This window comes from Furipterus horrens, unplaced genomic scaffold, assembly GCF_987537825.1.
Source record: "Furipterus horrens unplaced genomic scaffold, mFurHor1.1.pri manual_scaffold_6, whole genome shotgun sequence".
Taxonomy (NCBI): domain Eukaryota; kingdom Metazoa; phylum Chordata; class Mammalia; order Chiroptera; family Furipteridae; genus Furipterus; species Furipterus horrens.
The window spans coordinates 105,744,797-105,814,361 of record NW_028327176.1 but is presented as its reverse complement, the minus strand read 5'-3'; the positions used below and the strand labels follow the sequence as shown (position 1 = coordinate 105,814,361).

The 69,565-nt window shown below is 40.2% G+C and overlaps 1 protein-coding gene and 1 long non-coding RNA gene across 2 annotated transcripts; one reads left to right on the top strand and one right to left on the bottom strand.

Annotated features, from left to right (window-relative positions):
* Positions 1 to 13,503: 13,503 nt before the first annotated feature.
* Positions 13,504 to 41,001, bottom strand: LOC150007184 (uncharacterized). Its single transcript, XR_016511795.1, has 2 exons — positions 40,595 to 41,001; positions 13,504 to 13,749 (listed from the first exon to the last, which is right to left on the bottom strand). It is a non-coding gene; the product is annotated as an uncharacterized LOC150007184 (long non-coding RNA).
* A 385-nt stretch (positions 41,002 to 41,386) lies between these two features.
* KLHL31 (kelch like family member 31) lies at positions 41,387 to 59,233 on the top strand. The gene is made up of 3 exons (XM_090282601.1): positions 41,387 to 41,599; positions 55,387 to 56,589; positions 58,334 to 59,233. The coding sequence occupies exons 2-3, from the start codon at positions 55,418 to 55,420 to the stop codon at positions 59,064 to 59,066; spliced, it is 1,905 nt and encodes a 634-aa protein (XP_090138727.1). The 5' UTR covers positions 41,387 to 41,599; positions 55,387 to 55,417; the 3' UTR covers positions 59,067 to 59,233.
* Positions 59,234 to 69,565: the final 10,332 nt, after the last annotated feature.

Below are 69,565 nucleotides of genomic sequence, written 5' to 3'. Positions count from 1 at the left end.
GTCCCAGTGTGGATTCAGAGCTGGCCGATCAACAGTGGACATGATCTTCTCCCTACGCCAGCTGCAGGAGAAGTGTCACGAGCAGCATAAACCACTCTACCTCGCCTTTATCGACCTCACGAAGGCATTTGATCTGGTCAGTCTAAGCGGTCTCTTCAGCTTGCTACGGAAGATTGGCTATCCACCACATCTGCTTGCTGTGGTCATGTCCTTTCATGACAACATGCACAGCACGGTGTCCTACAACGGCGCAACCTCTGAAGCCTTCCCAGTCAGCAGCGGAGTAAAGCAGGGCTGCGTCCTCACGCCTACGCTGTTCGGAATCTTCTTCTCCATGCTCCTCCAATACGCCTTTAAGGACTGCAGCGAGGGAGTCTTCATTCACACCAGATCCGATGGCAAGCTCTACAACCTGGCCCGTCTACGAGCCAAGACCAAAGTCAAAGAGGTGCTCATCCGTGAGATGCTCTTCGCCGACGACGCAGCCTTGACATCACACTCCGAAGAGGGACTCCAGCAGTTAGTCACTTGCCTTTCCCACGCATGCAAGGAGTTCAGACTAGCCATCAGCCTGACGAAGACGAACGTTATGGCTCAAGGCACGGGGACTCCCCCATGCATCACCATCGACGGATACACCCTGGAGGTTGTCAACGACTTCACTTACCTCGGGTCCACCATCTCGAGCTCTCTGTCAGTCGACTTGGAGGTCAATCGGAGAATCGCCAGGGCAGCCACAGTTATGGCCAAACTGAACCGGCGAGCGTGGAACAATTCCAGCCTCACTGAGAAAACCAGACTGCGCATCTACCAAGCCTGCGTACTCAGCACTCTCCTCTATGGCAGCGAGACGTGGACCACCTACGCAAGGCACGAAAGGAAACTCAACAGCTTCCACATGAGGTGCCTGCGACGCGTCCTGCATGTCGCCTGGCAGGATAAGGTCCCCAACACCGAGGTGCTGAAGCGAGCCAATATGAGCAGTTTGCATGCAGTTCTTAGCGAGAGACGCCTCAGGTGGCTCGGCCATGTCAAAAGAATGGATGCAGGCCGTATTCCCAAAGACCTCCTCTACGGAGAGCTAGCAGAAGGCCAGAGGATGACAGGGCGCCCAGAACTGTGGTTCAAAGACATCTGCAAAAAGGACATGACACAATGCTCCATCAATCTCAACACATGGGAAGTTCAAGCAGACGACCGCCTAGCCTGGAGGCTCGCGGTCAGGCAAGGTACGTCACGCGCAGAGACTGCGCGCAACGAGGAGGCGGTCCAGAAAAGATCGAGGCGGAAGCAGCGTCAACAGCAGCAAGAACAGCCATCTGCCTTCACCTGTAACAAGTGTGGCAGGGATTGTCACTCCCGAGTCGGACTGCACAACCATTCTCGGCGGTGCAGATAGACTCTCAAGAAGCTACGCCATCGTCTCTCGAGACGGACGGCTGCCGACGACGATATTCTTAGCCTACAGGTGGTTAGAACATGCCAGACATCCAACAAGTAATATTTGAATAAGTAAATCAGTGAATATTGAGAAATAAATAGCACGTGCCTTCAAGTTGCTATTGATACAGAAAGAGAAAGAACTATACAAAAATGCTAATCAGTGTAATAAACATGGTACAATAGAAACCTACAAACTTCAGCTCAGAAAAGAGAAGAGGTAAGTGACTAACGTTTTCTGGAGCAATCCAAGAAGGTGTTATGGGTAAGGCCACCTGAGCTGAGATGTGAAGGGTATGCTGTTAATAAAAAGTCAGGGGTAGGTGGGGTGAGTACTTGAGACCGAGGAGGAAACGGAGTTGGGACACAGCAAGAGAGCACAGAATAGAATGCTCAGACACTGAAACATTTTCAGTGGGTGCAGCACAGGGGGACACTGAAAGCTGAGAGGGTTGGAGAGGTCACTGAAACTTTAGTATGGAGTTTATACAAGGCAGAGAAGACAGCAGTAGACTCTGCACTTTTAAAGATTCCTCTTGCAAACTGGAGAAAGCATTGAGGTGGAAGGGCATCGAGGCAGGAAGTAGAGAGATAGTGAAGAGGCTGTCAACACTGTCCATGAGATAACTTAGGGCTGGAACCAGGGAAGTAGCTGTGGGGCTGGAGAAGAAAAGGCCAGGACGGAGTAGGAAACATAACTTGCAGGGCCCCTTGTTTGAGGGACAATGGCATGAAAGGTACATACAAAGCTTCTTTCTTCCTTCCACTGCCCCACCATTCCCCCACCCCTCTCAATTTGCCACAGTATTATTTATTTATTATTTAAAGCTTTCTGAGCTAGGAAAACTAAATTCTACATGTTAGATAGAATAAATTTGATCCCTTATCCTTGTATTGTGCAATGCCAGTTTTAAATGCAAATGTAAGCATTTAATTCATATGCAGAATCACCGAAATAACCCAATTTGAATTTCATGGTTTATTGCGAAGGTGTCTCAAGCTGGCCAGGAGACAAATACAAGCCAGACTCAGGAAGACTGGAAGAAGGACAAGAGGCTCCTGGAGGCACAAGCTGCTCTTGGGAGCACTGTGGGTGCCCAGGTACTCCGGAGAGTGCAGAAGCCCTTAGGTGCCCAAGGGCCTCGTTCCAGAGGCAGGCCGAGGGTGTCTGCTTGGGCCTGGTGGCTGCTGGGTTCCCCCTCCCACCAGCCCTGTCAGGGTGGGATCTGGGGATGTCAGACCAGGTGTCTGCCCTTAGCCTCAGCTTGCAGCCCCAACCTCTGCCCAACAGGTAACCTCCAAGGACCTTATACTTCAGCAACAGGAGGGGATCACACTGGCTGGCACAGGCAGGAAGCTTGCTCCCACCAACAGGCCACCTGCAGCTACACAACCCACAGCCACACCAAGGCCTCCCGCCTGGGACAGGGACAGCAGCCAACATGCCCACCCTGTCCCATACCTGCCAATCCCAGGTGCCACAGGGTGCATGTGCCTGACAGCCACATTCTTATTGCTGCTGTCACCCCCACATATGCTCCCTTCACCCCACCCCTGCTTTCACTCTCATGCCAGGTCCCACTGGTGGGTGGGAGCTCTCCTCACTCCCCTGTGCTTTCACAGCCTACCCGGAGTCACCCACTGCATGGACACCCTCCTGATGCAGCTGGGATGCTAACACCCTGAGCCCCCTGCTCTTCCACATGATGCTCTCTTCCCTCCACTTGAGCTCTGAGGCTCCAGCTCATGCTGCCCCAGGGTGGACAGACCTCCCTACCCTGCTTGGGCTATGAACTCCGCAGGAGGCTACTCCTCCACATAGACAACCTCCTCACTGGGCTTGAGAGACTGCCCTCTTATCTGCATTGTCAAAAGGGCAATTAAAGGAAGAACAAAGACCACCAAGCTAGCCTGTGTATTACTTAAGGGAGTAGAGCAGGAGACAAAAGGTTGGCGTGAGCAGCTCTTCCTGCCATAGGCAACCCTAAGTCTTTTCCTTCCCAGTTTATGAAAGACTTTCTTCTTCTATTAACTGAATTGAAATTTAGCTAACTGCCGTGGTCATTGTCAACCAGTGCAATGAGTCAGAGGAAGTCCTGTTGTATTCCAAACAGTTTCCCACCAAAAATAAGCCAAGTATTAGAATATTGTATTACTATTCAGAAAATTCATCTGGGGTCAGCTGACCTGTAAAGAAAACAAGTACTACCTCAGTGGATCCCTAGAAAAAGTGTTTTGTTGGTTGGTCTTGATTTGCTTTTTATCCAGAAGACTCTCTATAGTCTGTCGCAGTGGGAGAGTAAGTTAAACTATTCTTCCCCACACACATATTATCCTTTCTTTGTTATTATGGGATCTTGTTACCCATCCCTGTTATTTTAAGATATTTTCTTCCCAGGCTCTACTTCTACCTTTGATTATACATTCCTTTTTACTGTTCACACTGAACCACAAAATCCAATTGTTTTGGAGCCTGGCCCTATGCACAGTTTTTGTAGGCAATGCACCAGATTGAATCATGGGCCCTGGCTTTATCCTGGACTCTGTCCCTGAGAAGCTGTGTGCTGTTGGGCATGGTGCCTTGGAACTCCAGCCTCCGCTTCTCATCCCAAAGTGAAGGGATAGGACTGTCACATGTTACATTTTTGAGTGTTTTTTATTTGTTTGTTTGTTTTTAGTAACAGTCCAAATAGGAAAAAATGGCAGGGGAAAGGTCGCATCCATTTCATTCACTCAACAATAACTAGTTGAGACATGATTAGATGCTGGGGATACGATGTAAGGCACATCAAGTCACTGCCTCTGTTAGAGGGAGACAGTAAGCAAATAAACAGAGAATGTCAGATTATGATAATTCTTATAATGAGAAGCTTGGTAAAGAGTAAATAGTGACAAATGAGGCCCGGGAGGGCACCTCTAAGGAGCTAACATTTGAGCGGTGACCTGAGTGAGAAGCAGCAGTGAGCCATATGAGGAACATTCAAGGCAGAGGGAACAGTAAGTACAAAGGCCGTGAGGCATGTTTGATGAACAGAAAACAGACTGATGTGTCTGAAGTGTTCTAAGCAAGCCAATAGATTGTAAGGAGGGTGGATGGGGTGGGGAGCGAAAATGCCTGCAATAAGAAAAAGCACCTGGCTGCTGTGGCTCAGTGGATTGAGCGTCGGCCTGTGAGCAAAGTGTCGCTGGTTCGATTCCCAGTCAGGGCACATGAGTAGGTTGCACGTCAGGTCCCCAGTTGGGGGTGCAAGTGAGGGGCAACCACACAGTGATGTTTCTCTCCCTCTCTTTCTCCTTTCCTCTCTCTCTAAAAATAAATAAATAAACAAACAAACAAATGAAAAAGCACTTACCTGATACCATATTACTTTTGGGTTTTTGGGTTGAGGAACTGAATGGATGCTGTATCACAGAGCTGTTGTTACCAGACCCTCAGATCATAGGCATTAAATCCAACAAGGCTGCCAGTCTTCTCCTTGCATATTCCTGTTCACCTCACGAACACCAGTTAAGACAGCTTCGTTCTTTCATTCAGCATATATTTATGGATTTCCTACTACATGTTACTTTTAAAGTTACATGACCATTTGGTTAATTTTAGTACGGTTGTTTTAAACAGCTTAAATCAGAGCCCACTTAATCAGTGATCTAAGCTACTGATAGAATAAGTTATTTTTTTAGCATTGTCAGGCTATTAGCAACAAAAGAAGATACCTTAACTTCATGACAACTATGAGCAAATAGTTTGGGTTCTCAATTTGTAATACCCTAGAAATTCATAGATCACCAGGGTAAGGTTTGGGAATGCCTTGCCCTTGTCACTCTGTACAGCCACACTGCTCAGCTTCTCTCAATTGAAAATTTCATTTGCTGGGGAGGAAAGGCACCCATTCAAAGGACCCTTCTGGTGTCTGTCCTGGTGTCTGTAAGTAGAAGAGTTACTCAGTCTGATCAGCTCCTTAGAACCAATTGCCCTCATTGCTGCTTTTGTGGGTACAGGGGGTACAGGTCTGAGTATACTCCACACAGTGTTTTTAAATGTCCAGACTTGCTGCTGAGATCCCCACTTAATAAACCTGCAGTCATATGGAGCTATGCTAATGAGTTAGGTGAGACCCTTTATAACTAAGGCAAAAGAAGAGTGAAGCTTGTTTAACTAGCTTGAAGGAAAAGCAAAGTGAAACCTTGGCCAACACCTGACCATTATTGGCTCTAAAACTCAAAAATTTGGTTATCTTATTCCACCCATGAACACTGACTTATTCAAGTGTATAAATATTTCTGCTCCCTGGAGGCCATCATTTTAAGATTCTTCAGATAAACAAGTACAAAGTCATTCATTGAAATTACTTGGCTCACTTCTAAATGGCAAAAGCCTCATCTAGACTTTGAACATTTTCAACTGCCACTTGCAGACATTTCTGTTCATTTCCATACAAGTGAGGGTGGAAGCTTGTGTCCCAGCTTCACTCCAGCATCAGTCACTTGAGTGACTCACAAAGGCTTCTTCACACCCTAGATCTCACCCTGCAATACTCCCAAGATGATAGCTATTATACCAGAGTGATAAGGTGCCAGGTAAATGCTTTTCCCTGTTGTAGGGGATTCTGCTGAGGCCTATAGAAGAGGGGAAAGGGCACTGCCATGTCCAGCAGCTGGAGCCAACCACCTCCCCACAGGGTTGATGGAGAAGTGCCAATTCAAGAACCAGCAATTCTGCTTCCCTACTGCCTACCCCACTCCCAGGCATTATAAGAAGATGATCAGGTGGGAAAGGGGAAGGTGGCCTCTTCTCCTCAAACTCTGGACAAGAAGGGAGTCTTGCCTCTTTTCGTCTGCTTAAATAGACCTTAACAAGGCTGAACAAGGAAGAGGAGAATTGAGAATTGAGAGATGGCAGGGCTGAGAGGGGTCCATAGAGGAGCATGCTAGACACCCACCACTTGGCATAAATATTCCCTAAAGAGAGGAAAACATGGAAGGTCACTGGTGGGACTGACTGTCTTTCTGGTAGATCTCCCAGGAGAGAGCCACCTGCTAGATGAAGGATTGCTGTTCCCTCTGCATGGACCACTCCTTTCCACTAGGCTCCTTCTTGTCATTCATTAATCAGTTCAAATGGCATCTCCTCAGAGAGACCTTGCCCTCTGGATCTCATGCTCCAGAACAAGAATATTCATTCAACAGGGGAGGTGGGGATTGGAGGATCAGGAAGTGCACCTTAGGTGTTCCTTTCATTACCACATAGTCCTCAATAGTCTCAGTTTCGAAGCCTAGAAAACACAATTAGAATATGAGGTTTCCTCCAGGATGTCTGGGAAGTAGGAGGGTAGAGAGTGACTAGGATAAAGGAAGTACTTAATGATATTTCAATTAGATTGTTCAATAATTTAAATACTAAAGGAAGTGGAGAGGATTATTCGACAATTCACGGGTAATAATATCTGCATTCCCACTGCCAGTGGTTTTGTGTATGGGAATAGGCAGGTGTGATTAGCTGCTAAACATTTTTTCTGATTACCAAGAAACTAAAATCGCCCTTACAAGGACAAAATACTTCTTGAAGCTTGCAATTTTGTTTAAATAAGTGAAACATCTAGTATTTTTCATTTGATTCTTTATGAACACTCCAGGGTTAAAGTTTGCGCTTTGAAGGTAAGCTTTTCAGGCTCAACTTCCAGGTGACAACAGCCTTGTACTACTGTAATTTTAATGTTTGGCGTTAATTTAAAAATCAAACAAGTCCTACTGAAAAAGATCTTTTCCAAAAACTTTTTCATCTCTCAACCATATACCTACAACTCTATGTACATATTGGTATTTTCTTTTAAAGATTTACTTATTTTTAGAGAGAAAGGAAGGAAACACTGATGTGTGAGAGAAACATTGGTTGCCTCTCACACACCCCCAAATTGGGGACCTGGCCCACAACCAGGCATATGCCCTGACCAGGAATCGACTGGTGACCTTTCATTTTACAGATGACACCCAAGTCACTGAGCCACACCAAGTCAGGGGTACATGTTGGTATTTTTTAATATCATGTCACTGCCATCATGTTTTTATTGCATTCCTCAAATGTTAGTCACATTCACTGCATGATTTCTATGGACAACTGAAAATGGTTTGAATATCACTTAAACTGTTTTTAGTTGAAGGCCGAAAAGCAAGCCATGCTCAATATATGAATATTGTATATTTGTGTATAAAAGTTTTTTATATTATATATTTACAGAAATAGATTCTCTATGTATGTGTGAATATAAATTTGAAAATAATGCACATGAACATGTTCAAACAAAAACCTTCCAAATGGACTTTGTGATAGAGTCCCATATGATGTTTATCTTACATATATTCTTTTGTGTGGACTAAACAGTAACCACCAATGCTTGTAAAGAGAGCAGGAGTTAGTTTGTTGCACTAAATACTTAGAAGAGTTCCAGCCAAGATGGAGGCATAGACAGACATGCTGCGTCTCCCTCCACAACTAAGAAGAAATACATCTACCTCAAAACTAGAAACAACAAGAAGTTCCAGAAAATCAAAGTGCATGGAAGTCCAGCAAACAAAGATATAAAGAAGAAATACTCATCCAGACAGGTAGGAGGGGTGGAGAGACACGGCATGGTGGTGGCAGCAGCAGCAACAGCAGCAGGCTGGCGGAAAGTGCAGTTACATATTTTAAAAAGTCAGGAGGGACACCTGAGTAGCATTCCCAGCTCCTCACCAGAGCAGCTCACTGTTCCAGCTCTAGGGAAAATCAAGCCTCATTGCTTTTAACTGTGCAAACCAGTGGGGGTTGAGACAGAGGCAGAAACTGCCGGTCTCAGCAGAGTCTGCTTGTTTAAAGGGCCCCACAGACCTAGAATGTCTGCAGACCCACCCACTCTGGGAACGACGGCCAGAGCAGCAGCTAGAGGGGTGCCAGTCCAGTGCAGAAGTGGGAGAGGTGCCTGGAGAAGGGGTGAGTGTTAGGCAAGCGGCATTGTTCCTTCCCCTGCATACAGCACCACAAGGTGGTGAAACAGGTCGCCCGTTACTGAGGAATCCCTAAGGCTCCTCCCCTTACAACATAGTAGGAGTGACAGCTCTGCCTGGGACACAGAAGCAAACAAACACAGGAGACTTCTGGCCAAGATGGAGGCCTAGACTGACACGCTCCATCTCCCTCCACAACTAAGAAAGAATACAACTACCGCAAAACCAGCAATAACCAGAAGTTCCATAAAATAAATGGAAGTTCAACGTATGAAGTTATAAAGAAGTGGTGCTCATCCGGACAGGTAGGAGGGGCGAAGCTGGGGAGGAGAGTTCAAGCTGTGCTGTCTGAGGCAGCAGCAGTGACAGCGGCAGAACAGCAGTAAGCACAGCGGTAAGGGGAGGCGAGAAGCGCCTGGGGAGCACCCCGGGCTGCAGACCAGACACGTCAACTTGGGATTCCAAAGCTGGGGAAGGCAGACCCCCCCCCCCCATTGCCTTGGACTGTGAGGCCCGGTGGGGATGGGGACGGAGGAGGAGGCTCCTGGTCTCTCAGCAGAGATTGAACGGCAGGAATTCATCTTGGACCCCAACCCCTGCAGAAAATGCCCAGTTGTGATGAGTGCACAGGGCTCCCCCCTTATAGCATAAGAGGTGTGACAGCCCTGCCCAGGAAGCAAAGGTAAACACAAAACTGTCAGATGGCACAGATCATGATAGACATCCTGGTGATGCAGCTGACCAGACAGCAAATTTCTAATCTAACGAAGCAGCAGATAGAAAATCTTTCTGAGGCACAGTTCCCAGCTTTGCTTATAAAAGCACTTACAGACCTAACAGCAGATCTTAAACAAGACAGGGGAAGGCATGAAGGCTAGTCCTGCTGAAATGAACAAAAACACATATGAAACTAGTTTGTGAGGGCAAGAAAACCAGGGATCAAATCAACAAATCGGAACATAGGGAAGGAACAAACAGTCAACCACTACAGAAAGAGGAAACGAGAAGTGAGGAAAATGAGGAGAGGCTCAGAAACTTATTGGACAGCTATAAGTGGGCCAACATCTGAATCATAGGGTTGCCAGAAGGTGAAGAAGAAGAACTAGAAATGGAAAAATTATGTGAAAAAATAATGAAGCAGAACTTCCCTAACTTGGGGAAGGAGGTAGACTTACAGGTCCAGGAAGCACAGAGAGTTCCAGAAAAACTGGACCCAGGGAGAACCACACCAAGACACATTATAATCAAAATGTCAAAAATTCAGGCTAAAGAGAGAATCTTAAAAGCAGCAAGAGAGAAGAAGAGAATTACGTACAAATGCATCCCAATAAGACTGTCAGCTGATTTCTCAAAAGAAACTCTGCAGGCAAGAAGGGACTGGCAAGAAATATTCAAAGTAATACAACCACAAATACTCTATCCAGTGAAGCTGTCATTCAGAATAGAAGGGCAGAGAAAGTGCTTCCAGGACAAAGTAAAACTGAAGGAGTTCATCATATCCAAACCACTGTTATATGAGATGTTAAAGGGACTTATTTAGGAGAAAGGATCAAAACTATGAACATTAAAATGAAAACTGTATCACAACAACCAACAACAGAAGCTATGGAACCGAAACAAAGGCAAACTAAGTGGGCAACGAGAGGGGAAAAAGAATTATAGGTATGGGGAACATATTGGGGGGAGGTCAGCAGGGAGGGAGGAGGGGGAAAGGGAGGGTGATGGTGCAGGAATTGGGAAGCATAGTGGGAGGGAGTGGAGTAGACAGGAAGATGTTGAGGGGAACTGTATGCACAACCAATGGACATGGACTAAGGGGGGGGCGGACAACCGGAGGGAGGGGGAGTCACTGGGTGGAGGGGAACAAAGGGTAAGAAAATTGAGACAACTGTAACAGCATAATCAATAAAGCATGTTTTAAAAAAAAAGATAAAAATAAAAGTTACCCATAGTATCTTCCATCACTTCAACATATATCCCAGATGGTCTATTAATGTAAATACATAAAATTATCAAAATAAAAAAAAAATACTTAGAAGAAATAATTAGAGTTAAGACTATTGAGTGTGCCTACTTAAGTTTTTCAATGACTGGTTTCTTGGTTTGGCCCTTCTTAATCCACATTAATTCAGAATTTAGTTTTTATTGTGAGTGTGACTGTCAATCTGTTGGGCGGACTATTATTTTGATGCTGGCATTTAGGGTTTTGTTTTTTTTTTTGGCATGTAGATTTTATTTATAATTCAAGGGAGGGCAAAAGAAGATTTGGACAGCACACACGTAACTAATTTATTTAAAACGTATTCAGAATCTACCGCATTCTTTAAAAGCAGGCTTAAGCTCATGGCAGATGAATGGGGAAGGTGCTAAGTATCACGCTTTTTGTTAGTTGTATAGAAGCCATGCAAGCATTTGCAAACAACTAATCTGTCTGACATTCCACAAATTTGATTCCATGAAGCAATCTCTCTCAATCATAGGCCTGATTAAATCCTATCCTGCCTCATGCTCCCTTGGCCCCTTGCTCTGTTTTCTTTTTTAACACAGTATTGATTGGCATATAGCTGTTGACTACTCATCGTCGTTCTCTCCCCTGCATGTTCTCCAGGAGAGCACATATTTTGCCTGTTTTGTTCATTGCTTCCCCTGCTGTTAGGAGAGGGCCTAGCATGCAGCATCGCAAACAGCCAATAAATAGTTGTTGAATTCAAGAGAGAAAGAATGAACATGGGCTTTGTTACCAGAGATAGGTTTAAAACCAGCTTACCCCACTTATTGGTTGTGACCTGAAAAAATGTTTATTTTTGAGTGGGAAATGGTTTTTCGTTTTTTTAATCACAAACAAAAATACATGTTCATTATGAAATATTTGGGTAATATAGAAAAGTATGGAAAATGGTAAAAAAATAATAGTCCTCAACACCAAAAGTTATTAACATTTTTAGTACATACTTTCTAACCTCTGACCTTCATTTCCATGCATGAGAAATTGTGAGTATAGCAACTATTTTGTAGAACTATTGTGGAGATTAGAGATAATGTACAGAAAATGACTGCCCCCAGGTGCTATTATTTATCTAGATGGAAGACAAGCTTCCATTTACCTCCAGGCATGTAGGAAATACTTTATTATTTTGAAAACATGTTAAAAAAAATGTAACTCCAATTTGAAAGATTTATAAGAATTAATATTGTAGAAAAATAATCACTATCAGAGATCCCATCCTAAGAAATAACACCTAATGCTTCTGGTAATATTAAAGTATATTAAGCTAACATTTTTAAGTGTATGTATGTGCAAGGCATTGTTTTCAGGTATCTTCTCATTTAAAAGCCATACAATAACAATGGTGTGCAGTAGTTACTATTATTATCCCCATTTTACAGATGAGGAAACAGGTTTAAAGAGATTGGGCAGTAATTTGTCCAGGTCATAGGGCTTGAGAGTAAGGAATCCAGAATATAAACCCTGGATCTGACTCCAGAGTCCTCACTCATTGAGCATTTAGAATAACACCTAATGCGAATGTGTTACAGAAGTGTGAGAGTCTACATCTATTCTAGAAGGATGCAGAATAGGGATAATGTCCAGAGGATGAGGAGGATATGGATAGGCATGAGTATAGTTTCCTTCTGCTATAAATTTGCAATAGGATTAATCGATCAGCTGGCTTTCATTTACATGAATCTGCCCATTGAGTCCTGATCACCGCTAGGTAAACTCATTCCTCGGACTCCGAAGTTTGGTTTCAGACCTTGCACTCATAGTGATTTTATTAAGATACAGGTCCACACTGCAGCCAAGGCAGAGCAGTTGTCCTGTCTCAGCGGCAGTGTTAGTGGTATTGATAAGATTGTCTAACTTTTTTTTCTCTGAGTGAAAGCAAGAAAAGTTATTGGAAAATATATAGTTATGGTCAAAAAGTGTTTTTATGCAGTGATTAGAATTGAATTCCTGACATGTAAATCCCCCCTTAGTCGTCTAATGGAAGGAGCCTTTGACTGGGAATGCAGAGGTCATGTTGATGACCAGGCTGGTTAGAAGCTGGAGCATCCCAGGAAATCTTCACATGTATCCTCCTCTGCCTCCCATGCACCCTCAGCCCCCTGAACTCACATCCTATTTCCTCCTGCTTCACCGAGATTCTAGAATCCTTTTTTACCCTCCCACTTCACCAAGGTTCTAGAATCCTTATTTCTGACCTCAGCCCAGGACCCTGCCTTCAGTCCTTCATGGCTCTCTTTGCTTGAATGTTTGCTATTCGTATTCCTAATCTTGGGCTACACATCTCATTGTATACAAACACAGAAATTTGACTTTTTTTTTTTTTTTGACATAGCACACCCACAAGGAAGAAATGGAGATGAAAGAAATAAAAGGATTTTGGCGTGAGAATAACTTGGACTGTAATTCAAGCCCCATATTGATTAGACACATAGGCTTGGCCTAGTCTTGAAAAACAAATTTTTCCCTGCATGCTTATTGGAACTAAAGAAGTGATGAATCAGCAAGTGCTGTGACATTTCAGGCTCTCAATAATCTCAGCCTTTTTCCTCAGAGCTTCCTGTACAATTTTCTAGACCAGGGGTCAGCAGCTGATTTCAGTGAAGGATGAGAGGGTAAAGAGTATTTTCTGTGCAGACTCTGTCACAACTACTCATTCATGCCACTGAAACTCATTGGCTATGTAAATTTGGACCAGGGTTGTACATGGATCCTGCATTCCAAATCATATTGCAACCCAAGTCTGGAGTTACTATAATCCAGCCACAAAGAAGGTCTCTAAATCTTTCCATCTCTCTTATAAATCCTATGTAAAACTGTAAATTAAGCAGTTCCTCTCTACCTTATCCTGCTTTTAATTTAGAGGAAAATCTACAATGGCTCTGGGATGGCATCAACTTTCCTCGAATCTATTCAGCTTTACAGACTTAGGACTGAATTGTTGATATATAATAGTTTTCTCCTACTCACAGGATGACTCTCCTTTGTTGCACCATGGGGGAAAAACTTACTCTAGGCATATTTTAGCTGTGAATTCAAACTGACCAGAAGAATAACCAGAGAAATGAGAGGCTGTCTACATGCCTTATAACATTTATATACAAGCGTTTACAAAGAAACTAGAGCTCCCAAAGGCATGTCATTTGACTTTTCACGTTTGAAGAGCCCGCATACATGAATGTCTGGTTACGCAATGCCTCCCCAGTGCGCAGCTGCAGAGCAACCCCAGCTGCTCTGAGATCAACAGCAACCACCACAGCACTTCTTTCTTCTTTCATGGTGACACAGCTTATCATGGCTAGTGGATAGTCCTGGGGATACCACTGTAGCAAAGAAAAAACAATGGATTAAGTTTAATATAATGATAAATAAGAAGCAGTGCAATTGATCCCTTATGAAAACTCTACCACCTCCTCAGTATCAATTGAGCTCTAAAAGAATCCTTCAAGGTAGGTTGTCCTCATTTTATGTTTAAAGATATCAAGGCTCAGAGAGTTTAGACATCTCTCCAAATTCATTTAAATGGCAGTTTAGCAGGCTGAACTTCAAATCTAGCTCTGGACTTCCCAGCTCTGAATGATCTGCTTATACCACACCAAGACACCCCTTCAAAGACTAGGAAAATAATTATATTGTAAAGTACCTTGGAAAACCCAACTCTCTTTACCCCTTTTTAAAATTAAAACTGTTTTTAATTTATTGTCAGTCTTCAAGAAAATAAACCACGTCTTTAATTCAGTTGTAGCTAATAAGTTCTGTTTAAATAAACATTTCAGCTACATTGTGGTTATACAGGCTTTCTTGGACTTCCCTGAAAATCTACCGTCTCTTCAAATTTATTTTCTCTATGATAAGTTGACCAAATTCCTAGGGAAATGGACATAAATATACATTTAGAATAATGTTCAATTATATATTAGAGCTTTCAAAGGTCAGTGAGTAAATATTGCCAGACTGTTACATAAAGTATTAAAATTCTGCATTACATTTACATCTATTCACTTTTATTATACTTTAAGCAGTTCTGAACAGCTGCAGTTTATGGTTAGGAGAGATGGGACAGAGAGTTAAGATCAATTTAAATCTCCATCTTGGCTGTACCTTGGAATCACCTGGGGAGCTTTAAAATACACACTGTCTGGGTCACATGCCTGGGGATTCTGGGATTCTGACATAACTGGCATGGGCTGAAGTCATGGTATCAGGTGTCAGGCTTCCCAGGTAATTCTAAAGAGCAGCCAGGAGGAACAAAAAGGAAAGCAACAAAACCCCATAGAATGTACACCACCAAGAGTGAACCCTGATATAAACTATGGGTGATTACCTGTCAATATAAGTTCCTCAGTTGTAACGAATGTACCAGTCTGGTGGGGAATATTGATGATGGGAGTGGATATGGATGTTGGGGTGCAGGGGTGTATAGAAAATCTCTATACCTCCCTCTTAATTTTGCTTTGAACCTAAAACTGCTCTAAAAAAATTAAAGTCTTTAATGATAAAAATTAAGCATATAAAGTAAATAAATAAATATTAGGAAAAAATAAAACATCTTCCTTAATTTGGTAATAAGAAAAGTAAATAGATATGGAAATGTCACTACAAAAATGTGTAGTCAAGATAATATTAATTTAATCAGTTCTTTTAATTTTAAAGGGGGTACCTACTATGTACCAGGACTTTTCTAAGTGCCTTACATCTTCTGTGTCATGTAGACAAAATCATACTTAAAGGAAACTGTAAATATTTGAAAATCAGAAAAACTGAAAATAAATTAATCCAGACCCAAAATTCAAGACACTAAGAAACAACAATAATAAAATCAAAGAAAGGAGATAATGAAGGAAGGAAAAAAAGACATAAATAAACCAAATGGAAAATTGAAATTAAAAAATTAAGATCACTTAACAATCAAATGTTGAAAAAAGAAATAAAATAGACAAATCTAATCTGGCAAATAATCTAAACACATGAAAAAGAGGTAATATATAAACAACATTGGGATTGAAAAGAGTCTAGCTATAGGAATAAAACAATTACACAAGCATGCTCTAGTGAGTTAACCTAATATCTGTATAATTTTAAGATAATTTTCTATAAAAACATAAATTAAGATTAGTTCAAAAAATACTCTGAATGCCTGACTAGGGAAAGCTAGTCATCAGCAGAGAAAAGAACAAGGTACTCCATCATTTACCACCAATAAGGACATTCTCTTTATTTATTTGTTTTTAATTTTTAAATTTTTATTTTATTTTTTTTTTTTGGTTTTTCAATTACAGTTGTCCCATTTTTCCCCCATTTCTCTCCCCCACCCAGCCCACCCGTTCTCCCACAATCATATCCCTCCCCGTTGTCCAAGGACATTCTCTTTAAAATGAAATGTGTTCTTTCTCTCGTTCCCCTTTAGAAAAGAGACTTCCTCAAAGTCCCACATCAAACTTCTACTGCTGTCTCATTGGCCAGACTTTAGTCACGTGGCCAAAGAACCTTGGAAAAGGTAATCTTTCAGCTGGAAAGGAAAAAGAAAGAGTGAAAGGCAGAAAGATAAAGAGATATTGGAAGATGACTACAAATATCTATTACAACTGGCAACAGTCACCTAGATAAAGTAATGGAAAATAGATAATTTCGTATTTTTTAAAGGCACAAGAATAACACCCCCAGAATATTAGTGTATTAAAAAAAACAATTGAAAGATGTAAAGGAGACCTAAATGAAGGCATTGAATGACTCACATGTGTGTGCATGAAGCCCTGCTGGGCCTTTTAAATACTTAAGACATACATGCGGTCCTCCATTCCCACTCTTGCCCCAGCCCTTATATATTAGGAACATGTACGGACAGGGGAATAGGGTGGGGATTCCTATTTTGTGTTTGTAGGCCCAGGAAATTTTCTTTGGTAAGGTGAATGAGTAAACAGCTGAAGGAATGAATGAGGAATCTTTATAGGTAACAAAATAAACAAGTGAGCTAATCAGATTTAAAGTAATAGAAAAGAAAATGCAAATCAGTCTATCTAAACTCAAACCATACACACATTTCTTTAACTGAGTGCCACATGAGAAATGTTTTATTTTTTAATGTTTTTTGAAAATCTCAATTATGTTGACTGTAATCTAATCAGCCTTTTAAATGGAATTATAAACTAGCAACCTCCGCATCACCTGTGCTGTAAGAGTGATTCCAGCCGAGACCTGAAATGAAACGATTGAGTGTGCAGTGAGGTCAGCAGCTATGTGTGGTGTAAAGGAGAGAGGGTTTCATGACGCTGAACTATAATTGGTGGTATAAATGCCAGCAAGCCAGCCTGGCAGCAAAAGGAGGGACGGAACTGAACTCGGTACTATCTCAGGAGCAGAAGTTACATTGGCACTTCTGTGCACTGGTGAGAAGCACAAGATTCCTTATAAAACACATAAACCTCCAGCAAAATGTTTTTTGGCATATCGAATGCATTTATTATTTAAAAAAATACACTCAGTTAATCATACTGTGTGATTTAAATTATGTAGAAGAAGCTATGTAAATATAAAAAGAATGAAAACAGATATAAGTAAAATGATAATAGTTGTCCTTGGTTGTTGAGGTCATTTTTTTTCTACATTTTTTTTTATTGAGTAGTTATTAGTTTCATAGTTGAAAAAAGAAACTTGAAAGTGAATTTTGTAAAATCAAAACTTTATAGCTCTATAGACAACCAATTAAATTATTAGACCTTATAAAAATCTGATAAACTGGAAAATTAGGAGATAAATATATTTTAAATCAGCAGTTGTTGTATATTGTCGGTAATCTATTAGAATGATAATTTGGAAAGATATGTACATGTTACCCAGGAATAAAGTTAACAAGAAATATACAAGATCTATGTTTGTGATGCAAATATAAACTATATATCAATAAATGAAGAGAGAATAGATTATTTTTGCATGGAACACTCAATACTATAAAATTTTCAATTCTTCCCATATTAGTAAACCATTAAAATGAAATTTCCGTACAAATTCCAATGAGATTTGCTTTAGAACGTGACATGGGAATTCCAAATCCATTTGGAAGAAAGGTAGAGGAGAAATATGTTTCAAAAAAGAAGAAAACTCAATAATGAGGAAATACTTGTCTTTCCAGAAGTTCTATAAAACTGTAGAAATTGTAACAGCTTTGGACAGTCACATAAAAAGAAAGAAAAATTAAAGGAGACCAGCCTGTATTTGTATAATTGACTATATAATATAGAAGGCATTTCAAATCCCAGAATAATAATGCATGTTCAATAAATAGTGCTGAGAATGGTATTTGGAATTAAAGGAAGAAATGTAAGAACTTCAACTCATAAGTACATATGTTGCATATGGACTAATGATCATGTGGATTAATGAATGACAAATTTATATGATACATGCATTAGGTAGAAAAAACAGGGATATATTTTATAATTTTGGGATAAGGAAGTCTTTCTTATATAAGAAGTAAAATTCAGAAGTTGTGAACAAATATCGACAGATTAGACTCTATAAAAATTGAGAACTTTAGTGAAGTAAGTTGAAAAATAACAAAGAAATTGAAAAATGAACAATAGGCTAGAAGGAAAACATTTGTAGCATACATAGTCAATGAAAGGTTAATATAAAAAGATAAGCAACTAAAAGTGGCAAAGAATATAAGTAGGCAATCCATAAAGGAAGGAATGCTTATGTCTAATTAATAGGTAGATCAGTCAGCCTCGCACATTCATCATGACATGCAAATTAAAACATCAATGAGAGCCCTTTTTTATATATCGGATTGGTGAATATCGAAAAGATTGATAATATGCAGTAGTTGCAAGGTGTGGGAAAAAGAGACATTTTTAAATGTGATAGTAGGAGTGTCATCAATTTAGTGAGCCTTTGGGGGAGAAAATTTGAGAATAACTACCATATTTTTTGCACTATAAGATGCACCTGACCATAATATGCACCTAGGTTTAGAGGAGGAAAACAAGAAAAAAATATTCTGAACCAAGTGGTGTACTAAAATATTTAATAAAATATAACAGAATAATATTTCAATCATGTAAAGTGAACAACAGTCAACAGAGGTACTAAGAACCATCATCATTGTCATTAACAAATGAGGAGAGGCTTTAAGGTTCAAGTACTCTTCTAGGTTTCTGGGAGCCCCAAGAACACATTATTGCTAGTGTCAGCATTTATGAAGCTCAGTTGCTCACAGTCACTGATATCACTTTCTTCACTATCTTCATACTGACCAGACTCCCTGAGATTCAGCAGTAAAGTGGGATAATTAATCATCCTTAAGGATTTCTCATGGGCCCACCACTTCTTCTTCCAACAGCTGTCGCTACCGCTGACAGGTCAGGTAATACACATCATGGTGTGTAAAGCAATATTTACTCCATAAGATGCACAGACATTTTCCGCCCACATAAAAATTCGTCTTCTGGAGCGAAAATTACGGTATTTAAATAACTCAGCAATTTCACATCTAGATTTCTATTCTGTAGAATGGATTGTGCTCATACCCATGGAATGTGCACAAAACATTATTTGTAAAACTGAAAAATTATAGTTAACTGAATGTCCACCTATGAGGGGTTGGTAAAATAAATTATGGTTTAGCTGCACTATGCAATACAGTGCAGTGTCAATAAGGACAAAGTAGACCTGTATGTACTAATGATAAAAGTTCATGGTACATCATTAATTAGAAAATTGATGCATAAGTGTATACAGGGACAACTTGATTTGATTTTTAAAAATTCTTCATACTATGTAAAGAATGGAAGATTTTTACCTTTTATTTTATAAACTTATATATTGTTTTAAATTGTGTTAGTCCCGTTTCTTTAAAACATTTGTTTTAGCTTTAGTATTCAAGACTATCTAGTCCTGACTGGTGTGGCTCAGTTGATTGGAGCATTGTCTGGTAATGGAAAGGTTGCAGGTTCGATTCCCATTGAGGGCACATACCTAGGTTGAGGGTCTGGGCTCCAGTCTGGATGGGTACAGGAGGCAACCAATTGATGTTAGATGTGTCTCTCTCTCTTCTTTCCTCTCTTTCTTCCTCCTTCTACAAGCAATGAATAAAATGTCCTCAGGCGAGGATTTAAAAAAAAGATAAAAACTAAGTATCTATCAGTCCACTTCTCAACTTTCCTGACCTCACTGGGGCCCAAGCTACCCACCGTCTCTCTTCTGTTTTTAAACGATCCCTGGAGAATGTTTAGAAACAGCAAAGCCTGGGCTCCATCTCAGAATAGGTCAGAATCTCAGGGGGAGGTGGCCTCATCAGTATCAGAGAGCTTGTTAGAAATTCAGATTCTCAGGCCCCACCCCAGACCTATTTTATCAAAATATGCATCTTAAATCATATCCCCCACATGATTCATTTGCCCATTAGAGACTGAAAAGAGTTCACTATTTCACTTATTGACCTAGAGTAAATTAACCTCTCTAAACTCCACTTTGTTTAACTGTGAAATGGGGATAAGTATCTGTGAAAGCTAACAGCTTATGTGTGTGAAGTACCCAGTGCCTCACCTGACACATAGTAGTTTCTCAGTAAGTGGTAGCTTTTTCATGCTGGCTACTTCAAACTGTGCACCTCAAAAGTGGAGACTCACTTGACTGACCTCCACTTACCCATCATCAGAGAATCCTGGGCTCTCCATTCTCCCTGAGAGACGTACAGATCGATGCTTGGGATTCTTAAAGGCCCAGGTGGTGGCTACTCTCCAGTACACCCATGGGATTCAGTTTCCCCAAGTTCAACTGTGTTTTTACCCAGAGGCAGCTGGGTGTGTTCCCAAATCTGTTTATGCCAGTAGGACTTGTACTTGCTACTGAATTACATAATTTAATTAAATATTATGTAAACCGATGAAATATGAGCATAAAAAGAAAGTTGTTTATATGAAATACTAAATTGAATGCTGTGAAAAGATGTGATAAATGCAAGTTTCTAAACATGGGTGTGGGTGAGACAACTGTAAAACCCAAGAAAAAAAGAAATCATACACATTTATGACTGTATTCAGTTTGCTTTGCAAGTTTCTCAACATTTTTACTCCAATGTAAGATAATCGAAATTGGAACTCATGGTTGATGTTTTGTGGATGAGTTTAAGAAAGACCCGTTCTCCTGTGCTCACACAGAAGGCCTTGGCTCTACATCAAAAGTTTGGGGATGAGTGTATATTTATATGTTTCAGGTCAAAATAAAATGTTTCAGGTATGGAGAGGTATTTCTTTTACAGATTTCCCATGTGGTCTGGTTACTGAAGACTAGGCGCTCAATGGATACAAAGAGAAACTTGATTATCTTCTCTCCAAACCCTCCTCCTTTGTACCCATTGAATGGGCTGATTCCTTCCCTGTCCCTATGTGATGTCTCAAACAGCTCCCCCAGTCACTCCTAGCTGTGAAATGTCCTGAGGTCACCTTGGTCCAAAGGATGTCTTGTTTTAGTAATTAAAATGTTCAGTATAGTGTAGTAAACAACTTCCAATTTTTTTCCCTTTCCTGAGGTGAGGTCTGATTCAAGCCAAGAAGCCTGGGTGGGGTCTTGGGAGTCAGGCTCAGAGGCCATTAGAGCAGGCTGGCATCTTTCCTCTTTCAACACTTTCCTCACTAGCTGCCTTTCCAACCCCTCCAGGGTTGGGCCCAGGGAAAGGGGTTAGGACAAAGAGCACAGTCTTCCATGGATAGTTCATCTGTGATTTGGCATCACTGCTCAGTGGACTTGGTGGGTGTTCAGGGTTGACTCTCTCATGAGATACTTTTCCCCATTGAGAATCCCCATTTCAAACTCCATCAAACAAGGGCGACTACTCCTCTCTCTGTTCACTTTCACTGCCAATGTTCAATCCTCAGTTTTCTAACTTGAGGAGCCCTCTAGAAGGCCCTTTTGTGGGGAGGTCTTTCTTAAGAAGGCTCCAGACCAGCTCTTCCACATGAACACGAACAACCAACCAGAAAAATCCTCAACTCCCTGTCCCGTTGCCCCCCAGCTATTGTATAACTACAGGTCTGGTCACAATAGATTGCCTGTTGGAGAGTCAGATACCCAGGGTTTCCAAGTACAGTTGTTTAGACTGTAAACATTGTTGTTGAGGTAAATGGCAACCTGTAGAGTTGTGCAGTGTGCAACCTGAACAGCCACCCTCAGAGTTCAGACACTAGGCCACTGAATTCCAGAGGACCCAGATGAAGCTCTCAAGTGACCTCCTCAAAGCCTTTCTCATCTGGGTTGAGAGGGTCAAGTCACACGTCTCCACCAGCTAAAATTAAAGTGAGAAATGCTATGGCTCTCCAAGAACTTTCTCCATAAGAATCCTGTCTCTTTGAGTTCTAGCCTTCTTTGCAACCTCCTAGCTCCATCTTAAATTACATCTAAGGGTCACAAAAACAAGTTTTTGGTCATGTGATTTATATAGGACACTTAAGTTTACATTTTGTTCTTATGCTTCCTTCCAGATAAGGCAGAAGCTGCTCTTGTTACACCTTGAAGTGATTTTTTAAATTAATTGACCAACTGTGGACCCAGTTGCTACTGGACTGGGCACACAATATGTAAGAGGATGAGCCATCAGAAGGAAGCCAGACATGCAGACATATTTCACAGAAATGCTATTTCCCATCAACACAGTTGAGATTGTCCTTGAAACATCTGTCATAACAAGTCTGAGTAGATGGATAAGGAAACCAGGCTGGGGGCCTATCGGTGTACAGATTGAATGTCCATATTTACTCAAATTGTTATCATGTCTGTTAAAACTTGGTCTGGCAAACACCAAAAAGACATAAGAATGGAATAGTATTAGCTTTTCTTACTTCTCTATATTTAGAACAATTGTTTAAAAGGTGCCAGGCCAAATATTACTAATTTGTGTCATGCAACAGCTTTGAATACTTTCAAAGGGTCATGGCTCTTAAACCACTTAGGATGCAGCAAGAGATATTTTTAATTTTATGATTCCTGTCTGTTCTCTTGTTCAAGTCATCTCATCATGGATTAGAATCTGTGTCTCTCTAGCTTATAAACTTACTTCTTCCAGAGATTCTGTACCATAATTAGAAGATATTTTTGATAAGAGACAAAGCAAATATTAACTTCTTTATTCAGAGAAAGGGGGAAAAGACATATTACCTGCCCAACTATTATTCTTGCAAATCCCACACTGCAGAAAATTTTTACTCTGTTGCTCTGCTGTTCTAGTTTTGGGGAATACCTAGTTAATTTCCTTAGAGGTTTCACACTGATTGTTGGTTTAAAATATAAATAGATAAAATTATCAGCACCATTGAATTTTTTAAAAGAAGTCAGTGTCTATGCCCTTTAAATAACACTTAGTTACACGATGCACTTGGCTGCAAGAGAAGCTGGGAAATAGAAACTTTATTCTAGGTGGCAGTGTGCCTACTTAAAAATTGGGTAGTGCTGCCACTAAGGAAAAGAGGGAAAACAAATGTTAAGGGAGGTAAGTAGCAGCCTCTGCTACAATGTAGTTTCTCCCTTTTCAGCCCTCTCTTTATCCAAACTGGCAGATTTTCCAAATCAAAAGGATTTTATCACTGGTAAAGGCATCACTCCTACAAACTTGTAGAGAAAATGAGAAATTCCAGTCTTTACTACCATCCTTGCTCTGGTTGTGGCCATGTGTCATAGCGGAACACATGCTGATGACATGCAGCTTGAGAATGCCCTTGCTAGAGCTGTGAAGAGGTTGTTGTCTAGGTCCATACTCCCAGGCTCAGCCACATTTCCAAGGCAGAGCAAGCACCACCTTGGCATGGCTGGGTCCTGGGGGTGTCGCCCTCAGTCTCACGCTTCTCCGGAGCCAGCCTTCCCTGTGTGACCTGAGGCCGGTGGCTAGCCCACCTCTTCTTCCTGCTGAGCTCCTCTTGGGTCCTTGTGGTCCTGTTTGGTCAGCCTTTTATGTTAAGGTTAGCACTGCAAGAAGCATATTTCCTTCAAGTCCTTCTAACTGAAGTGAAACTATGTGGCCAGTAGGTGGATAATGAAGCCTCCTTAGTAACCTTGAGGTCCAAAGGTACTAGAGAGGAGGGGTTGCAAACCTGTGGCCTGTGTTTTTATTTTGGTAACATGGACACGTTTTTCTTTTTTTAAATAGCTTCCAACATTTGAATATTAGACTATTTCTGAATTTTCTACTTGTTTTGAAATTAGAATCTAGATATTAATCAACTCTCTCCACATATTAGGACTGAATTCCTGCATGGCAACATATAGTAAAAACACTGTTTCTTAGTATCCTGTGATAAGAAACACATTTGAAAATGTAGGCCCTTAAATTGTACAGAGGGTCCATTGATAAGGTGGATCAGACAGATAATCCAGATATGCTTAGCTAATATACAAAGGCTATTCTAAAAGTAAAAGGTAAACTTAAACTTCTCATGGACTCCCCAAAAATGCATTGCAATCTCCTCTGCCCCTTGGAGAAACACATACTGGTGGTGTCTGTGCCCGATTCAGCTGACCAAGTCCTCCAAATGCTGCAGGACCTCCCCAAACATTATCTCCTGTGTTGAAACATCACCAGCATCCTCAGGCCAATTCCCTGTGTTTCCATTATACCTAATACTAACTAGTTAGCCTTTTTCTGATTACAAGATGGGGGGGACACCAAAAAACAGAATTTATTTATTAAAAATTGTGTATTTATTCTTACATGTCTAAACTTCAGTCACCTTCAAAGTACTCGCCATTTGATGCCATATACCTGTTGAGACATTTCTTCCACTGCTCAAAATAGTTTTTGAACTTGTCGATTTGATGTCTTTTAGTGCTTCTGCCATTTTTTATTTCACCTATTTCACATTGGCAAAATGTTTACCTTTGAGGGCTTTTTTCATCAGGAGAAACAAAAAAAGTTGCTTGGGGCAACATCAGGTGAATAGGAAGCGTGGGGCATGGGGGTCATGCTGCTTTGGGTCAAAAACTGCTGAACACGCAGTGAGATGTGGGCAGGTGCACTCGTCATCCATCATGAACTGGGCAAACATGTTGAAAAGTCTTCAAAAAAATTTACTGAAACTGAACTCAGCCTCCTCTCACAACACCAGCTGATACACTGATACAGATGGTTCTTAGAACACTCACCTAGCAGGAGAAGCCTGTACTGGAAGGGGCTCATCCTCCAGAAGATAACTTCAGGTATTTTTTGGTTCCCCCTCACATGTAGTCATCATTCATTTGTCTACATAATTGGACTGTGAATGACTTGAAGGAAAAAGATTATAATTTATAGTGTATTCCTAGTCTCTGAGCCAGAATAGCTATTAATGTTTATTTTATAGCATATTATCCTTCAGGTCTCAGATTAAATATCATTTCTCTAAAGAAATCTTTCCTGACTAATGTGCTTTACCAGAACCCCTCTTATGTCTCCCAAAGGATGGTGAACTACCCATTTTCAGCACCCATCTCAATGGTAGTTATTTGGGGGGAATTGTTTATCACTGCCATCCCTGCAAGATCCATGAGGCCAAGGTCTTCATTTTCCTGTTCCCCTATATATTCATCCCTCTGCCTACCTAGTTACAGGTGCCCAGAAGCCACGCTCAAGTGGCTGGATGGCACAGTCACAGTAGTCTGGGGCCCTGAGTTTCCACCATAAACCCCTGTGCTTATCTATCATCTACCTGTAAATTCTATGAGGAGTAGTCATGCTCCTTTTGCTCACCATTGTGAGTTAAATCCAGTGTCTAGTTTAGTGCCTTGTGATCACATCTTCTCGGCCCACCCTACTTGAGCCACTACCTCTGCCGCCAGTTCTGTGCAAACCTCCACCCACTTTGTGCAGGTAGAATCTGTCAGTATTTTACCTGGGCCCAGGCCACGTAGCTCTCCCTTCCTGCCCTGGTGCTTCTTCAGCCCAAGGTGTGGATTCTTGGGATAACCCACTTAACACACAAATATCCATAAGCCAGAGTGCAGGATGTTAATGCTTGAGGGGTGAGGGGGTAGCCTTGGCCAATGTGGACAATTATGAAGTCCACTTCAGAAAGCTTCTCAGGCAGTCAAGGGGTTGGTGCACAGTAGCCCACAATGCTGGCCAACACCTTAATGCATCCTTCAATGCTCTTTCCCTCTTCCCTTTTTCAGTCTCCTGGCCTCTCACTCCTGCTCCCTGGGATCACTTCCCAAATCAACAACCTGTCTCAAGCTCTGCTTTCAGGGAAATCCAGGCAAAAACATGAGGCAATAATTTTTTTGTTGAATGAATGAATAAGTGAGTGAATCAAATTTTAACCATTATGGATACATGAGTATATAACTGAGTTACCAAAAAAAAATCATAAATAATTATTTGCATTTGATATAGCTTCTAAGAACAGAATTACCCCCAATAGGTAAAATACTTTTATCCCCAAAGTCACCATTAAAAGAATTTACTTAGTAAAAAGCAAGAAGAGAACAGTGGTTGTCAGGGGAGATGGGAAGGAGGGATGGGGCATTGTTTACTGAGGATAGAGCTTCAGTTTGGGAAGCTATAAAAGTTCTGGAGTTGGATGATGGTGATGGCTGCACAACAATGTGGATGTAGTTAATGCCACTAAACTGTATACTTAAAATGGTTAAAATGACACTTTTGATGCTATGTATATTTTAACAACAGTAAAGAATTATAAGTATAATATAATTATAATGATAAAAACACAGTGGCCATGAACAAATATTGTTAGGAAATATAAATGTTGACAATACCTATGATGTGAGGGTGAGATTTTGGAAAAATGCTTTTTAGCTTCCAAACTTGCTCTACCTTTATTGTATTACATTCCTAACCTAATAGTGGTGACAACAATACTATTATTCTTGAGGTAGATCCAAAACATTAATATACATACATAGTTAGAAATCCCAATCATCATACATATTTAGTATACATACATATACATACTTTAACATTAAATTCTCAGTACAAAAGGAGGCTTGTTAACTATCTGGCTTGTCTTTAATAATGCATTAATGATGATATTAGAGAATTTTGTTTTGTTCTATTCAATTTTTGATTAATTAGGACTTAATTTTGACAGGAGATAGAGATCAGACTACAACCATTGTATGACTTGTTTATATAAAGGGTCTATTTATAACATATATTACACTCTGATATAAAATGTGAATATTAAAGGAAGCAGTGCTTTCACTCTTTATGAAGATAAATCTAATCTCCATTAATTACCTCTTTAATCTCCTTGTCACATCCTATTTTTATGATTGTTTTGCATTTTGTTATTGATTCTATGCTAACATTGCTGTTCCTTTCTTAAGGTGATCACACTTTCTTCCTCCACTACTGTGATTTAACTAAGACTATTTATCTTAAATATTTCCAAAAATTTAGTGATCAGTGCATGACATATTCTCTGAAATAGTCCACATACATCCTGCTACTACTCAAAAACAGAATTCTGGGATTCCAACCCAATTTCATCATAGTCACAATTTCTGTGTTCTTGGGTAGGTTGCTTTATTTTGTTTATGACTGACTTTTCAGCAACAGTGCAAACAAAATAATAAAGTTAGAAATTCCTAAGAATTCCTATCTGCATTTTTCAAGGTAATTTTGTAGAACACTTGTTTCATGGGATAGTCCCATGAAAATAGGTTTGTGGTCTAAAATATATGAAAAAAGACTGCATATTAATCCTCCTCTTAGAGATCACTAACGCACAACAGTATTTTAAAGGCTCTTCACCAAAAAACAAAACAAAACAAAAACAATAGTTTATTTTTGCTGATAAATGCATATATAACTGACTGTTGAATATTTTTTTAACAACAATTTCAACGTCCCTTGTAATGAAGACACCACAGAACATACTTCAGAAGGCATTGAGGTTTACATAAATAAAAGTTGCTAGTTCTGGGATCCGGTTGGGAGGAAGCAAGAAGGTCTTGGTGCTGTGGAGAATTACTTGTTACTGCAAAACCAGAACTGCTTAGGTGACTGTTTGCTGAGAATGTTCTAGTCTAATCTTCCAATGAAAACAGTCATTTTTATAAAGCTGCTTCTAACTTCAAAATAGTATTACAATTAGGGAATGGATCCTGATGTGAAGTTCTTCATGGCAAACTCAATTGCCTCCAGTGACTAGACAGAAATGAGCAAAGCCTTTCGGGGGCAGAAGTGGGGTAAATCACATGTGGGCAGTGGAAACTGAACAGTGGTGACATGTGCATGCCCTATTTGAAGGGTTCAGTCATACTCAGCTTCAGCTGTAGTTCCCATGTAGATGCACAGCCCAGTATTGCTAGGTTGTATGATTGATTGTTCTCGAAAAGCTAAACACATATACTTCTATAGAAACTCCCTTATTTTAAAATATTAGCTTAATAAAGTCTTAACAAAATACTTAGATAGGACAAATTCAGCCCATAGGGCAAGAGTTTGGAGTCCTCTGGTGTTCAGAAACGTGGACCCCTACCCTGAAAATTAGTCTAAGACTGAGAGAGTCATTTTCATCAGTTTGCCTCTGTTCTGATTAATGGGTCACCTCTTCCTGTGCCTGTCTTCTTGTCCGCTTGGGACCCAGCTTGATTGGAATATGTGGGGAAAAAAAAGGGAAAAAATGCATTTAATGAGGACATGAAGGGACCACCTCTATAGAAAAAGCATGGAGTTCAAAATAAAGAACCTATAATATCTGTTTTCTGCTCATTATAGTCCTTCCATCCCCTGGCTGGTTTGGCTCAGTGGATTGAGCGTCGGCCTGCGAGCTAAGTGTCGCTGGTTCGATCTTCCAGTCAGGGCACATCAGAGAAGGAAAACTCTGACTCCAAAAAACCTCCGCTGCCTTGCGGCATACCTCTTCAGGGGAAAGGCTAAGGGAGTAAACCCCGACAGAAAATCTGGAGCCGGAGTCCCTAAGGCGGTTTGACGTTGTAGTCAACACCGGCAACTCCTGCGGCGCACCTGAACCCAAGCTGTATCGACTCCGTCTTTCCCTTGGACCCTTCAGCTGCGAAGAGAGGGGGGGTCTGCTGCATGGGCAACAGCAGACCCTCCATATCACCCTGCCCAGGCTCTGTAGCTTCAGCTTCACTGGAGAGGACACTCCAGCGTCATCGCAAGATGTCGATTCAACACGGGAGGAGACAGATACCGTGTCACCCCCGAGTTGGACTGCACAGCCATTCTCGGCCGTGCAGATAAGACTCTTAAGAAGCTACACCATCGTCTCTCGAGACGGACGGCTGCCGACGATGACAATAGTCCTTCCAGCTGTTTTCCACAGTCTAAGAGAGCACATAGACAGCCATCAAGCTTTCAGAACATAATTTTAATAAATTTTTCTGTTTAGAAATAACTTGTACAACTTAAAGCTATTTTTTAATATGTTTTACTGATTATACTGTTAGAGTTGTCCCAATTTCCCTTCCCTCTGCTCCCCTCCACCTGGTGGCTCCCCTCCCTCCAGTTGTCCCCCCCTTTTAGTCCATGCCCACTGGTTGTGCATATAGTTCTTCTCAACCTCTTCCTGTCTATTCCATTCCCTCCTACTATGCTTCTTAATTACTGTACTATCTCTCTCACTCTCCCCCTTCCCTCTCCCTGCTGACCTTCCCTCAGTATGTTCCCCATACCTATAGTTCTTTTTCCACTCTTGTTGCCTAGTTTGCCTTTGTTTTGATTCCCTAGCTTCTGTTGGTTCTTGTGATGCAGTTTTCATTTTAATGTTCATAGTTTTGATCCTCGTTTTTCTAAACCAGTCCCTTTAACATCTCATGTAATAGTGGTTTGGATCTAATGAACTCCTTCAGTTTTATTTTGTCCTGGAAGCACTCTCTCTGCCCTTCTATTCTGAATGACAATTTTGCTGGATAGAGTATTTGTGGCTGTAGGTTTTGGATTTTCATTACTTTGAATATTTCTTGCCAGTCCCTTCTTGCCTGCACTGCAGGGTCTCCCTTGAGAAGTCAGCTGATAGTCTAATTGGGACCCCTTTATACATGATTCTTTTCTTCTCTCTTGCTGCTTTTAAGATTCTCTCTTTATCTTTAATTTTTGACAATTCGATTATAATGTGTCTTGGAGTGTTTCTCCCTGGGTCCAGTTTTTCTGGAACTCTCTGTGCTTCCTGGACCTGTACATCTATTTCCTTCCCCAAGTTAGGAAGTTCTGCTTATTTCTTCACATAATTTTTCAATTTCTAGTTCTTCTTCTTCGCCCTCTGGTAATCCTATAATCCATATGTTCGACCTCTTATAGCTGTCCCAGAGGTTTCTGATCCTCTCCTCACTTTCCTTGTTTTCTGTTTCCTCTTTCTGCACTGGTTGACGTTTGTTCCTTCCCTACATTCCGGTTTGTTGATTTGATCTCTGGATTTTATTTCCTCACCACTTGTCTCGTATGCGTTTTCATTCTTTTCAGTATGAGTGGCTTTCAATCCTTTCTCATCTTGTTCCAAATCTTTTGTTAATTCTGTAAGCCACCTAATAACTATAGCTCTGAACTTAGCCTCTGAAAGGTTTCTTATTTATTCATCTGTCAGATTCTTCATCTGTTGCCTGGTGAGCTGTGTCACCAGGATTTCTATAGTTGTCTGCAGAGCCTGTGTACTCATCACAACCCAGAGACTGGTGGCAATCCGCAACCTTTTTCGAAGCACCATGGCGCTTTGTGTAGGGGCGGGGGTCCAAGATGGATTCCTGCCGTTAATCTCCACTAGGAGACCAGGATCCGTCCTCCCATCCTCTGGGCCTCATCGTCAGAAGGCAATGCGGGGGTTGTCTTTCCCAGCACTGGGGTCACGAGCTGCCAGGGCTCGACTGCAGAACAAGATTGCTCTCTGCCGCTGTCCCTGGTGCTACCGCAAACAGCACCGCCTGATTTCCGCTCTTCCTACCTGTCCGACGAGCACCGCTGGTTTATAACTTCGTACACTGGGCTTCCGTGTAGTTTTAATTTCTGGAATTTCTAGTTATCTTTTGTTTTGAAGTAGTTGCATTCCTCTCTAGTTGTAGAGGGAGACCAAGCATGTCAGTCTAAGCCTCCATCTTGGCCGGAAGTTCTTAAAGCTATTTTAAGACAACATAAAATGAATCCCAACTTGCATAAATACAAGCTACTAAGGTTTCAAGGTTTTGTGATTTCCCGGCCTTCTTTAAAAAAGAAAGTAAAAGGAACAAGAATAAAAATGATTGCTAAAACTTTACCAAAAAGGATCACATCTTACCTTTCAGCTTCTATACATCTTTCATAATGGTAATAGCTCTTGATGATGGTGAGATAAAGAAGAAATATTTTAATGCAGTTGAAGCTCAGACAAATAGCTGGTAGAGTGAAAAGGGAAAGTGTGGCAGGCAACATAGAACAGGACCATCACTTATCTAGGGCAATGAGGGAAAGTGAATTTTTAGTCTTTTAATTAACTTTATAAGGTAATTTGACAATGGAACTAATGAGAAAAATGAGAAACTAACCTTTGGAGTCTTGTTTAATCTTGTTTCAATCTTGTTTAATTCCAAAGTTAGTGTTATTAATGCAATCAAATGGGTCAGTCGTAGAGTGACATAATTTTCTTGAGCACTGCCCACATAGTAGGCACCATGTGTCCATTTTTTTAATGGACACTGCAGGGACCTTGTTTTCTAGGATCTCACAGGCCAGAGAGGAGAAAACCACATTATTATGTGGTAAGTGCCACTAGAGATAGCTATACCCATGGCATTACAGAAACATGGGTACCTAACACAGTCTAGGAAGGGGGTGGAAAAAGGGGAGGCTGGGAGGTCAGAAAAGGAGTCTCTGAGAAGCAGGTAATTGATGGAGAAGATGCACCATTCAAAACTTGTCAATAAAGAAGGTTATTTTTAAAAAGATTTTATTTATTTATTTTTAGAAACAGGGTAAGGGAGGGAGAAAGAAAGGGAGAGAAACATCAACATGTGGTTGCCTCTCACACACCCCCAACTAGGGACCTGGCCCACAACCCAGGCCTGTGCCCTGACTGAGAATCAAACCAGTGATCCTTTGGTTCACAGGTCAGTACTCAATCCACTGAGTCAAACCAGTCAGGGCAAGAATATTATATTATTTTAACTCACATGAGCCAGTCTCTAACTTTAATTAATCCAACCACTTTGTGAGGAAAGCAAGTCCTCCAAATAATAGCCTTCTATGTTTTAGAAAGGTTGACTTTGCAATGCTGCCACAGCAAATGAGAGTTAGTCCTCAGCTTTCATAGGCTAATTGTTCTTATTTGATACCTAACATCAATATTCAGTGACTACTCCTGCAATCCATTGGAGAACCATGCTCTGTGTTTTGAAAACTATGTTATGCTTTTAAAAGTGCTTGCAATGGACATGATTTCTCCTTTACAAGTGTGTCTTATTCAAAACAATATTGCCACCTTTAAAATGTCACAATAGAGCATGTGGCTTGCAAGTGTCCTCATACATCAAGAACCTCTTAACAATATTGAGCACAGACCTAGTGCAGTTGACATGTCTAGATGCTGTTGGTATAGGCTGTATGAATTCACTGAATTAACTGCAGTTTTCATGAAGGTTTTTACTTCATTAATTGGCCTCATTGTTTATTTTCCAAAAGTAAGAGTTTGGTGGGACCTTTGAACACATCTGTACTGCTGGGTTGGTCTTATCGTAGTCAATGATTTTTGTTTAAAATCTATGTGTTTGAATAATAAAACATAGCCCTTTGTTTCACCTTGAAAAGGCAATGTTTCCAGCCTATCTCCTGAAAATTCTTGGCATGGGGATTCTCCTAGCTCTGCCTGTCTTATTTGTTTTGTGGAGTCACTAACAACCCCTCTTGCAGGCAAAGATTACTGATCCCACAGTAAAGATGGAAACAACATTCATTGTTCCCTGTGACCAATCCCTGAGCCAATCTTTCTGAATAAAGACAAATAGATAATACTGCCATGACCCAATGTCACTGAGGTCTCCAAGCCTTGACCTTTCTAAATCACAGCCACTGGGAAGTTTGATGCCCTCACCAGAATTTCAGGGAATTTCCCAGGGCCTTGGGTCATACCTGTCACCTCTGACTCCAAGTTACTGTTTTGTTGAACTCTCTCAGAGCTCATCTCTATAGTTCTCCTGTCATCTCTATTCTGTGCCAACCTGGGTAGCTTCATGGATTTCCACTCAAAAAACTCATGCGGGTCATTTGTGTACAGCAGACTTGACTGAAACTTTTGTGCCATGAGAGGATTTATAGTGCATAAATGCAAACAGGTGAAAATGGATCATTAAGCACCTTTGTTGTTACAGATCCTTCAGCCACCCAGTTCTGCCATCAGAAATTCTTCACTTGCTCCTCTTTTTCCACAGGCTACAGCTTTGTATCATGTAGGGCAGCCCCTGTCTCCCTCAAGAACTCCACCATCTCCATGCTTTCCTGTTGTCCAGTCTGCCTCCTCTCAGCTTTTCTCCCTCAGTTCCTCTCATTTTATTATGCAGAAGAGCTGAGCTCCTGAGATAGTCAACTGAATAACTAAGAAGAAAGGAGCCTATTGAAAGGATATTGGCAGCTCACAGAATTATTGCTGGGTGGCCAAAGAAACACTCTAGGGGGACTTCTGGTCAAGATGATGGCATAAGTAAGCACAGCTCGCCTTCTTGCACAACCACATCAAAATAGCAACTAAATTATAGAACAATCATTATTCAGAACCATCAGAAATCAAGTTGAGCAGAAGTCTGACAATTACATAATTAAAGAAACCACATCTATTCAGACTTCTAGGAAATGCATAGATGTGGAACAAGCTGTTCCCACAACCACAAGTGGTGAATAAAAATTTGGGAGGGATATCTCTGGAGTGAGGAGTCCCAACCCCACACCAAGCCCCCAGCCCAGGGTTCCAGTGCCGGGAATATAAGTCCCCTTAACTTCTGGTGACAAAAACCATCAAGGGTTGAGTCAGTGGAAGAAACTTCTGGAGTCCCAAGCAATTCCTCTTAAAGAATCCACACATGGATTCACTTACTCAGACTCACTCCCTCTGGGCTCCAGCACTATGGTAGCAGCTTGAAAGTCATCAGTGGCATACAGGGAGAAACTGAAGTGTCTGGTATCAAGGAAAGAGCTAGGGAATAGCTTTCTTCCAGACAGAAAGGTGGGCAGAGGCCATTGTCCTTTTTCTGAACTCTGTGGAGATACCTTGAAGCTCTGTCCCACCCAACTTATAGCTATTAACAGTGGTTTTTCTATATGAATGGCTGATCTTGGCTCATGCTTCGCAACTTCCTTAATCCTTTCAAACAAGCAACAGCTGGACTCAGTGATCCCCTAGCCCCTGTACCTCTTGCTAAGTGGCCCCAGGCATGGCACTAGCAGCAGCCAGCTTATATTCACAGCTGGGCTTTTCCTGGGAATCTCCAAGCCCAGCACAAGTAGCAGCCATCTCATATTGCTTCATATCCAGACAGGGTGGTTCTGGGCAAAACACAGGTTGAGGCTGACCTTGGCCTGCACCACCTAGGAAATCCCAGGACCTGCACACCCATTGGACAGCTACAGATCACATCAAAAAATGACCACTCTGCTCCTGCACAGCTGATCCTCCACAGAGGGCAGAGTTGGTAGTCAGTGGTCACAATCAATCCTTGCAGCTGACTGGCCTGGGTAAATCCTTCCCATTTACCTGCCAACAGAAAGCAGGGTTCAACTATAAGAGGAAGGTTTACTCAGCCCACATGAAGGGTGTACCTTGAGTACCCAAGTTGGGTGAAAGGGGAGGCTATGCCACCGCACCCTATAGGACACTTACTACATTAGGCAATACTACCGAGACAGGGAATCATAGCAGTTCTACCTAATACATAGAAACAAATACAGGGAGGCTGCCAAAAGGACAAGACAAAGAAACATAGCCCAAAAGAAAGAACAGATCAAAACTCCAGAAAAAGAACTAAACAAAAGTGGAGATAAGCAATCTATCAGATGCAAAGTTCAAAACACTGATTATAAGGATGCTCAATGAACTTATGTTCAACAGCATAAAAAAGATCCAGTCAGGAGGATATACTAATTGAAATAAAGAACAATTTACAGGGAAACACTAGTAGAGTGGATGAAGCTGAGAATTAAATCAATGATTTGGAACATAAGGAAGCAAAACACAACCAATCAGAACAACAAGAAGAAAAAAGAATCCAAACAATCAAGGATAATGTAAGCAGCCTCTGGATCAACTTCAAGTGTTCCAACATTTTCATCATAGCTTTGCCAGATGGAGATGAGTAAGAGCAAGAAATTGAAAATTTATTTGAAAAAAATAATGAAAGAAAACTTTCTTAATTTGGTGAAGGACACAGACTTGCAAATCCAGGAAACACAGAGAATTCCAAACAAGAGGGATGCAAAGAGAACCACCACAAGACACATCATAATTAAAATGCTAAAGGTTAAAGATAAAGACAAAATTATAAAAGCGGTTAGTTACCTTTACCTACAGGGGCATTCCCATAAGACTGTCAGCTGATTTCTCAAAATAAATTTTGCAAGCTAAAAGAGATTGGCAAGAAATATTCAAAGTCATGAAAATCAGGGACCTAAAGCCAAGATTCCTCTACCCAGCAAAGCTATCATTTATAATTGAAGGGCAGATAAAGACTTCCCAGACAAGAAAAAACCAAAGGAGTTCATCACCACCAAGCCATTATTATATAAAATGTTAAAGGAACTTATTTAAGGAAAAGAATAAGATCAAAACTATGAACAATAAAGTGGTAATAAATACATATCTATCAACAACTGAATCTAAAAAACAAGCTAAGCAAACAAGAACAGAGGCAGAATCATGGATACAGAGTACATTTTGATGGTTGCCAGATGGGAGGTTGGTGTGGGGGAATGAGTGAAGAGGTAAGTGGATTAAGAAGTACAAATAGGTAGTTACAGAATATCCAGGGAGATATAAAATACAGTATAGAAAATGGAGCAGCCAAAGAATTTATAGCATGAGCCATGGACATGAACAATGATGTGTGTGGGGATTGCCTGAAGGAGCGGGGGTTGCTGAATGGAGTCATCAGAGGGGGAAAAACTAGGACAACTGTAATAGCATAATCAATAAAATATAATTAAGAAATTTTAAAAAGAAAAAATAAAAACTAAGCAAAAAAAAAAGGAAATAGAAAAAAAGAAACACTCCAGAAAAAAGAGAGGAGTGAATGAAATGCACCTATAATTTAGTTGATTGGCACACCTGAAGAATCCATACCGTGAAATGAAAAGGAGCCTTAAGACCAAAGAGGCACAGTCACACTGAGAATACTTTTATAAAATTCCCTTGCATGAACAACAAAAACTCTATTTATCACCCATTTAGCAATTTTCTAAATTAACCAGTTATTGAGACTATCACATGCTAAACACTGTGTGACTACAGTTATGAAAAATTCATGCAATTGAAGTGGTTAAGAGCACAGACTCTGGAGCCTGTGCAATTTTTGGTTCCATCCCTTACCAGCAGGTGCTCTAGAATAAACTAAAATTGTTTCAGTTTTCTTATCTGTAAAACAGGAATCCTATCTGATAAAGATGTAATGAGGATTATATTAGTTTATACACAAAAGTTGATAGAAGGGCATTATATTAGTGACCTGTTGTTGCACAAATTAGCAGCTTAAAACAACATACATTTATTGTCTCACAGTTTCTATGGGTCAGGTGTCCCCACAGAGCTTGACCAGGTCCTCTGCTTTAGGGCCTTACACAAGGCTGCTATCAAGATAGCGGCCAGGGCTGACATCTCATTGGAAGGCTCATCTGAGGAAGGATCCACTTGCAAGTTCATGCAGGGGTGGTTGGCAGGATTCAGATCTTTGGGGGGGTATTGGACTAAGGGCTTCATTTTTTCAGCTGGCTGTTCCTTTCCCAGGCATCTCCAGCATGGCACTGGGCTTCCTCAAAGTCAGCAAGGAAAGGCCCTGGCTGCTGTGGCTCAGTGAATTGAGCATCGGACTGCGAGCCAAGTGTCGCTGGTTCGATTCCCAGTCAGGGCACATGACTAGGTTGCACGTCAGGTCCCCCAGTTGGGGGCACAAGTAGAGGCAACAACACAGTGATGTTTCTCTCCCTCTCTTTCTCCTTTCCCCTTTCTCTAAAAATAAATAAATAAACAAACAAACAAACAAATAAATAGATAAAAAAATTTTTTTAAGTCAGCAAGGAAGAAAATCTACTATTAAGATGGAAGTCAGAATCTTTTGTAATCGAATGCATAAATCACATCCCCTCACCTTGGAGCTATTCTATTGTTGAGAAACAAGTTACTGCAGATGAGGAGATTATATAAGGCTATGAATTCCAAAAGGCAAAGATTATTTGGGGTCATTTTAGGAGCTACCTACCACAGGGACCTGGCACAGAAAAAGCAGCAATACACGCTAGCTTTTGTTATTTGTGTCACTTACTGTCCAATGAGGAGTTGTTGAATTGTACCATGGAAAGGGAAATAGAAGGCACTGTGAAAGCACAGAAACTGGGATTAAAAATTTAAGCAAGAACTTCTTGAGTAAGTGATATTTAAGCTGAGCTTCAAAGGATGAGTTAGGAATCATTAAGCAAAATGAGGGAAAACACCACTCAGGCATGGAAAGAGTGAGCATGAAGACCTTAAGGCAGAACAGTGACTGTGGTATATTTGAAGCACTTGGAGAGAACTGATTTTGCCAGAATGTAAAGAGATCACAGATGTAGACAAAGATCAGGTGGCTGAAAGTCACTGTAAGCCGGACAAGATTTGGGTATCTTATCCTGAGGAAACAGAAAGCATTTGAATTTTCTGCAGGGGAGTTACATGATCACATTTGAAAATAGCAGACTGGTTACACTGTGTGGAAAATGGACTGTAGACAAGCAAGAGCGGACATGGGAAGGCCATTTAGGAGGATTTTGCACTAGTCTAGGTGAGAGGTGGTGATACCTTGGGCCAGAATAATAGCATGGGAGATAAATTACAGGTACATAATAACAGGACATGGTGATTAAGCAGATGTAAACAGGGAAGTGCAGGGTAGTGAGGAAGAGGTAAATGATCATCCCAGATTTACCCTTTAAGGAACTGGGTGAGTGGTGGTATATTCACTATCAAAGGAATTATTGTAGAAGGAACATGTTTGGGGGGGAAAGGATGACTTTAGTCTTGGAAATAAGGAGTTTAAGGAGCCTGTGAGATATTTAAGAGTGTATGAGCTCATCTGCCAGTTGCAGTTTTGAGGATAGAAGAGAGTTGAGGACAGCTCTGAAGTACTTTAACCTTCAAGGGTTGGGTAGAAGACTTTCCTCCAGGAAATGAGAATAATAAGAAACAACTGGGGCATTTGGAGAAAAATAAACATCAATGGAAAAAGAGCATTTTTTGGTAGGAGTGATTGGTCAACTGTGTGGAACATTTCTGAAAGGTCAAGCACTGGCAAATGTCCAAAAACAACTTAGCGACTCTGGGTTATTTATGACTTTGGCTAACTCACTTTGGTGGAAGGGCAAAAAGGGAAGCCTGGTTGGGTTGAGCTGAGGGAGAAATGGGAAGCAACAGGACAGAGGCAGCAGGTGTAGATACGTATAATACATCTGTGAAGTTTGCCTATGAAGAAGTGGAGAGGTATTATGGCATTTACTAACTCAAAAGTATAGTTTGTTGTATTTGTTTTAAGTAGGAGAGTTTTAGTACCATCAGTGATGGAATTTGGCTGGCAGATATGGAGGGGTGGGTACTAGTGAGTGAGGAGAACTGATAAAGCAAGGTTCCTGAACTGGTGGTTGTGTCTGCAACCAAAAGCACTAGACAACGGGGCTGGGTTTAGAAGGAGGGCTTTTCCATTTTAATAAGGCAAAGAAGAGAGGTTGGAGACTTCTACCAGGTAAATTGGAAGATTTGGTGTTGGAATATTGTGTGCATTCTGATGGAATGGCTTCTATTTCTTTTTTAACAAACCATTTTCTTTCAAATGTTTAGTAGCAAGCACTCTAAATCCTTGCTAAGTGTGGTTTTAGACCAGCAATGCCAGCATTACTTGTGAGTTGATTAGAAAAGCAGATCTTGGGCCCCCCTCCAGACATATCTCATCTGAATCGATATTTAACAAGGTCCATAGGTAATTCCTGTGTACCTTACAGTTTGAGAAGCAGCATTCTAATGGACTTTCTATTGGTAGTATGAATTGAGAAACTGCTAAATTATCAAAGCCATAATCTACAACATATGGGTATATTTTGAGGACCATGAATTATTGTCCAACCATTCTTTTAGCTATAAAAAACTTTTTGAAAAGACACATTTTTTGCTATAGAATCCAGGTGAATTGGTATAAAAAACAACTAGAATAAGTAAAAAGCAAAATATCACAATACTTTCCATATTTGTATTTTACTGTGTTGTCAGTATTATTTATTGAGTACCTACTACATGCTAGGCATTCTCTTGGTTCAGGGGTCTCAGTCATTAATAAGAAGTCCCTGCCCTCAGGACCTCATTTCCCTCATTTAGCTCACTTTTCTGTCTTCCATATAATACTTCTTGGTATACATCCTCAACTCTTTTGTCCTCTAACTTCATCTTATTCAACAGTCATTCATTCATTCATTCATGTGTCCAGTTAATAATAATTTATCATCTACTATGTGCCAGGCACTGTTTTAGGCATTTGGGATTCACCAATGATCAAAATAGATAAAGATCCCTGTCCTCATGAAGCTGATATTTGAATTGAAAGAGAGATGGGCACTAACAATAAAAAGAAACCAATTGCCCACATTGCAAACTCCTTCTCCAGTTAAATCCAACTCTCTGGTTTCTCTGCAGCTGATTTTCGTTGAAGAGAAACATACAAGCATGCTGACAGCCTCAGATTGACAGTCATGGCCACTATCCTCAGGTGGACTTCCTATCCTGCCTGGTAATTCTAGCCCATGTTCTCCCTCACTCTTCTAGACAATTTGATACTTTCTCCTCCTCAAGCCACTGATACCACCTACTCTACGCTAGTCTTTGCTAATAACTTAGCTAATATTTCTAGTCTTTTTATAAAACTCTAAATTCTGCTGAAGTTATACTCCTCAAATTCCAGAACATTCTCTCTAAAAATGTCAATCTCATTATGGCATACTTTTTAAAAACATAAACTTTAATATGTAGGTCCCCATTGCGTTAAGGATAAGAATCAAATTTCTTACTATACATTACAGCCTATTGTCCAGGCTCCTTTCCCACCCATATTTCATGCCCCCTGTATTTCCAGCACATCAACCACTGCAGGAGTTGAATGCTTGCATAGGGTAGCTACTCTGTAAATGTGTTTTGATTGAAGTATTTCTTAGATTTTCCATTTTTGCCATTTATTCTTCCAATTGTGTTCATAACACTGCCTCATATAATATTTGATTGAAAGGAATCACTCAGCGTTGTTCCAGTAAAGCTGAAATTAATCATCATGAACCCTTGAAGGCAATAGTGTTGAGTCCAACACCTACTTCTTTGAAGGCCCTTTCCATCATCATTTATCGTTATCATAAATACTGAGATAAGGCTGATTTTTATCATAGTAAGAATAGAGTTTAATGCTCTGGGCTTTTACTGGAGTTGAGGAGGTGGAAACAAGAAGAATCACTTTGGAGTCACCCTTCATTAGCTTTATGTAAACCATAGAATTGAAAACTCCTCTGATTTATTTCTGACACATTCTGGGCTGGAGATTTATGGGTGGAAGCAAAGAATTAAAGGGAAAAAACAAAATAAATTTTCCTTCTAAAAAGCTGGCTGTAATTCAAATAGAAGTGGTAACTAAGATGCTCTCCAATGAGTTGCAAGTTGTAAGGAGAACCAGAAGCCAATACATAGAGTCTAGTTGTTGGAAAAATATCAGAGATGACCGGTTGCAAGTGGCCAGCCAGAGTGAGTCCCTTCTGTGTCACTCAAGTCCCATAGCTTCTTTTACTTCCATATCTGGTTCCTTTTCATTATGAGAACCTAGTTGTCATCAGAGTTTTTCTTCCATATTTTTAAATAATTTCCCCGAAATTTCTACCCATTGGGCTTAATTTTTGACACCTTAAGCTACAAAAATGTTAACTGAACCTCCTTGTTGCACAACAGCCTCCAAAACACTAGTGCCCAGGAGTCTCATGTGTCCTGAATCCTCTCTTAGTCCTACCTTTCTGCAGATGGTCCCAATATGCTCAGCTCCGAAGTTCTCTTCATTCCAGCCACCTCCTTCAGGCTGCAGGACAAGTTCTCAGTGTGCCAAGGTGTCAGAGCAATGCTTAACATGGGCTCTGACTAATGAAGAATAACCAGAACATTTATTTTCCATGATCTATGTTTCTATTATTGCAGCCTAATATCAGGTTAACTTTTTTAGCAGCCATTTTGCACTCGTGGTGCCTATTAAAAGCTTGTGGTAAATTATAATCCTCTGAATTTATTTTTTCACATGCAGTGTTGCTAAAGTAGATAGTATGCCAGCCTGCATGTGTACTATAGGATGTATTGATCCTAGCTCTCCCTATGAATCACTGAATAATCAAGGACTGGTCATGAACTTTACTCTGTTGAACTAGATATTGACACTAATAATGCTAGTGTCATCTGTGAGGTACCACAGAAAGCACCTTGTCCTCCTAAACATGTGCCCTTCTATTTATAACCTCAGCCTTCTCAAAGGACCTGAGAGGACAAGCTATTTACTTTTCTAGAGGCTAATTTTTATCCACAACTGTTCCTTGCTCTCACCAAGTACTTGCACTCCAAACCCTGTTCCCAAAAGTTAAAATACCCACATAATTAATTTTCTTTCCTCATACCCAGGTCGATTGATCTCTCGACAAAACAACAACAAAAACTGGGCAGGTCAAGAAACCCAACCCCTCTCCTCCAATCAGAGCTCCTCCTTCTGCCCCCGGGTGGCCTGGAGTGGAAGGCCAAAGGGGGAGAGGAGGCTCACATTCCTGCTGGGCACAGCGCAGGCTCAGCTGCTTTAGTCAGTGGGACTGCAAAGGGTCACTCTAAAAATTGCTGCTGGGACTTGTCAGGTGGCTGCTGGTGGCTCCCCACTGGCTTTTCCTTCGCCCTCTCTCCCTCTCCACAGATTGCTTCCCCAGAGGAGTCTGCTGCTGACACTTCATCATCACAGGTTGGAAACACCACTCAACACAGGAGGGTAAGGAGCAGGGGCCACACTCTCCAATTCCTGTCTTCTAGATCCTGGGGTGTGTGTGGCTCTGTGGGAGGAAGAGGGTGGCGAGTGTGAGTGTCTGCAGAGCCATTTCACGAAGGCGTCTACAGCTGGGTCAGATTGCTCATGTCCCTGATCTGAGTGTGGGAGCCAGAAACCATTTTCTTGAAAGTGAAGGAAGGTGATACATTAAGCGAATGTCGTGCATAGTCATAGAAATTCGTGAGAGGATGCTTTAAAAAAGTAAAATTACTTGTAATTACTAACAATAATTTTAAGTCTCTAAATTGTAATGCACATTTTTCTTCCTCTATTTTGTAGTGAAGAGGGGAGAACTTCTCCATTTTTATCAGGAGCCATGTAAACATTTAGTACCCAATAACTTTAGATAAGATGTAATTAGTTTTAATAAAATTGGTAGACAAAAAAAAAAATCAGAGAACTCTTCAAATTCCCAGAAATACAACCTATTGACAAAACAGAAAACTCCCCTTTGTAATTTACAAACTATAAAACAAGTTTTTGTTCTCAATGTGCACATATGTTTATAGGGACATACATTTCATATTCGAAATCATGTTGGAAATGAAACCGTAAAGTGGACCCCCCCTTACATCGGACTTAAAATGGCAAGCTGCAGAGCGGACCATTTCTATTCTGGGAGTCAGCACTGATGAGCCCTGACAGATGCAGGGCTTGGAATGTGTTAGGGACGGGGAGCACACGCAGCTGATTTGCCCCTTTGGCAGGAAGACATTCTGGGATCCCAGCTCATTTTGCCAGGGGAGTGACAGTGACACTTTGGCACACATGGCTTTTCAGCTAGCCCTGTGTATTCTCTCTCAGGAGGCAAGGGTGGACGGCAGCGGGAAAAAGAATGTTCTTAAATATAAAGTGACAATTCTTTTCTATAATCAGACCTAGGAGCTTTTCATTTGAGGTCTGTTTCAGGCCAGGAGGAACTTGATTTGAGTGTGATACTTTCACATGGACCTGCCTACTCATAGAAGAGGGTAGAATTATGTTACCATGTCAGTCCAATGGTTCTGAATCTGTTTTGAATTATGGACCTTTTTGAGAACCTTATAAAAGCTCTGGGTCCAAAAAATGCACATAAACACACATGCACAACACATTTCATAATATTCCAGAAAATATCATGGAATTCATGGACTCACCAACCCAGAAGAAGTTTGCTCAATAAAATATAGGACACTCACCTACAATTGAATTTCAGATCAACGACAAACCAGTTTTTAGTATAAGTATGTCCCAAATATTGCATGGGATATACTTATACTAAAATATGGTTTGTGGTTTATCTGAAATTCAAATTTAACTGGGCATCTTGTACTTCTATTTGCTAAGTCTGGCAATCCAGACTCAGAAGCATGACTTTCCTCTCTCAGTTGATTTATTCATATCTGGCCATGAGTTGATTCCTGGGTTCTAAAAGGCCACATTGCAGGAGGAAGTGATATAGGACCAATCTTTGACAATTCTGACAGAAGAAGCCAGCTGTTTATTCTTAACTCTCTATACAATTTTACTACTGAAAGATACACATCTTCTCATTTGACAGATGATAATCCTCAACAAAATTGGATATTTTGCTACAGGTCCATCGGCTGGTTAGAGCAAAATTAACACTAAAACCCAATTTTCAGTTCTATGACAACCAATGAGACATTAGTCTTAAAAACTAGATTTCCAATTCTCCCTCTTACCCACCCCCAACCTGCTAACCCCACCCCCAGTCTTAACACACACACACAACAGACTAGGAAAGAGAAGGAACTATTTTAGTAAAAATTTCAACTAAACCAAATAAAGAATTTTAGCTCTGGGTCCTTGCATCCTATATCCACAGTTGGAATATAGAAGTTAACTTGATGTATAGAATCTGTATACTTTATTAATAAAAGTCAGGAACAGGCCTCTAGCTAAGTTGAATCATAAGAAATTGATAATATTTGTCTTGAAACAAAAATTGATCATTCTATATCTAACCTAACACAAGGAAGTATCTAATTCTCTGATCAACAAATTCATGCAAAGTGTTTCTATTTTTGGCTTACCAAATGATTAGAGGTTCATATATTTACTACCCCTAATAGGATAAAGAAATCCACAGGCTCTGTTTATCCCCAAATAAATTTATCTTACGTTTAAAAAGGCAACTCTTTTCTTTCAGTGTTTGGAGCTATAAAGAATCATTCTGTGTTCTCCATATACAAGTTTTGAATTTATAAATCTCAGTCTACCTCATTCAGTCTCTATCTTCTCATATTGGAAGGAGCTGACTTTTTAAACTGATACAAATTTTAACCTATCCTGGATTTAAGGGAGGCAATATAGGGAGTCAGGGTTCAACCTGGGTTTGACTGTGACCTTGTATGACTTTGGATCCATTTTCAAAACTCTCTCTGAACCTTAATTTCTTATTTGTAAAATAAACTTAATATAACCTACAATTTAGGATTTCAGTGATACTTAAGTTTAAAAAAAAAAGTAAAATCATATAAAATACTTACCCTCAATTAATAAATGCTAGCTATATAATTATTATTTTATGTAGAAATTTACATTTGATACATAATATAGATTCATGCTTGGTGGTTTATTTTTAGGAATTATTTACATACATACTTAAATTTGGAAAATACAAAATATGATGAAAAATGTGATGGTTCACATAACTGCCCAGCTGTTTATCAGATGTTGAATGCATGACACTGTCATCATAGAAATGACACAAGAGCCAAGATATGCAGTGGGCAGTGGGAGGAGAGCATGGAATTGCATCTCTGTTACCTTCTGCCCAGTTTCTAATGGAGGAGACCCAAGAAGCTGCATTGGGTGGTAGTGGATGGAGCAGAGACGGGAGGAGGCTGAGGTTTCCATGACCAGAGAAGAATTCTCTGGGTGACCTCCACAGAATGAAAGAATAGCTCTGGTAGCATAGCGAGCCTTCTACCACCCACTGCACTCTGTGTAAAGTCTCTTCTTTCACCCAAAAAAGGGAAGGGGCAGGAAGGGACTGGAAATGCCTCCAAATGGCTGCTTATCCCGTTACACAACCTCAGCTGCTATGGCTAGACCTGCTCTTTCCACCATGCCCTACTATGGCAGGGGCCGTGTGAAAAGTGCAAGCCACTAATAGTCCATGGTGGGGTGGGAGGGGGAGAGGAGGCTTCTGTATAGATCTGCTCTTTGACCCCAAGGGACAACTCATTAGAGCCACTAGTTGGGAAGGAGAATCAAGCCCTTTGTGCTTTAGAAAAAAAAAGCAGAGAAACAGTCTTCTGATAAAAAAATAAAGAAAGAAAGAAATAAAAAAATCCACCAAAAAATATGCACATCTGGGAGGAAGGGTAGATATGTCTATTAACTAATTAGCTTGGATCATTTGTCAGACTAGCTAATGCATTACCCAGTAGGGCCCTGGGGAATTCAGATAGAGAGGGTCATGGGGGTTTCCATGGGAATGCCAGGGTCAGCATGAAGGCCAGACAATGGAGGAAAGAGAAGGTGGCAACAGGAAATGAGAAGGAAGACCTTGGAAGAATTTTTACTGATTTCACTCAGGTTGCCCTCTCCATTCCCAGATATTTCTGAATCCTTCTCCATTACATACTGACTTATCAACTTCAATGCTTCCTGGCATACAACAAGCAGCCTTTATATATTGGCCTATAATTACCTGTCTAATTGTCTCTCATGACTTCAGCCATCTTAGTCAGCACATATTATGCTGAGTCATGCCTTACTGCTTCCTTGTGAGGTATTTCCTCTTCTTCTAATAACCTTCTGATTCCTGTACCTAGTCCTCAAAAACCCTTTTGGTACCATGACCAGCAAGATTCTTGTTATCTGCAAACCTTCCCATCCTATCAACACCACATCAAAATAATCCCTTTACTTTGAACGTTTAAGTCCGAGCTCATATATTCAGTCCTCCATGTAATCTGTTGTTTTGCCTGTACATATAACATATAACCAAATGTCCTAGGTTTTCCAAACTTCCAGGATTACTCTTACCATTTATATCAAAATAAAAATAATCTTATGTAATTGCACAAATTTCTCTCCCTGGTATTTTAAAAAATCCATTAGAAATGTTTATATATTCAGAAACCTCCCCTGGTTGCTGTTCACCAGTTCTCAACCTGGGTCACTGCATGCCTGCCCCACATCACTCCTGCTGCTCATGGTTGCTTCTCTGTGATGTGGTAGCTGTCTCTGATTCGCTTCTCCCCAAAGCTTCAACGGGTTACTTACTTTACTCCCAAGGTAACAACAAACAAGGGTAGTTGATTTTAATGAAAATGATGCAAGTTTATGTTTTTTTAATCCTCACCTGAGGATATGTTTATTGATTCTAGAGAGTGAAGAAGGTGTGGGTGGTGGGATGGGGGAAAAAGACAGACAGACAGATAGACAGAACATCGATGTGAGAAAGAAACATTAATCAGTTGCCTCCCATACATGTCTAGACTGGGGATTGAACCCACAAGCTAGGTATGTGCCCTGACTGGGGATGAAACTTCTGCAACCTTTTTGGTTGGGATGACACTTCAACCAACTGAGCACCCAGCCAGGGCTTAACATTTTTTGATCACTCACTTTTTGCCAGATTGCTATACATGGATTTCCTCACTGAGCTTTCATTGACAACCCTGTAGGCAGGCACTATTATTATCTTTCTTTTTTAATTATATTTTATTGATTATGCTATTACAGTTGTCCCAATTTTTCTCCCTTTGCCCTCCTCCACCCAAAACCCTCCACTCCCTCAGGCAATCCCCACACCATTGTTCATGTCCATGGCTCATGTGTAGGTTCTCTGGCTACTCCATTTCCCATACTGTACTTTACATCCCCCTGGCTATTCTGTAATGACCTATTTATACTTATTAATCCACCCACCTCTTCATCCATTCCCCCATCTGGTAACCATCAAAATCCTCTCAATATTCATAATTCTGTCTCTGTTCTTCTTGTTTGCTTAGTTTATTTTTTAGATTCAATTGTTGATAGATATGTATTTCTTGACATTTTACTATTCATAATATTGATCTTTTTCTTAAATAAGTCCCTTTAGCATTTCATACAATAATGATTTAGTGATGATGAACTCCTTTAGTTTTTTTCTTGTCTGGGAATCTCTTTATCTCCCCTTCAATCCTAAATAATAGCTTTGCTGGGTAGAGCAATCTTGGTTGTAGGTTTCTGCTTTACATAACTTTGAATAGTTCTTGTTAATCCCTTCCAGTTTGCAAAGTTTCTTTTGAGAAATTAGATGACATTCTTATGGGAACTCTTCCATAGGTAACTAACTGCTTTTCTCCTGCTGTTTTTAAGATCTTCTCTTCATCTTTAACTTTTGGTGATTTAATTATAATGTGTCTTGCCATGGTTCTCTTTGCTGCCATCTTGTTTGGGACTCTGTGTTTCCTGGACTTGCATGTCTATTTCCTTCACCAAATTAGGGAGGTTTTTTTTCATTGTTTTTTTCAAATAGATTTCTAATTCCTTTCTCTTCCCATCTCCTTCTGGCACCCCTATGATGCCAATACTGGAATGCTTGAAGTTCTCCCAGAAGCCTCTTACACTATCATCATTTTTTTTTTTTACATTTTTTTTCCCCTTGTTGTTCTGATTGATTGTATTTTGCTTTCTTATGTCCCACATCATTGATTTGATTCTTGGCTTCATCCACTTTACTGTTGTTTTCCTGTAAATTGTTCTTTATTTCAATTAGTATATCCTTTTTTTCTGACTGGATCTTTTTTATGCTGTTGAGGTCCTCACTAAATTCCTCAAGCATTCTTATAACCAGCGTTTTGAAGTCTGCATCTGATAGATTGTTTGTCTCCATTTTGTTTAGTTCTTTTTCTGGAGTTTTGTTCTTCCATTTTGGCCATGTTTCTTTGTCTCATTATTTTGGCAGCCTCCCTGTGTTTGTTTCTATGTACTAGGTAGAGTTGCCATCATCACTTTAGAGATAAGTCAATGGAGACTCTAAGAGGTTATATTATTTATCTATGGCAAGTCACACTTCAGATAAGTAGTGGAGCTGGTATTTATGATGTATTTTCATTATCATTCAGTTTCAAATATTATCTAATTTACCTTGTAAATTCTTCTTCGACTCATGGATTATTTAGAAGTATGTTGTTTAATTTGCCTATATTGGTGGTTTTTCTAAATAGTTTATTGTTATTCATTTATAATTTAATTACTTATGATCAGAGAGCACACTCTGCATGACCTCCATACTTTTAAATTTACTAAGATATGTCTTGGGGCCCAGCACAAAATCTATCTTGGTGAAAGTACTACACAGACTTGAGAAGAATTTGTATTCTGTAGTTGTTGGGTGTGATGTTCCAGAAATATCAATTTATCAATTAATTTAGGGTGATCAGTAATGTTCAGATAATCTATCTTTTTACTGATTTTCCCCTAAGTATTCTATCAGTTGCTGAGAGAGTTATTAACATTTTCAAATATAACTGAAGAACTGCCTATTTTTCCCTTCACATATTTTCAAGTCCTGTTACCTGTATATATATAAAACATATATTTCAAATATACATCCTTATATACATTTTTCCAAATATATATCCTAATCGTCGTCGTCGGCAGCCGTCCGTCTCGAGAGACGATGGTGTAGCTTCTTAAGAGTCTATCTGCACCGCCGAGAATGGTTGTGCAGTCCGACTCGGGAGTGACACGGTATCTGTCTCCTCCCGTGTTGAATCGACATCTTACGATGACGCTGGAGTGTCCTCTCCAGTGAAGCTGAAGCTACAGAGCCTGGGCAGGGTGATATGGAGGGTCTGCTGTTGCCCATGCAGCAGACCCCCCCCCCCCCTCTTCGCAGCTGAAGGGTCCAAGGGAAAGACGGAGTCAATACAGCTTGGCTTCAGGTGCGCCGCAGGAGTTGCGGGTGTTGACTACAACGTCAAACCGCCTTAGGGACTCCGGCTCCGGATTTTCTGTCGGGGTTTACTCCCTTAGCCTTTCCCCTGAAGAGGTATGCCGTAAGGCAGCGGAGGTTTTTTGGAGTCAGAGTTTTCGTTCTCTGATGTGCCCTGACTGGAAGATCGAACCAGCGACACTTAGCTCGCAGGCCGACGCTCAATCCACTGAGTCAAACCAGCCAGGGCATATCCTAATATATATTATATAATATATATATATATATAGTATTATATATGTATTAAGGTAGTTATATCTTCATGATTTGACCTTTTTATTATTGTGAAATTCTCTTTTTATCACAGGTAATTGTTTTTTTCTTGAAGTGTACTTTACCTGATATAATATAGACATTCTAGTTTTATTAAGTTTACTATTTCTGTGGTAAATCTTTCTCTACCCACGTATTTTTTACCTGTCTATGTCTTTATATCTACAGTGAGATTCTTGCAGATAGCATGTACTTTTGGATTTTCCTTTTTTTTTCTGTTCTGACAATCTGTGCCTTTTATATAGAATGTTTCATCCATTAACAGTTAATATAATTAATATAATTGGATTTAGGTTTACCATTAAATTATGTTTCTATTTGTTTCCTCTAATTTTTATTCCTCTGTTCCAACTTTCCTGCCCTCTTTTGAATTCCATCTAAATTTATCTATTGGTTTTTCAGACATGCTTTGTACTCTCTGAGTGGCTGTTCTAGGGCTCGCTGTCCAATACCATGGTTGTCAAGTCACCTGTGACCGTTAAACACTTGAAATGCGGCTAGGCCCTTTGTCTCCTTTGCCCCAGGTGCTACTGTGTTGTTGAGGCTGTACTTTATCGTTCCTCCAGAAACTTCCATTTCTCTCCAGAAGAAAAAACCCTTAAAATCAAAATAATCTCAGAGGACTTTTACCCTATCCCTAGGATGAGTATGTTTCAGTATAGTATCAGTTGTTAAAATACTAAGATCCTTCTGTAATGTGTTGGTAAGTAGCCATACAGTGGCTCACCTGGCCCCTCTCCCCCAAATCCCTCACACCCCTCCAGCCCTCTCCTAGGACCCCCTCTCTGTAATCTAGAAACTAAAGCCTTACACATGGCGCCAAGCGGACCCTCTAGAACCCAGCTCCAGGACTATTAATCCATGCTAGTTAGATAGTAGGTGCCCTCTTTTACCAGTTGTTGAAATATCCACTCCGTACGCTACCATTGAAATACTCCATTAATGATAGGTTAACAGAATATTGAACATTTACATCTGAAGCACTCAGATTACTCTCTAGGTTCCAGATTTTTTCCAAAAAAATGAGTAGTTATCAGCCCTACATCTACATGAATAAAAAATTGACTAAAGGGATTCTTTCAGGAAAATAGGTAAGACTTCTCCAAAGATACATTTCTGATTCTACTAAAGACAGTAGAAACTGCTGTTTGAAGAAAAATTACTCTACTGTGCTTATCTAGTCTTTGTTGTTGTTGTTGTCATTTTGTACTTGTCACTTTTGTCTCTCTAAAATAAATTACTCCATCAACCCCAGCACAGTGCTGCCAATACAGCAGTACATGTTTGATAACTGTTGCTGAACAAAATTTTAAAAATTTTCCCCAGAAGAATCCAATAAGGGGACACTCACCACATAAGTCAAATACATTTGAAGACTAAAATGATAGTGGGTTAAAAATCTATTTCACAAGGTAAAGATGAATTTGGCACTGCTTGCAAGAATGAATGATGAAGGAAGGACAAATGTGTTCCAGTCTCACAAACAAATATAAAATGAATTTGACAAGTTGAGCTTAATGATGAAGACTAAAGCTCTGGCAAAGACATGGACCTCCTCGGTTTCCCACCTACCTGCTACTCTTCTTCCACATGGAAAGAAACAGAAATAAACACAATAGAGAGGTCATTGAATTTTTAAAATTCCTTGAAGACCTTTCAAGGAAGATTAAAGCCAAGTTTTAAACCTCAGGATGAGCACAACAGTGAGACTTAAAATGCACACACACACCAGGAAACTATGAAATACCTAATACCTAAATGTCCATCAACAGAATAATTGAGTAAGTTTTATATATTCTTATTATGGAACACTGTAGCTATTAGAGAGAATGGGGTAAATTTGTGTATGTACTGATACAAGAAGATGTACACAAATTACTGCTAAGTGAAAAAGCTGACTACTGAATAATATAGTGTAAACTTGTTCTGATATAAGTTCTCTTATAGTGCTATGCTGGAGCTGACTTGTACTGGCTCTCAAGAACCAATTGTTACATTTTCAGGAATTCAGCAAGCTGGTTGTTAAACAGTATGATAGCTTAAAATCAGCCAGCATGAGTTTATTTGCACCAAAGAAATCAGCACCTTACAAATAAGGGCTTTTTCTCCTTTGCAGAGTTGGTTTACCAGCACACCACTGCTCAAAAATATGCAGAGAATTATCGTTTGTATAAGCATATACAATTACCTGGAATGGTATATAACAAAACTGTACATTGTTAATTGCACATACTGATTTTGTAATTAAAAAAAAAAAAAAAGCCACACCAGTAATCTCACAGGAAAGTGAATGCTGCCATGATGTAATGGAATTCACTTAAAAGTCCAAGTACAGCATCCTCTGATGATTAAGCTCATTTTTTTCAAAAAGGCTAAAGTAATTTAATCTATTTTGTAAACTTATTATTTCAAGCCTATGTTTAATACTATAGTTGTCAGAGCTACATTATCATGCTAAAGTCACACTTCATACAGGTTTTAACAACTGGTTCAAATATTTGTAACATTGATAATGGGAAAATGGTCACTATTCTTTTTTTTTTTTTAAAGATTTTATTTATTTATAGAGATAGGGGAAGGGAGGGAGAAAGATACATCAAGCAGTTGCCTCTCGCATGCCCCCAGCTGGGGACCTGGCCTGCAACCCAGGTATGTACTCTGACTGGGAATCAACTGATGACCTTTCGTTTCAGTTCACAGGTCAGCATTCAATCCACTGAGCCACACCAGCCAGGGATGACTATTCTTAATATGTAAGCATCCAAACAAATCTATCTCTATGTAGATATATCTCTGTAAGGCACATTCCTAAATTTAGAATTTTAGTGTCAAAACATAAATATTGTTTTTATTCCTGATAGACTGCCAAATTATCATTCAAAAGACTATTAATTATACTCCCATCAACAATGTATAGAGACCACCATACCAATATTTGATACTGTGAATATTTTAAAATATTTTAACCATAGAACAAACAAAATTTGTCCACAAAAAATAAAAAGGATCTCTGAATTTCAGTTGACAGTTTTCTAATAATTATTAGTTTACTTTAAAAATATATTTATTAACTACTTGTGCTTCATCTTCTTTGAATGATTTAGTCCCTAATCATAATCTTTGTCTATTTTTAATTGGATTTCCTTTTTCTCATTGACTTGTAGGAGCTCTTTAAATATTGTGTCAATTGACCTTTTATCTGTCAAAAATGTTACCAATGTTTGTTTTCACAGTCTATTGCCTGTCTTTTAAACAGCTGGTGTTGTTCTGTACAAGTTTTTGTTTTTTTCTATATTCATATATTACAGTCTTTTCCTTTATGGCTTGTGAATTTTGTGTTATACATAGAAGAGCCTTTCTCACTCTAAGATGGAGAAAAAAAAGCTACTTTGTCCTAGTTCTTGTGTAAGTTTTGTTTGAAAGAAGGAGAGAAAGAGAGAGGTTTAGATATATAATTCAACTGGATATTATCTTGGTGAATATGTAGAGTAGAAATCAATTGAACTAATGCTACCATTACAAGCCCTTACCCATTGATTTTTAAATGTCATATTTATCTATTTATATATACACACATATCTATATATTCTACATTTTACATAGATTCCTGAATTTATATTATTGAGGAAAACTTCAGAATAGTTACAACTCATTTTTTCATGAGAGTAAACTAAGCCCTTCAAATGATGTTTAACTATTATTCCATAAACTGTTCAACTAGGTCAGAGAATATTTGGTCATTTCTCCTATAAAAAATTACTTGGCAATACAGCTATGGAGTGGTCTCATTTGATAATACAGTAGTCCCTCGCTATATCACGGGTCACTTATCGCAGCCTCACTGTATCGCAGGATTTTTAAAAATATTATAATTAATTATTTATCATGGATTTTTCGCTATATCGCAAGATTTTGCAGTACTGTATACATATGTTGTTAAAGTTATGTAGGTTTAAGAGTGTAGAATATGTTCAAGAACATAAGTAGTGTTTATAAAAGTGTGGAAAAGTTAATAAGGGAGTAGGAAAGGTTAATAAGGGACTGGGAATGGTTTATAAATGTGTGGGAAGGGTTTATGAAGCCTTAAATATACATATAAATACTAAAATAAATGTAAGGTTCCTACTTCGTGAATTTTCACCTGTCGTGGGGGGGCCTAGAACATAATACCTGCAATAAGTGAGGAAATACTGTGTAAATATTCCTAGAATTGTCTTCAATGCTTGATGCTGATGTAAACTGTCAATAAAATGTTCATATAAAAAAAAATGTGCATCTGGAAAGCTACTTCTGACCAAGATGGAGGCCTAGACAGACACACTGGGTCTCCCACCACAACTAAGAAGGAATACAACTACCTCAAAACTAGAGACAAACAAAATTGAAACTATTGTAACAATATAATCAATAAAATATACTTTAAAAAAAAGAGAGAGACAACCAGAAGTTCCAGAAAATCAAGCTGCATGGAAGTCAAACAAAGATATAAAGAATAAATACTCATCCAGACAGGTAGGAGGGGCAGAGCCATAGCAGAAAGGACGCAGTGTGGTGGTGGTGACAGTAGTGGTGGCGGCGGTGGCAGTGGCAGTGGCGGCGGCAGCAGAAGGCCGGTGGAAAGCGCAGTTACACATTTTAAAAAGTGTGGAGGGACACCTGGGGAACGTTCCCAGCTCCTGACCAGACCACACAGCTCACGGTCCCAGTGCCAGGGAAAATCAAGCCTCATTGCTTCTGACTGTGCCAGCCAGTGAAGTTTGGGGCAGAGGCAGAAACTGCCGGTCTCTCAGCAGAGTCCACTTGTTTAAAGGGCCCACACAGTACTAGAACATCCACAGACCCACCCACTCTGGGAACTATGGCCAGGGCAGCAGCTAGAGAGGTGCCACTCCAGTGTGGAAGTGGGAGAAGTGCCTGGAAAACGGGTGAGTGCTGAGCAAGCAGTATTGTTCCCTCTCTGAACCTCTCCCTGACATACAGCACCACAACATGGTGAAACAGGTAGCCCTGTACTGATGAATACCTAAGGCTCTGCTCCTTACAATGTAACAGGAGTGACAGGTCTACCTAAGACACTGAGGCAAACAAACACAGGAGCCTGTCAAGATGGGGAGACCAAGAAGTATGGCCCAAAAGGGGGAATGAATCGAGTTTCTGGTGGGAGAATTAATGACAAGGAGATAGCCAACCTAACAGATGAAGAATTCAAAACACTTGTGATAAAGATGCTCACAGGTTCAACAGATATGCTTAAATATGGCAAACACATAATGGATGAAGTGAAGGCCATGTTAAGTGAAACGAAGGAAAATCCACACAAAACCAATGGTGAAGGGAAGGAAACTGGGGTTCACATCAATGATTTGGAACATAAGGAAGAAAAAAAAGTCAACCAGTATGAAATGAGGAAACAAGAATTGGAAAAAATGAGGAGAGGCTTAGGAACCTCTGGGACAACTTTAAATGTGACAACATCCGAATCATAGGGGTATCAGAAGGAGAAGAGGAAGAGCAAGAAATTGAAAGCTTATGTGAGAAAACAATGAAGGGAAACTTCCTTAATTTGGTGCAGGAAATAGACATACGAGTCCAGGAAGCACAGAGAGTCCCAAACAAGCTAGACCCAAAGAGGACCACACCAAGACCCATCATAATTAAAATACCAAAGGTGAAAGATAAAGAGAGAATTTTAAAAGCAGGAAGAGAAAAGCAGAGAATTACCTACAAAGGGGTACCTTTAAGACTAACAGCTGATATCTCAAAAGAAACTTCACAGGCAAGAAGAAACTGGCAAGAAGTATTCAATATGATGAAAAGCAAGGACCCACAACCAAAATTACTCTATCCAGCAAAGCTATAATTTAGAATGGAAGGGCAGATGAAGTGCTTCCCAGACAAGGTAAAAACTAAGAGTTCATTATCACCAATCCATTACTGTATGAAATGTTAAAGGGACTTATTTAAGAAAAAGATCAAAATTATGAACACTAAAATTACAACAAATTCACAACTATCCACAACTGAATCTAAAAGGTAAAACAAAACCCAACTAAGCACACCAGAATAGGAACAGAATCATAGGTATAGGGATCATTTGGAGGGCTATCAGCTGGGAGGGGGAAGGGGGAGAAATGGGGAAATGGTACAGAGATTAAGAAGCATAATTGGTTGCTACAAAATAGACAGGGGGAAGTTAAGAATAATATAGGAAAGGGTGAAGCCAAAGAACTTATATGCTCGACCCATGGACATGAACTAAGTGGGATGGGATTGCTGGGGGAAGGTGGGTACAGGGCAGAGGGGAGCAAAGGGGATAAAATTGGGACCACTGTAACAACATAATCAATAAAATATACTTTAAAAATGTGCAGATAGTAAATTTTTAAATCTATTTTTGAAGATTACTCTACATTATGTCATTAAAAATGTATTCAAAAGAAGTGTTTTTCAATGTAGCAATTCAAACTCCAAGGAACAATGAAAATAATATCATGCCTTTTTTTTCTTTTTCTAGGAAGCTCTTGCCTGTGATTGTGTTTGCCAACATGGCCCCCAAAAAGAAGACTGTCAGAAAGAACAAAGGAGATATCAATGAGATGACCATAATTGTGGAAGATAGCCCCCTAAGCAAACTAAATGCTTTGAATGGAATCCTAGAGGGAGGCAATGGCCTTAGCTGCATTTCTTCTGAATTAACAGATGACTCTTATGGCCCCAATCTCTTGGAAGGTTTAAGTAAAATGCGGCAAGAAAGCTTCCTTTGCGACTTAGTCATTGGCACCAAAACCAAATCCTTTGATGTTCACAAGTCAGTGATGGCTTCATGCAGTGAGTACTTTTACAACATCTTAAAAAAAGACCCATCTACTCAAAGGGTGGATCTCAATGATATCTCACCGCTGGGCTTGGCCACTGTCATTGCATACGCCTACACAGGAAAGCTGACTCTCTCCTTGTATACAATAGGAAGTATTATTTCTGCAGCTGTTTATCTTCAGATCCATACCCTTGTAAAGATGTGCAGTGATTTTTTGATACGAGAGATGAATGTTGAGAATTGCATGTACATTGCTAACATTGCTGAAACATACTCGCTGAAAAATGCAAAAGCAGCAACGCAAAAATTCATCCGGGATAATTTCCTTGAATTTGCCGAGTCAGATCAGTTTATGAAACTTACATTTGAGCAAATTAACGAACTTCTTATGGATGATGACTTACAGTTGCCTTCTGAAATAGTGGCATTCCAGATTGCTATGAAATGGTTAGAATCTGACCAAAAGAGAATGAAATATGCTGCAGATCTTTTGAGCAATATCCGCTTTGGCACTATATCTGCACAAGACCTGGTCAATTATGTTCAGTCTGTACCAAGAATGATGCACGATGCTGATTGTCACAAGCTTCTTGTGGATGCTATGAACTACCACTTACTTCCATATCATCAAAACACACTGCAGTCTAGGCGCACAAGAATCCGCGGGGCCTGTCGAGTCCTTGTCACTGTTGGGGGACGACCAGGCCTTACTGAGAAATCCCTCAGTAGAGACATCTTGTATAGAGATCCTGAAAATGGATGGAGCAAGCTTACAGAAATGCCAGCCAAGAGTTTTAATCAGTGTGTAGCTGTGATGGATGGATTTCTTTATGTGGCTGGTGGTGAAGACCAGAATGATGCAAGAAACCAAGCGAAGCATGCAGTAAGCAACTTCTGCAGGTACTTGGTCCTTTATTGGAAATGGTTCGATATTAAGAGAAAATTGCCCTGACCGAGAAGTACATTAGTTGTGCCTATTAGCTTAGTCGATTAGCTCAGTAAATTAATGATATTAATAATAATATATACAATAATGCCTCTCTCTCTCACAAACACTTCACTTTATATAAAGTGCATTCATGTACTCTAAATTTCTGAATAAGTCTGTGAAGTGAGCAGTGAAAATAAGATTATTCTAATTTTACATTTGAGAAGTCTGATACCCAGAGAGGTTATACCACTAGGAAGTGGCAATTTGCATTTTCTCATTTCTAGTCAGGTGCTCTTCACAATATGCTGCTTTTCTGAAAGATACTGGTTACGAATTTAGTTTCTAACACTAAGTGGTGAGAAAGATTAAAATAATATAAATTTCCTTTCAAGTAACTTATTGATGACTGTCAGATTTATAATTGGCAAATAGAATGATATCATTAAAAATGTTGCAGCTAATTAGTTTTAAACACGCATTTGAAGACTAAATACCAGAGAAAATGTCAATATTTTTGAAGCATGAAAAAGAGTAAAAGACATAAATCCTTCAGAAAATGGAATTAAAGTGCCATGCAATTTTTGTATATTTATGATAATAAATTAAACTTCCATATATATGGGATGTCCAGAAAGTCATGCTTACAAATCAAACATAAATAATGAGCAAGATCTGAAAATGGGTACAGTATATGATTTAAAAATATTCTTTATTTCATTGTGTTATTTAAATGAATTCAAACAATTCATTGATTTGTTACAGAATTTATAACCTTAGTTAAGTTTTTACTTAGAGGTTAAATGGATCAAAGATGAATGAACATCAAACTGATGAAGTGAGTTCTGTGTTTATAATGCTTTAGAACTATGTAAACAGGAAGGCATACTTTACTATTATTGCTTATTTTCCTCCACTGATAATTCAACTATTAGTACTTGGTCACTGTTTCTGCAGCATTGATTTCAATGTTTATGAATTGCTTATGGTAATATTGAACACCAAAAAATATATCTCTGAACTAAAAAATATTACCTGGTAAAAAAAAGTGCTAGAAAATAGAGAAGTATCAGAAGCTAAGGCTTTGTTGATGCTTTTGGAAATGAGTCCCATTGATCTCTTTCTAAACAGATGACAAATGACTTGGTTGAGAAACTTGCTTTACTGTTGCAATGACCAGAATAGGTGTATGAATAAGACTGGGGTTATGAGAAATTGAGAAATACAATTAGCCAACTCCTATCTTAATTAGGCAGTGAGAATGAGCTAGGGATGGCTGGTGTCTGAGGATATGTGGGATGGACTTTAATGTGGCAGTGGTCCCTTTTCTGACTGCCACAAATACGCTGCTTCCGCGCCCTCCCCCCCCACGCAATCTCATGGATCCTAACCGATAATGAATATTTGAATATGAGGGAAGGGGACCATCAGGCCTGTCTTTGCAGGGTCTTTTCTAAGTGGCCCCCAAAAGGAAGTGAATTTATAAACAAAAGGAGAGGAGTCACCAATCAATGCCTGTTTTGCTTTTTTCCAAGTGCCACACTTTTTTACTGGTTAAAAGAGAAACACCAGCCTCCAGGTGAGGAGCTGAGCTATCTCCGTAGCCTCCTTGTGTGGATAGTGTCGAAATTCTCACGTTAGGGTTTGTGGAGTGACATGAGTGCCCTGGCTGCCACCAACAAGGCTGTCACACTTCCTCTGCCCTTCCCAACCCAGATACGATCCCCGTTTCAACACCTGGATACACCTGGCCAGCATGAACCAGAAGCGCACCCACTTCAGCCTGAGCGTGTTCAACGGTCTCCTTTACGCCGTGGGCGGCCGCAATACAGAAGGCAGCCTTGCCTCTATGGAGTGCTACGTGCCCTCCGCCAATCAGTGGCAGCCGAAGACACCCTTGGAGGTGGCGCGCTGCTGCCATGCCAGCGCGGTCACCGATGGCCAAGTGCTGGTGACCGGCGGCTACATCAGCAACGCGTACTCACGCTCGGTGTGCGCGTACAACCCGGCCAGGGATTCCTGGCAGGAGCTGCCGGGGCTGAGCACACCTCGAGGTTGGCACTGCGCAGTCACGCTGAGCGACAGGGTGTATGTGATGGGGGGTAGCCAAGTGGGGCCGCGCGGGGAGCGCGTGGACGTGCTGACGGTGGAGTGCTACAGCCCCTCGACCCGCCAGTGGAGCTACGCCGCGCCGCTGCTGGTGGGCGTGAGCACTGCTGGCGCCTCGGCGCTGCACGGCCGTGCCTACCTGGTGGGTGGCTGGAACGAGGGCGAGAAGAAATACAAGAAGTGCATCCAGTGCTTCAACCCCGAGCTCAACGAGTGGACCGAGGATGACGAGCTGCCCGAGGCCACCGTGGGCGTGTCCTGCTGTACCCTCTCAATGCCCAACAACGTGACCCGGGAATCCCGAGCCAGCTCGGTGTCCTCTGTGCCAGTCAGTATCTGAACCCAGGTAGTTGCGGAGAACAAATATTTATTCGTGGTTAACCTTTGAGTTAGCACAAAGGAAAATATATAACATTTGCTACAATCATTGTATTTCAAAATATATCGGGACATGCGTCTTGATAGTTTTAAATTCCTGGTATGGCATTATCTACCTCTCCCCCCCCCACCACCGCCCCCCACCCCCCCCCCCCCAACAAAATTCAGGACCATAGCCAACAAAGAAAAACAGAATTTATTTCAGCGGCCACTGGGTGGCAGACAGAAATCGTTGCAGGCACTCTTCCACCATGGCATGCTTCCCAAATGTATAGTGGTTACACCCACATTTGAGATTTTCTTTCTACACTTTAGTACACATGACACTTATGTAAGTGATTTCACATACGACAGTTTTTCTCTCTTTTTAGGGAGTTGAAAATATTCATTGATAGATTTTATTTTAAAGTGGAACTCTATATATATCAATACTTCAGGTTTAATTCTATATTTCAATCAGTTTCTTTTCCTGTACATGACCGAGTACAGCATTTTGAAAGGCATCCCATGACAACGTCCTAAAGCTTAAAACAAAGCCTGACTGCAAAGTAATGGGGATTCCACCCGCAGGCTGTCAAGTTGATACCTTCGGTTTATATGGAGCCCCTTCTTCCTCCACGTCTCAAGACCCAGTGTATTTCCATCATAAAAACCTGCTCTCAAAGAAAGAACAGATATTAGTCATTTTGTTTATAGTGTAAATTTAAATCATTTCATCATTTCTCCTAGAAGTATTTGCACTTTAATCCATGTTTCCCATTAAAGGAATTCCAAGTATCTTGGGAGCCTTACTCTCACCCTAAAAACTACACCAAGATGATTAAAAGCAGCCTTGACCCTAACATAAGCCCCAGGAAGAACAGCAAATAAAACTATGTCCTTAAGGATCATTAATTTAAAGCTTGTATAGCCTGATGGTTATACAGCCAATAACAATAATTTTATTTCTTCCACTCTTATATGGATGAAATTGAAGGAAACATTTGGAATTCTTGGATTTGGCCATAACAGGATGAATGGGTTCTCCTGTTGGGCAAATGTCATTGTTCCCTATTTCACAGCAGTTCTCTGAATTCTTAATTAAAATCTAATACATTGGAAATATTAAAATAATATATGCCCATTCTGGTATATATTTTTAACCTCACCTGCTCCAAATTAGCTTTGCAAACTAAAGTGTTCGCACTTATATAATTTTTCTTATAAGTCTGCCAAGTTTTGGAGCAAGGGAACAGTTGTAGTAAATGATACATATTTTCCTTTCTTATAATTTCTCACTTTGTTCTTTGACAGTTCATTTGTTTTGGAGAGGAAGTAGACTATCCATTTTGGGTTATGTGTAATTGGATTTTTAAAAATAAAACAAACTAGTTAAATGGTTAAACATGAGCTATATGGAAATATAACTGGGTTTTCATTAATCCCATCCTCTCCCACCTTTGCTAGATAGTTTGTTGCTAGAGTTACAATATTTATATTTAAACTATTTTATTTGAACTGTGAAAAGTGGTTCATATAATACACTGTATGGAACAATTTTATATCATTGCCCCTTATGATAAGTTCGATCTCTGCTTATTTATTTAATGGTAACACTCAGGTAAAGGCTAAAGCACTAAGCTAAGTACAAGACATTATTAATAAAAAAGGAAAACACTGAGCTGTTTCTTCACCCTACACAGAGCATGAGGAGTTTCGTCAAGTACAGGGCAGACAGACTTAAAGGCTCCTGCTCCCTTGACTTCTTATCCACCCATGCTAGAAAATAAAGCTGTATGAGAAACTAGTTTATGGAGCAAGTTAAATCACTGAGCTCTTAAATTATCAATGTACAACTATAGATAATCCTTTATCCTTGTGGCATCATTGGTAAAATAAATTTTATGTTTAATAAATTGTTTTGGCCACAACTTACAAAGCTTATGTGAGGGTGACTATAACATCGTTTAGTTTGGTATGAAAATATATTCTTACATAATTGAGAAGCCTATGGTATATTGTTAATTTTAAAAGAAAAAAAAAGGTGATTTATTATGGATTACAGATCATATGTGGCAAATAGATGTAATTCCTTGATGCAGAATAATACATGTGTCTCCCATTGAGATCCTAGAAGTATTGTAAAGTGGAGGGCCTAAGGCTTAGAGTTAAATAACAATCCATCAACCGTGACATTTTATCACAAAAGAATGAAGAGAGATGCTTAACATAGCAGATTTTTCATCTGTTGGATCTTGATAAGATAAGCTTTTGCAAAATCTTGGCAGTGGCTTTCTAGAAATGAAACTGGAGACATGCTAGAGCTGGAAAAAATCATTTCAAATGACTGTTTAATGTAATTTGTACATGGTTCACCTGAAGACTCAGAAAAAACACATATCTGGGTTTACCAGGTGCCTGGGTAGGTATGTGGCTCCTTTGCTTCAACAATTATGCCAATAAATAAAGACAAATTTGAATTTGGCATTCCGGAATTTCTGACATAACAAACTGTGATATAAGGAGCATGGGACATAAGAGTTGGGGAAAGTTTTATATCCTGGACCCTCCTGCACTGACTATTGAAAGATGTGAAAGCATACAGAATCAAAACATTGTATGTCACCTTTCATGTGTAAGTGAAATACACTCTTTGACCCAACTTAAAAAAGCAGTTGCTCCTAAAAATCCTGACAGTTCCTCCATGTTGCCCAACTAGAGGATTACTTCATTTTTATTATGTTTTAAGTTTACATTCAGTTACACTCCCCAGTCTTAGGCTCTAACTCTGTACCTCCTTTTATTTATCTCAAAGAAAAAGTCTTGTTATTTTGTAATGCCAGAGACCTGTGATTAAATGAAAGCATCAGGTCAGTATATAGAGAAATAGCCTATTACCCAGCTGCTGACATAATGAAACTCAAGCTCTCTTTTTCTGAATGGGCCAGAGACCTGATGTGACTGTCTCCAGGAAGCCGGACTTCAGTGTAGCCTGCCCATTTTTAGTTAGGCTGTTGGTGCCAAGCTGTCATCCCTGATGCCCTGGGTGCTTTCGGTGGCATTGAGTGAGTTTTAGTTTTACTTCCTATGTTGTAAGAATGGCTATGAATAGAAAGTGAGTGATGGTACAGATTAATATAATTTTAAACAGTGATTCAATGGTAGTGGAATTTTATGAATGAGGCGGTGTAATTGAGGTAATAAAGAAGTGAGATTGTACTGAATGGCTCTATGATTTGAGGCAGAGAAGCAACTATAGGAAGTCTATTTTGTAAACCTGCATGTAAATAGAAATTTACCTGGAAATTTGTGTTAAAGGTCAACTTTTTGCTGGTTATCCTGACCAAAAATCTTCAAAGCTCATCCAAGTTGCTAGACAAAAGAAACCAAAATCACTTCATTTAATTAATTTTTCCCTGAGTTTCAAAGAAATGAATGTCTCTAATTTTCTCTGAATTCTTCTCTGAATAAATGTTCTCTGAATGAGTTAGATCTCCATCCCAGCTGCTGAGACTATGTCCTCTAGCACAACACAGCATTAAAAGCAATTATTTTTCAGTATCTCCTTTAATACCAATAGAAACTGTAGCACAGTTTCTTAAACACTCCTTCATGGTAATTATGAGAACTAAATATTTTAAATATTAAAACTTTACCCTCCAGTACATTCAGAGGGTAAAGGTCATTTAAGTTTCCCTCTCAGGGAATTTGAAATAAAATACTTGTCTTGCACACTACTGAAAAAACATATTTATTCAGCAAATTCTGGGAAAATTTTCTTTGCTTAAAACATTCTGGTACTATATAAGGAACAACAAATCAAAATGTATGTAGTGTTCGTAACCTCATCACTATCAATAAAGCTGCATTCAAAAAGAGCTTATCGGTAATTACGTGTGGGCAGTTTTGAAGTGTCTTTTTGTGATGATTGGGGTGGGTTTTTTCTCCTCGATTTAGTTTCATGGTGATTCACCCCAACATAACATAGCAACAACAACCAAAGAGATGGCAAAATTGAAAGCTGTTTCAATAGCTCAAAGAACATGAAAGAAAAAGGTGTAAAACATCAATAGTGACTAGTGCTTTCTAGTCTTGATTGCACCCAGGCCACAGCCAACCTGGCACAGACTTGGGTGCATCATCCTTTGCAAGGAGACTTCTTTTTAGCAGATGAGATTGTACAGACAAACCCTCACGGTCTTTCTTTTCTATCCCACCTTCCAAATGAGCAAATGACATGTAATGAAGGTAAAATTCTCAACCTTTATTCTGAGTTAGTAGTTAAAGAATAACATTCAGTTGTAGCCATTTTAGTCATTCCTAATGGCAGCCATATTTTTTCTTAAACTTCAAGTCTTGTAACCATTTAAAGAGACAAGGTTGTCCCCCAAACAGAAACCAGAGGGGGCCACATTCCCAGTTTTGAGCATGTCTGCCAGCTACTCCAGAAACACTTTGAGCTTTCTTTGAACTCCCACATAGATCCAAGTTTCACTACAGGTTTGAATTCCCTCCGACACTGACACATACCTGCCCATTCAATTCATGACACATCTGAAATTACTTAACACTAATTACATCCATGACACTCTAGTACGTATCAAAAGAATAACCATTTTGCACATACTGTATTTGGCAAAAGCTGGTGGCAATGTTACAGAACCCCTGGGCTGTTCCACTTGAAAACAAACCCACGGGCTCTTTAGTTAGGGGTCGGATTGCCCGCCGCCAGAATTACAACTCTGAATATTATAGTTGAGTGAAAAGAAAATTGTTTATTTAACAGTTACACATATCCTTGCCTCCCCTCTACCAAACCGAGCCAGTTTTAGGAAGGTCAGAAACACCGTTTCCCTACTCCCCAAACACAGTTCAGCTTTACCAGCAGCTGCCAATCATTCAATCTGATTGGGGAGGTCCTTTCTGTGCTGTGGTGCCCTCCAGCTCTCAATGGAGGACCACCTGGATTCTCAGCCTCCTTGCAAACTGTCTTCTTTCTGTAAACCGCGTGGATCTCCTCTCCTTCTCCAGAGCACCCCTGTGAACACCTGCCAGCGAGGGAGCCAGCCCCAGAGCGTGCCCCCTAAAGTGTTCGCAGCTGCCTATATATCCCTGACTGCATCCTCTGACGCAGTGGGTGTTGCCAACAGTTCTGACCATTCACAGAACCCCACATAGGCTCTGTGTGCTTTCCATACCATCACCTGGTTCAAGACTCTTCCCATCCACCTGAGGCCTTGGAAGCATCCAAGCAATTTTGCATAATGAAAGACACCAGACACCAGCCTCAGGTATGTGGAGGCATTCTGAAAGCTGCTTCCTTCTCCCCATCCCCCAGCCTCAAACTCCAGGGATTTTTGGACTCCTCTGTTTCTGTAACAGCAAGGCTAGAGAATAAAAGATATTCAAACCAATCTATAGGCTTTGCTCTCCTCAGAGTGGCAAGGAGGTACATATGAAGGTCCATTTCGGGAGGAACAGGCCTTGAAGGAAAGAGGAATTTCAACACATGGCACCTAGAAACACTATTCAGCCCCTTTATTTTGCTTTGTAACCACGTTCACAGGTTGGTTTATGAATGTAGGTGTAAGCTGAATTACTCCTATCTTCGACCAATTTCAGACCAGACAAGCTCCTTAGGGCATGGTGAGGAAGGTAAGCACTTTCCACCAAACTTTGGAGAAACGTGTGCCTTAGCCTCTGATGAGCCTAAAGAGCCCATATGGCTTCTTTCCTTATATTTTTCAGGGAAGTGCCTTTGGAAGTCAGGCTGACTCATCCTGGAGAAACTACCATTCAGACTTTGCCTTGATATTCAATATAGATATAGAAGTGATTGCAATTTTTAAAAAAGAAAGCCTTTGAAAATTACTATTATTTAGCCTAGAAAGGGTGATATACTAAAATAGAAGAAGCAAGGCCTTGATTATAGTAACAAACATTTCTCTTCACTCCCCCCTCATCCCCATCATAGCAACATGTACCAGAAGGAGGGGTATGTGCAGTGATATGAATGTAGAACTTGTGCCTTTTTACGTGGCTGTGTTTCCTTGGTGCTCGCATTTAGGTTATAACCATAGGCTCTACATTCAGCAATTCTATCTCTTTCTGTCATGGTGATATCTTTACCCTCAATTAGAGGGGAAACTGAGCAGGACCTGGGTTTTCGTGGGCCAGGTATAGAAGCAGCCTGTGTCAGCTGCACCCACAACACTTTGATGAGCACTAGGTAAAGGTCTTACCTAGATGCAAAGGAGCTGGGGAAAAAAGAAGTTTTCTTTCAGCATTTTCTCTGCATTTTGGAAACCATGGCTCTCATCTTCCTCTGTGGTTGTCCGGGGAGCAAGGAACTTTGCAGGCAAGCTGCCTCCTTTCAATCTTGCCCCTCTGAATCCCCACACACCACAGCAAGTGCTTTATTTCCCCCCTGGTTGAGTCATAACACTAGCACTGAGCTCCCTATTCTGTCTTGCCTTTTCTCTTCTGAAGGACAAGTCCAGACAACTTTTGCAGCCTTTTCTTTACCCAGAGCCCTTACAGGCCTACAGCATACATTAAATGTGTTCTGCAAGCCTTGAGTGTTTGCATGAATCTGACTCCAACAAACCATCAAGGAAGTCCATCTAATATCAGAACCACCCACTCATTCTACCCTTCCTGGATCTCTTGTCCACCTGCTTCTAAAATACTCTAAACTCTTCTTGATTTTACCTCGTGTAAACAGTACTGACTATAAATTGTACATCAGCAACTAAATTCCTCTCTAGCCTTATGGGGAGGTTCCCAGTTCATGATGGTTTTGGAAGAAGAGAACACATTATATAGAGTTTAGTTTTTAAAAGAGGAAATACATGCAGCTGTTCTTAATCACTATAAGAAGAGAAGCTTCCTCTGGGAGAGAGGGAGAAGGAAACTTAAAAGGTTGTAATCTGTCTCCCAAGTCTTCTTCCTCAATCTTTATGAACTTTCCATTTATAGCAGAATTCCAAGTGGAGAAATGTTTAAATTTATCATAATTCTACATGTGAGTAACAAAGAAAATTCTGCATACAGAAAGAATTCTTCCCTTATTTAGCAAACAATCAGCAGACATAACTATGCACCAATTACTCTGCTGGAATACCCTGGGACCATGAAGAACCACAACCCCCACCCGACCCACTCTCTCCACTGTGGGGAGCTCTGATGCCTGAAGCACATCCATTCATCATTTAGATCTGCCAGAGCCAACTCTACAAAGTGCAATTAAATTAATAAGCATTTACTTCATGCCAAGTTTTGGCTTCCTGGATCCTGTTGGGCAGAGAAAGGTAAACCCAACTTAGAACTTGTCCTCAAAGAGCTCAGGGTGGTAAACACTTTCTACTTGACTGTAATTGGAGATTTTTCTCTTACTTTTCAGTCCTATGCCCCTGATCATGCTCTGTCTTTCTCTGCCCTGCTCTGTGCTCTGGGAGGCTGAACCCAAAAGATCGCATCATCCAAACTCAGACTCTTTGGCCCATAGGTTGTATTTATCTAATGGGAGGCACCAGAGAAGATCGGAGGGCAGAAGGGAGTGGTTGGTGTATTTCTTTTCTGTCTTTTCAGGGTTCAGCATTGTGCTTCTAGCCATGGCTGCAGCTCTGCAATGAAAGGACCTGCCAGGCGGCCCCCACTCCCCCGCTCCCATTCACTTACATCACCATAGCATAGCTTCTCACTTCTGGGTTTTTTCTTGCTGGTTTGTTTATTTTCTGCCATCTCTTTTAGAATATGTTCCTTAAGAGTGAAGACTTTATCTGTCTTGTTCACTGCTATACCTCCCATGTTAAGAACAATAACTAGTGTGTAGCAGGAACCAGTATTTTTTGTTGAATAAGTAAATGAGTGAATGAATGAAAAAATAAAACCATCATGGCTTATTGTTTGCTAGATTACTAGTCCAATATTATTCATGTATTTAATCAATAAATACTTATTGCACATCTACTGTGTTCAAAGCACTTTCCTTTACCCCAGGAAGATGTGAGCACAATCAAGTACACAACCGTGATAACTAGGACTTCTCCAAACTAGCTAGAAGCCCGAAATTACATTCCTAAGAAACATTACAATAGGCAGGTTTATCATTTATATTTTTAAAAGGTTTTATTTTATTATTTATTTTTTGAGAGAAGGAAAGGGAGAAAGAGAAGGTGAGAAATATCAATAGGTAGCCTCTTGCATGTACTCCAGCTGGGGACCAAACCAGCAACCAGGCATGTGCCCTGACCAGGAATCGAACCAGTGACCTTTCAGTTTGCAGGACAGTGCCCAACCAACTGAGCCACACCAGTCAGGGCTCTCATCTACATTAAAAATAAAAATAAAAATAAAAATAAAAACAGGGGACTTCTGGCCAAGATGAGGCCTAGACAGACACACTGCATCTCCCTCCACAACTAAGAAGAAACATAACTACCTCAAAACTAGAGACAGCCAGAAGTTCCAGAAAACTCAGCTGCATGGAAGTCCAACAAACAAAGATATAAAGAAGAAATACTCATCCAGACAGGTAGGAGGGGTGGAGCCAGGGAAGAGAGGACGTGGTGTGGTGGCGGCAGTGGTGGCAGTGGTAGGCCAGCAGAAAGCACAGTCACATCTTTTAAAAAGTGGGGAGGGACACCTGGGGAGTGTTACCAGCCTCAGACCAGATCTCGGGGCTCATGGTCGCAGCACCAGGGAAAATCAAGCCTCATTGCTTCTGACTGTACAGACCAGTTGGGGGTTGGGGCAGAGGAAGAAACTGCTGGTCTCTCATCAGAGTCTGCTTGTTTAAAAGATCCCCCATGATCCTAGAACATCCATAGACCCACCCACTTTGGGAACGACAGCCAAGGCAGCAGCTAGAAAGGTGCCAGTCCTAGACAGAAATGGGAGAAGTACCTGGAAAGGGGGCAGTGCTGAGCAAGTGGCATTGTTCCCTCTCAGGCCCCTCCCCAAACACAGTGCCACAACGTGGTGAGACAGGTCTCCTCATATTGATGAATACCTAAGGCTCCACCCCTTACAACGTAACAGGTACGACAACTCTACCTAAGACACAGAGGCAAACAAACACAGGAGCCTGTCAAGATGAGGAGACCAAGAAGTATGTCCCAAAATGGGGAATGGATCAAGGTTCCAGTGGGAGAACTAAGTGACAAGGAGATAGCCAACCTAACAGATGAGGAGATAGCCAACCCTAACAGATGTAGAGTTCAAAACACTGGTGATAAAGATGCTCACAGGCTTGACAGATATGCTTGAGTATGGCAAATGCATAAGGAATGAAGTGAAGGCTATGCTAAATGAAACGAAGGAAAATCCATACAAAACCAATGGTGAAGGGAAGAAAACCAGGGTTCACATCAATGATTTGGAACATAAGGAAGAAAAAAAAGTCAACCAGTACAGAATGAGGAAATGAGAATTGAAAAAATGAGGAGAGGCTTAGGAACCTCTGGGACAGCTTTAAACATGCCAACATCCGAATCATAGGGTACCAGAAGGAAGAGAGGAAGAGCAAGAAATTGAAAGCTTATGTGAAAAAATAATAAAGAAAAACTTCCCAAATTTGGTGAAGAAAATAAATATACAAGATCAGGAAGCACAGAGAGTCCCAAACAAGCTAGACCTAAAGAGCACCTCATCAAGACACATAATTAAAATACCAGCGATGAGAGATAAAGAAAGAATCTTAAAAGCAGCAAGAAAAAAGCAGAGTTACCTACAAAGGGGCGCTATCAGCTGATTTCTCAAATGAAACTTTTCAGACAAGAAGGGGCTGGCAAGAAGTATTCAAAGTGATGAAAAGCAAGGACCTACAACCAAGACTACTCTATCCAGCAAAGCTATCATTTAGAAGGGTAGATGAAGTGCTTCCCAGACAAGGTAAAGCTAAAAGAGTTCATCATCACCAAGCCATTATTATACGAAATGTTAAAGGGACTTATTTAAGAAAAAGAAGATCAAAATTATGAACACTAAAATTACAACAAACTCACAATTATTAACAACTGAATCTAAAAAATAAAAACAAAACCCAACTAAGCAAACTAGAATAGGAACAGAATCATAGTTGTAGGGATCATTTGGAAGGTTATCAGTTGAGGGTAGAGGGGGCAATGGGGAAATGGTGCAGGGATTAAGAAGCATAATTGGTGGGTGCAAAATAGACAGGGGGGAGTTAAGAATAATATAGGAAAGGGTGAAGCCAAAGAACTTATATGCTCGACCCATGGACATGAACTAAAGGGGTGGGATTGCTGGAAGGAAGGTGGGTACTGGGCAGACGGGAGCAAAGGGAAAAAAATTGGGACTGCTGTAACAACATAATCAATAAAATATACTTAAAAAAAGGTAACAAGATAATCAACAAAATACACTTTAAAAAAAGAACACATAAGTAGACAGAATTATCCAACCAAACCTTTTCTGTACATTTATATTTTTAACTTCTCAGAAGATTAATAATATTTT

Bases quoted from the DNA above. Each gene is read 5' to 3' on its own strand.
- KLHL31 (XM_090282601.1), top strand. From the start codon at position 55,418: ATGGCCCCCAAAAAGAAGACTGTCAGAAAGAACAAAGGAGATATCAAT. The intron at 56,590-58,333 runs GTACTTGGTCCT...TTCCCAACCCAG, and splicing joins GCAGTAAGCAACTTCTGCAG to ATACGATCCCCGTTTCAACA.